General features: G+C 42.3%; 2 protein-coding genes across 2 annotated transcripts in view; both read right to left on the reverse strand.

The window, feature by feature from the left end:
- LOC124041771 (PH domain leucine-rich repeat protein phosphatase 1-like) overlaps positions 1–3,761 on the reverse strand; it is a 102,196-nt gene extending 98,435 nt beyond the window's left edge. The window contains exon 1 of the mRNA XM_046359768.1: positions 1,875–3,761. Within this exon, the coding sequence (XP_046215724.1) occupies positions 1,875–3,456 (1,582 nt within the window). The 5' untranslated portion in view covers positions 3,457–3,761. The remainder of the gene's footprint in view (positions 1–1,874) is intronic.
- A 4,847-nt stretch (positions 3,762–8,608) lies between these two features.
- On the reverse strand, positions 8,609–54,385 carry LOC124040662 (phosphatase and actin regulator 1-like). Its single transcript, XM_046357741.1, has 12 exons — positions 53,741–54,385; positions 45,352–45,516; positions 36,036–36,116; positions 28,889–29,095; positions 27,356–27,773; positions 25,090–25,268; positions 24,788–24,944; positions 14,214–14,269; positions 13,230–13,291; positions 12,152–12,292; positions 10,404–10,480; positions 8,609–10,201 (listed from the first exon to the last, which is right to left on the reverse strand). The coding sequence occupies exons 1-12, from the start codon at positions 54,033–54,035 to the stop codon at positions 10,186–10,188; spliced, it is 1,854 nt and encodes a 617-aa protein (XP_046213697.1). The 5' UTR covers positions 54,036–54,385; the 3' UTR covers positions 8,609–10,185.
- Positions 54,386–72,089: the final 17,704 nt, after the last annotated feature.

The following is a 72,089-nucleotide window of genomic DNA, read 5'->3' on the forward strand; positions in this document are numbered from 1 at the left end:
GGATGGGACTGAGGATGGGACTGGGGCTAGTGCTGAGGATGGGACTGGGGGGCTGAGGTGGGCTGAGTGCTGAGGATGGGACTGGGGCTAGTGCTGAGGATGGGACTGGGGCTAGTGCTGAGGATGGGACTGGGGCTAGTGCTGAGGATGGGACTGGGGCTAGTGCTGAGGATGGGACTGGGGCTAGTGCTGAGGATGGGACTGGGGCTAGTGCTGAGGACTGGGACTGGGGCTAGTGCTGAGGATGGGACTGGGGCTAGTGCTGAGGATGGGACTGGGGCTAGTGCTGAGGATGGGACTGGGGCTAGTGCTGAGGATGGGACTGGGGCTAGTGCTGAGGATGGGACTGGGGCTAGTGCTGAGGATGGGACTGGGGCTAGTGCTGAGGATGGGACTGGGGCTAGTGCTGAGGATGGGACTGGGGCTAGTGCTGAGGATGGGACTGGGCTGAGGCTGGGACTGGGGCTAGTGCTGAGGATGGGACTGGGCTGAGGCTGTGGCTGGGACTGTGGCTCGTGCTGAGGATGGGACTGGGCTGAGGCTGGGACTGGGGCTAGTGCTGAGGATGGGACTGGGACTGAGGATGGGACTGAGGCTAGGGCTGGGGCTGAGGCTGGGGCATGCAAACCCAGCTTGGCAGGCAGGCAGTTACTGTGACAGTCCAGGATGCAGGGTGTCTGGAGGACAGGGCCCGTGCAGCATTTAAATGACCACAATTTACTGAATACATTTAAGAGCTTGGGTTTTATGGTCCCCCAAGCCCCCCTTACATCCCTCTCTCTCTCTACCCATCCACTCCTCTATCCCTCTCCCCATCCATCCATCTGCCCACACAGGCATTCATGCCTTTCATTGCAATGATAATGGGCCAAAGCTGTAACAGGGCCCATGTCTGAGGGCCATAAGTTGCAGCGCTGGCTTTGTGGCCATATCATGCGTGTCGATGGGAGCGGAGTGTGCTGCCACGGTTCAACAAAGACGGAGGGAGAGGAGGGAAAAAACAACCACACTAAAAATGTTTTAAAAAAGAGACTGTCCCTACTGCCTTCAGCAGGGCAACTTTGCCCAAAGCATAGCTTCCCTGTTAATCTTAAAACACCTCATTCCAGTATATACACACACAGTCAGGCCTGGTCGGCAAGCCTGAACACGTTAGGTGACGGGTGTTCAAAATATGTGTGAGCTACACACACTATGGTGATACTGGATAAGCAGTTAGTGTGGTGAGCTTCACTTCCTTACTTACCTTGTCAACACTTGTTCCCAGAGTCTTATATCTGCCTATCATTATCGTCCTGCATGGAATATGGACTGTTACGCTCACCTCGCCTGTCAAAGTGCACAGTTAATGACAACAGGGAAGAAATGGGCCCGCCCTATACCATCTGCAGGGCATTATAACAGAGGACAATAGTCTGTTCCTACACGGGGGATAAGGAGAGGCGAGGTGCTGAAGGGTTGACTTTGAGCACCTGCAGGGTAGACCGAGATCAAAGTTACAATGGTATAACATGGCATTAAGCTGCACCATGTAGGCTAATGCCATTCTCTAATACAAATAGACATTGTAGGCTTTGGAATGACATGCAGGGAGGTGTGCACCAATGCACAAGTGTACATTAGGTGCAACAGTTCCTTCCTTGAACTCCATCACCAAAAATGGCACAAAATGCACAAGAAAGTGAATTGTGCACAATGATGAAGACAAGGTCCATGGCTTTTCCCCTCTTACCAACTTCAAGAGCCGCCTATTAAATCAGGGGCCACTGATTCTCTGACCATGTGTCAACATAAGGCCTGGTGTAATAACATCCACACATCTTTCACACCTCAACAGCGCCTCATAAACAATCATTGAGCAAGTGGCTTTTTACCTGCGTAAAACCGCAACAGAGAGCCAAGCTCGGTGTTCATCCCTTCCTCCTGCACGCGCCACGGGTCCTTAAATCCCAGTTTGAAGAGAAAGTCATTCTGGATCTGGAGAGGCCTTTCGTCTTGCCCAAGCCTCCTGACAGCTTCACCGTGGAGCTGAACGTAAAGTGTGGGACTGGTGTCCCCTGCTGCGTCCCGATCCCGATCGGTCGCCCCCGACCCCGTTTTCAAACCTCCTTGCCGATTGTCAGGTTCTTGGATGTTGGGCGTGTTAACTCTCATAAAGGCCCGGGACAATGAGCGACTGCTACTGCTGGGTGGCAGGCTGCCCAGACGACTGAGAAGTTTGAGTCGGTCACCTGCCCCCATATCGTTTGCCACCCCACCGTTGTAGTTGGCAGCGACAGTGTTGCCATTGGGGAGAATGGGGTCAACGTTTGTGGTAGGACAGTCGAGCTCCAGTTCGTCTGAGGAGCTTCCATAGGTTTCGTGGCCCTCCATGGCTCGATCAAAAGTAGGGCTCAGGATGGATGCGTCTGTGCCCAGGATCATGTCGTCACTGAGGGAGTCCCGGTGCTCACTGAGCCGGACCCCTGAGCTGCTGAGGTCATCGAATGCACTGCTGCTCTCCACGTCTGAACCAGAATTGAGCCCGTAGCTGTCCAGTCCGTTCAGCCTCTGTTCGGAATCATAACCGTTAGGAGGGTCCAGGTTAGAATTCAGATCCGACGAGTTAGTTATATTATCTTGCGACTCTGAGTCTGGAGTAAAAAGTTTTGCATCTAAATCCTGTTGCCTCTCATCGCCGTTCTCCATAAGCAGTAGTCTCAGCCTGTCACTTGGCTGGTCCGATAGGCCGCCACTGAGTTCTGGGGGTCCCGAATGGTTGCACTTGATACTTCCATCTTCCTTTAGCTTAGACTGGGCGTCATTATATGTATACTTCACATTACAGTTGCCGTTTTGATCAGTCTTTAAGTTGTCTTTACAAAATATACGCAATACAGTGCTCGACTTACTGCAGAGTTTGCTCATACGGAGCGCCATCTCGCCGGCTGTAGTATCCATCGTGCACACCACCGGCCTAGGATATGAAGGCGACGTGAGTTTATCGTGGACGTGTATGGATCCCCTGTGAAGGTCCCCTCGCACCCACTCTCTATCTGAAGGCTGTAGTTGCATGTTTTGCCGATGCCTCAACAACGTCTTCCTATCCAGACTCCGAGTATGCAGAGACGCAGAGGAGATGGCCGAGTTCATCTTGGCGCCGAAGGCGGCAGTGACAGCTGAGGTGGCAGTGGTTGCAGAGAGGTTCCTCTTCAGCCTCCTCCGTCTCAACAGGAGCGAGTTGGAGTTACTGGATAAACTCCGACCATTCGTAGATGTGCTTCCATTACTTTTATTCGAAGCACTAGACCCCAACGCATCATGGGAATTTCTAATATCTAGAAGAGAGGCTGCCACATTTCCACCGCCATCATCCACAGGCGTCCCCTGAGCGACAGACAGTCCACTAGTCTTCTTAAACTTATTCGCACTTACATCTGCCGAGCCTATATCAACGACAGTCCGCGCACTTTCCATTTTGGCAAATGAAAAGTACACTAAATCTCCGTGCGTACTCCGCTTAACATCAGCCTTCTACATTAAAAAAGCGCGTCAATAGGAGCACAATACAGTAAATATCCGCCGGCTGGGCGGTGTACTTATCCCGCTCTTCATTCACTTATTTGCCTTCGTGCTCCAGTTGGAATCTCCCCTGCTGTACCCGAAAACATTTTTACCAAGGAAATCCGCTAAGAGTCTGGACTCGAAGTTTGAGATCGGTACAAGGGCGGAGACGTGACTGTGTGTCTCATTTACACGGAATACTATGGTAGAATATGAAATGAACGTCGGGAGACCGCTTACGCAAATACAGAACGATATATATTCATGATGTGACAAATGGGGCGCAATACGGTATTGCCTTCTGGGAAATGTATTTTAATGTAAGGATTTCATGTTGGATTACCGAAGTAAAAACTACATTCCCCAAATGAAGTGAATGCCCACAGGAGACAATGTCCAGAATGGTGTAAATAGATATGTAATACACAGAAATACGGCTCCTGTTTGGTAGAGCCTTATAATTTTTAAGCAAAGGGCAACATTTCTGCCGTGCCTTCAGAGCGTATTAAATCATACCCCTTGACTTATTCCACATTGTGTTAGACTGAATTTAAAAAAGGATATTTCTATATATTTTTACCCATCTACACACAATACCCCATAAAGACAAATTGAAAACATGTTTTTAGAATGTTTGCAAATTTATTGAGAAAGAAATACAGGAATCTAATTGACATAAATATTCACACCCCTGAGTCTAAGAGCTTTCCAAACCTAGATTGTGCAACATTTACCCATTATTCTTTTCAAACTTCTTCAGCGCTGTCAAATTGGTTGATCAATGCTAGACAACTCTGTTCAGGTCTTGCATTTCAAGTAGATTTAAGTTAAAACTGTGTCTCAGCCACTCAGGAACATCTCACTGTCATCTTGGTAATAAACTCCAGTGTAGATTTGGCCTTGTGTTTTAGGTTATTGTCCTGCTGAAAGGTGAATTAATCTCCCAGTGTCAAGTGGGAAGTGGACTGAACCGGGTTTTCCACTAGGATTTTGACTGTGCTTAGCTCCATTCCATTTCCATCCTGAAAATCTCCCTAGTCCTTAACAATTACAAGCAGACCCATAACATGATATAGCCAGCACTCTGTTTGAAAATATGGAGAGTGGTACTCAGTAATGTGTTGTATTGGATTTGCCCCAAACATAACACTCTGTATTCAGGACAAAAAGTGAATTGCTTGGACCACATGTTTTGCAGTATTACTTAAGTATCTTGTTGCAAACAGGAGGCATGTTTTGGAACATTTCTATTCTGTACAGACTACAATGTTATTGATCCCATCCTCAGTTCTCCTATCATAGCCATTGAACTCTAACTGTTTTAAATTCACCATTGGCCTCAGTGAACTCCCTGAGTGGTTTCCTTCCTCTCCGGCAAATGAGTTAGGAAGGACACCTGTATATTTTGTAGTGACTGGGTGTATTGATATACTATCCAAAGTGTAATTAATAACTTCACCATGCTCAAAGGGATATTCAATGTCTGCTTTTTTATTTTGACCAATCTTCCGATAGTTGCCCTTCTTTGCGAGGCATTGGAAAACCTCCCAGTCTTTGTGGTTGAAATAGTTTCAAATGCACTGCTCGACGGAGGGACGGTACAGATAAAATTGTATGTGTGGGGTACAGAGGTGAGGTAGTCATTCAAAAATCATGTTAAACACTATTATTGCACATTTTTACACCTAATTTAGGCTTGCCATAAAGGGATTGAATACTTATTGACTCAAGACCATTTAAAAAATATATATTTATAAAAAATAAGACGTTTAAACTATTCCACTTTAACATTGTGTAGGCCAGTTATATTTTTCTCTCTAAATTTAATCCATTTTAAATGCAGGCTGTAAACAACAAAATGTGGAAAAAGTCAAGGGTTCTGAATACCATCTGAAGACACTATATGTGCAACAACCTTATGCACTGCCCATGTCCTTAGTGAATATCCCTCTTGTGGAATTGTTTGATACCTCGAATTCAACCTTCTGAGTATGTAGGAAATTAAGTTACTGTACCTGGAAAATAAACTTGTCAAGTGCATCATGCATAAAACCATTCTAAAGCCTATATCAAAATGTTACAATAGGAGACGGAACTTGCATTTCCCAACACTAATACAAATATATTCAATATCTAGCAGAAGTTTTTTTGGGGGGGGATTTCTGCTTGCATCAAATACCATGGGAAAATAACATTAGTCTTCTTGACCAGTGATGACCATCAACTTCAGTTGAGCACCATCTCATCAGGACGCCATTTCACCAGGCCACAACTACTGGCCAACTTGTTGTCCTCAAGGACATTCCATTGTCCTCTTCTGCCACCTAGTGACGCTTCCTCTCAGTAGAACGACAATAATCCTGGTCCCAATCATGGTCTGGGGACCCACAGGGTGGGCAGGCATTTGCTGAAGCTCAGTACAAACACTCTTTCCTTATTCTAATGAAGTCATTCAATTAATAATTTAGTACGCCTGACTGTACACTGTTCCGGATGCTACCACAGACCCTTAGAGGTTATTTGGTACATTTGTATACTTCTTTGGCAATCATTCTAAAAGTAGCGGTCGCAAGCCTAAAGTGGCCCCTGAATTTAGCCTATTACGTCACGTATGTGCAGCACGTCATCGCGCTCGCTCTCACTCTGCTGTGTGTGCGCATCTTGCTAGCCGTCACTCAACAGGGCCAGGGGCTGAAGCTCACTGGCTAGAACTCGAATTGCTAGGGGGCTGGCCTACATCGGGGAAAATGTAGGGAATATGGCACAGCACAGCTTCCAGAAAAACAGTTGCTTTGAAACTAGGGATTTCACGGCAAATTGAAGTAAAACAGTAATTCTGCTCACACGTTATGCATGTATGAACTACACTGACACATCCAGACCAAAATACGTATATGCCGACGTTTGAGCATTTAAAAAAAATAAACTATACCCACAGTGTTAGTAGGTTACAGTGTAACAACTAGTCTGAGTAGTACAACAGTTTGACTTGATTGATTTAAACTCTTGGCTCCTATAAGGCGCAGAGGCCGTGGAATAACGTCTTCCATCACTCTTATCGGGTCATGTTTTTCCCAGGTCACACTAGTGCTGCCCTCGGTGATCTATGCCTGAACGTCTCGCCAACTGTTTTGAGTCCTGGAGTACGACTGAAACGCTGAAATAAATTGACACCAGTCAAAAAGGTGACTGCTGGGAAAATCCTTTTAGTAAAATATTTATTGGACAGACACAAAATCAGGTCTACCTGTTACATGCATTGTCCACCTGTGCAAAGTAAAGCATGACAGAGGGTAGGCTATGGGAGACTCCTGTAGTTCTGTACATAGGATTACTTATACATTACTCTACTGGTGTAACAAGGGACCTTTAAGTATACTCAAAACTTATTTCTGAGATGTTTAAACAAGTCAGTGTGAATACTTGCATGTCATGGAAGTATTAAAAAGACTATAGTCAACGGGGTGGCCAGAGCCATTAGAACCATGTGATTGTTATACCATGTAAAAAAAATGGGACTTTTCAGTTGACGAAAACAGTTTGAATGGTTTGAAATTAAATATTAAAATCTAAATATGAAACTCAAAACAAGTGGCATATCCAGACTATTCGGGATCAGGAGCTTCCCTAACCCATAAAACGAGAGGATAACCCATAGAAGTACATAGTGATTTATACGATCTCTGTGGGACAACCTCTTCAAATGAGAGAGACTGAAGAGGTTGTAATCAATGTAAAGATCCAATAGCATAAATGAGATACCGACACAAAAAATATGCTTTGAGGATAAAGGGGATGGAATGAGAGCCAAAGTAGTAAGGCTACGTGAGTATTTTACTCAAATCACATTAGCTACAATTCCTGGGCAGCCATAGACCCAATAGCCTCTGATGGTAATATTGCCATGCTTTGAGATAATATACGTCAAACAAATGATCGTACAAAGACTGCAACATACATAATGATGTTTAATAGAGACATGGTGGTCATTCACATGGCAAATGGAAAGGAATCTATATTTCCAAATAGGAGAAGAATGCTCATTTTCAAATGACTTAATTCTCCCCGCGTACACGTAACAGAAAAACAGTTTATTGCGGAATTTATAACATTCCTCAATTCCAACATGACACCATCCCTCATGCTATGCGGCGATTTGTCAATAGACAAATGGAGAAGGGCCTCCTCAAGGTAATGATCAAAATCTTTAAGATTCTACAAAAATGCCCAAAACTTGCTGGGGGAAAACATGTGGGTGGCATGATGCTGGAATCAAAAAGGTAGCTGGTTTGAGCAGAAAACGTAAGGTTTTACTTCCTTAAGGTACCCCAAAGAAAATTAGATAAACACGTCGGGATAATATTGTATATGAGAATAACCTGTGTAATAAATTAAGCAATATGTTGAACATAAATGTGTCAAACTAATATTACATATAATGAATGACCCAGTCGCTGATAACCAAATGTGCAATACCTTCTATGTTCCAGAATGTTTTTGTAAATTTCATTGGGGCATCTTCTCACAGAACTACAACGATGTTCAAAATGACAGAGCATGTATTTTTGTTCATACATTTTCCTATGCAGGTCCATGGACCCGTCTGGCCCTTCACCATAACTAATCTATGTCTTATGACAAGCAAACGTTTTCCTATGCAGGTCCATGGACCCGTCTGGCCCTTCACCATAACTAATCTATGTCTTATGACAAGCAAACGTTTTCCTATGCAGGTCCATGGACCCGTCTGGCCCTTCACCATAACTAATCTATGTCATATGACAAGCAAACGTTTTCCTATGCAGGTCCATGGACCCGTCTGGCCCTTCACCATAACTAATCTATGTCATATGACAAGCAAACGTTTTCCTATGCAGGTCCATGGACCCGTCTGGCCCTTCACCATAACTAATCTATGTCTTATGACAAGCAAACGTTTTCATATGGCAATTTTAAGAGTAAAGCATATTGGGTACCATTTGAAAACAACTCAAAACAGTGGCCAATAAGAATCCAATCCCGATATGACCATCGGGGCATTTTGTAAAATCACAACAAAAAAAATGAAATGAAAGAGGACCATTTACATTGTAATTTTTACAAGAAGAGTAAAAAAAAATAAAAAGAATACTCTGTGATTTAAATATCCACAGTAAGAAAACAAGAACAAACTAGAAAACAGGGTTTTCATACAGTTTGCCAAGAGGCAGAAAGAATATTGCTTGTTCTTAAGTAGACACAGGAAACAAACAAAAAAGACAAAATCCCCCCCAAAAACAGAACCAAGTGCAGGGCACTCACATGAGCAGAGTTCATTAAACATAATGCAAAAACGAGAGAAAAGCTTGATCCTCAACAATGAATAATAAAAACCATAAAGTATTCCTGGACGCCAAACCAAGGGTTCCGTTCTAAATGGCACCCTATTCCCCATTTAGTGCGCTACTTTTGACCAGAGCCCATATGGCTCTGGACAAAGGTAGTGCACTTTATAGGAAATAGGGTGCCATTTGGGAAGCAGATTCTCTCTTCCTGGAGGAAGTCTATATCAGAGGCCTGTGACATCCCCTGAAGCCACAACTCAGTTTAAAATCAAAGCACCACTTTTAAAAACTAAACTAAAATGATTTAAAAAGCTGTTCAACCTTAACACATATATACAGTTAGTGCATTATCTGCCAGCTGCATTGTTCATTGAATTGACCCTTTTAAGATCCCAACATGAAATGGACAAAATTGAAGTGTGATTCTCTTGTTACTTTCATGTGTGTATAAACACGATGTATATTTGGAGAGTGGAAACAAAACCAAAATATTGTCTGCACTCTCAAATTCACAGTTAGCAATAGACAACATTGTCAGTAACAGTGGGAATTGAACTGCCCATGTTGGGGAGAAGTACAGGTGAGATTACATAATGACACCGGGTGAGCCCCAGAGGGCGCTATAACCCAAGAAGAGCAGAGGAAAAATATTGCACACAATTCTGGAGTGTCGTATGGATCCCCCACTTCTTTTTCTCTTTCACCATTCAAACACTACAGGTGACTCTACAAACAACACCAGGTTAATCTTAACCAAGCCAGGATAACGTTCTCCAAGTGGTTGAAGTCCATCTCTCCCAAGGTCCATGGATAGAGGGGTTAAAACTGTCCTTTTTGATGAAGAGAGAGTGAGGAAGTGGAGGCTCCTCTCACCAAGAGCAACAGATCAATCACAGCCAAGAATGACACTGAGGGAGGGGCACAGGTGTCATCACAGCCAGTCAATGATGGAGATGGCAGGTGTCCAATCCCAACCAGCCTATCCCACTACCATCATCCCCAAAGCACGGAGGTGCTTTCCTGAGCGTTCAGCATTGGGGTGTGGGACCAGCTAGTCAGTTACACAGAAAGAAAAGATGTTAAGATGGGTGAGAATTGGGGGGGGGGGGTAGATTATGTGCTACTAATTCAGGTGTCCATCTACTGTTTGTCTCTGGAGGGGAAGCTACCGACCAACTCAGTTGCAGGGTATTGAAAGGCATTTCAGATCAGAAGACATGGCCTTATTGTAGAAATGAGCACCATTTCCTGTCCAGCACTTATGGTTCTCAGTGGAAAACAGCCAGTCTGTCCAGCGTTCCAATCAGACAGTGATAGTCTATGGTCTGTGAAACCTGAGGGAGAAAGGAGCAGAAAATACTGCCATTTGTACAGATTCCAAAGGTCAAATATTGCAACTCCATTATTATAGGTATGCTATAAACATATATCAAGTATTCACAGGTTTGTACAGCCATTGCTTTCCAGCATGACATTCAGGGGTGTTTATGCTTACAAATGCATAGCATTAAAACACGCCAACGCACAGCTCTTTACCTGGTTAAATGGCGACTTGACTCATGCACTTCCATCTCGTTGCTCTTGAAATCGTTGAGTTCCTTCCGTATAGCTGCCTGTAAGGGACAAACAGAGGGGGAAACAAAGGGTTAGTGCCAAGACGAAAAGAAAGTTACGCAGTCTTGCGCTGTGTCCTTTTAGAGACACTTTATACATAATTTACTCGCTTCTTAAGGTCAAGAGTGAATAAACTTAATTCTCTCCACTAAACACTCTTCTCTCTCTCTCTCATTTCTCCACCCCTTCCCCTCCCACTCAGATTGAGAAATGGAGCAACAGGAAAGTGCCAGCTAGGCATATTTTAGACGGTGAATCTTCACATCGTGGGAGAACTTGTTAAGCAAACTGTCTGCATTAGCTTGTCATCCTGAAGTCTGCAACCGGTGTGCTCGAATCGTGACCCGTCTTACACCCCTCCCCATCCTGCGATTTCCAGCTGTGTCGCAGCATCATCACCCCTCCTAGTCTGTGGCTGGTTAGCGCAAGTTGCTGCATCAGGCGGATGAGATTTCAACATTTACAAGGGTGAATAATGACATCTTACAAAATGACTCAAATCATTCTTGTCATCTTCCCCTTGCTTTTAATCTATTGAGATAACACCGGAGGCACCTCCTTTAAGTTTTGCACTGTGCAACCAGCACTGTCTCTGATTAGATGCTATAAATCCCTAAAATGATCTTATCCCAAAAAGGATGACTCAATCTTCCAGGAACGACATAGGTGACTCAGTCGGGACTTTTGGATAATCCCCCTGGCATGTTCCGACACAGGCCGGCGATGTCACGGACAAGTCTAATTAACAGGATGACACAGGGGAACATCTCGTCATCTCATCCCCTGAGCAGTGTCGGATGCTACTGAACTGAAAACAGGAAGACATAACAGCCCTGACCTCTGGTAACTTAAAGACGCCAGGAAAGCAATCTAATGTCAACGGAGCGTGTGCAGTTAAGGGCGAGAGGTCCTGCGGCAGTGTCTGTCCTTCTCCCCCGTTACCGTCTCACGTAACGCCGGAGAACATTGTGTAACGGAAGGCAGAATTAGCGAACTTCGCTTTTTTTCCGCCCAAAATGGTCCTCAGGTGTTGACCCCGTCTGCTCGGATCCCAGCGCTGCTGCTCACGTCACAGGGATAACCGAGGGAGAGAACGGCTCACTCTTCTCAGAACGACAGAGCTCATTAAAAAGTCAGAACCATGTTCTGACAGCTGGCGTACGGCGGATTGCTCGGGGGGTGTTGACTCTGAGTGGTAAGGGGGGGGAGACAACAACGAAGACATCTGAACGAATAAACAGCAGCACTGGAAGTGCTGTGAGGAGACGAGCACAGATCTCCTAGCATTGAACTTCTGCATTATGCTTTGCTTTGAGCTCTGAACTGAAGAACGGAGAGGGATTGATCCAGGGCAGTCTGCTGAGAGAGAGGCTATAACAGCAGAGGGGAAGTACAACAACAGGCTTTGAAACTTTGTTTGGACCTAAATAATAGATATAGAGGAAGAGGTGGGAAGATCCACATTGTGAGGCTGAAAATGTTAATATGCTCCCGAGGGCTGTGCATGTGTTCTGTAGGCATACATAGTTCTCTCTGCAGCATCTACCGACTTTAAATAAGCTATATATACACACACAACCTCAAAGGACATTTGATGCTAAATGACAATGCCTAACAAAGCGCTGAGTAAATATCTCTTAACCCACCCATCCATCCCCACCACTACTTGCCTTGTCGGCTGCTGTGAGGCGTGTCCAGGGTTTGTCTGCCCGCCGGTCGTGTTCCGGGGCGTCAGACACCTCTACGTAGTCACTGAAGCGGATCAGGATCTTCGCCTGTCTCAGCTCCTCCACCGTGGGCCTCTGACTCAGCTGGAACAAAACAGAGGATCAGTAACTATCTGGGACCGTATGCAACGGACATTTCAGAGTAGGAACCCTGATCTAGGATCAGGTCCCACCTGTTCCTATACTATATAAACCGATCCTTGGTCAGGACTCTAAAAGCTACTAGGTTGAGTGTCTTCCCAGCTTCGATACAGCTTGGTTTCTGAAACAACCTCATTATACTGTACTCCACATGATAGAGTAGTGTGTTGGGAGTAGAGCCTGTACAGAGCAAAGAACACTACGTCAACCTTTTACCAGGAAGCGGCAAATCAGGCCTGAACGCTACTGAACTGAAGGTAACCTAAACATCAATAGAGCTTGGTTTCTAAAACCACCAAGTTATACCGACTGATCAGAGTAGTGAATTTGACTAAATACTAGCCCCTGGGGCTAAATTACTACATCTGGTAGTGGGATAAAGGGCTTATTTTTTTACTACGAGAATGAAAGACTCGTAGTATGCTCACGAAGCGGCAGCAAGTACAGAACTGTACAGCTGCTCCAGCGAATCCCTGGGACGACAGCAAGGTGTTTGTAGAGACAGCAGGTGCAGGAGACAGTGCTGCTATGCAATTCAAGGTGATAGGAACATGCCCAACACCTCACTGTGGGGCAGAGATAATCTGGCTTGGGTCACTGATAGGCCAAGGGCACTGAAGATGCGATCGTCTCCTAGGGTGACCTTGGGTATTATAGTGCTGTGACACCTTTCTCTCCTCTCACCCCGAGCGAGTCATTTTTGTGCTTTTTGCTTTACTGTGTGAATGTTCTGTCACATCCAACACCTTAGAGAACAACAGGGAGCGTTTGGCAGTTGGCACGCTGTTTGCGCACGGGGGTTATGCAGTATTTTTTCTAAAGCTATTTAGATAGAATTGGCAGTTGAAACGTTTTTTTGGTCACTCCTTTCCTGCCTTACCTTTCGCGTTAGCCGGCGTTTTATCTCCCGCTTCTCCTCCAACTCCTCCTGCTCGTTGCGCGCTGTGGGAAAAGCAAGAGAGCAGAGGTTAGACTGTCTCAGGGCACAACATGGTGGTGAGTGGGCTGAGGTGCTTGGAAAACATTTCAACACTACTGGAAGGAGAATAAACACCTCATTTGCATAATGTAGCTGATTAAAAATGCAGCAGCTTCTTAATATTCAACGTCGCTGAATTTCTCAAAGCCTTAAACTGTTTATCGTTGCCTCTTTTTAATGTCGGGACCATTTGGACGGCAGAAACGGGGGGGTGGAGCCGTCTCCCTATCCAGCATTCCCACATGGCTAGTTCTTCCACGTTCATTAACATGGAGTTAGTTGGCTCGTTTAAAAGTTACATTCAAATAACAAATCGCTCGCTTCTAGGGAACGTCGGGACTAATTCAGACCAAAAGTCACATCCAGTTTTGCTCAGAAGAAGAAATACTCCCACTAGAGATTCCCCGTCGCCTGTTCCACGGATGCTCTCCAAACTACCAGACAAGCACCCCCCAGCCTTAGAGAGGAAGAGGTCAAAAGCAAAAAGGAGGCAGAGGATCAAACACATACTAGACTAGCGAATCTAAAAGCACACCAGAGTTCCGTGTTAAATACGTATCGATGCCACTGCTCTCTTGATTTGGAGTGTCAGTCCCAAACAGAACGTTCAAAGACGTGCCCCATTTCTCTAACCTAGGCAGTGTTGCGAGGGAGACTTTCGTTCCTGGAGTCTTACAGTTGCAAACTGTGTCTCCCTCTTCTCTACGAGTAATATGGTACAAATCGGGTTTAGTCAAGTCGTCACTGGGAATAGTAGTAAACGGGGGGACATTAGTGTGGCTTTTAATAGAGTGGTGACGATGATCAGGAAATGGCTGCTGTCCTGTTTATATATAATGATGGTATGTTATAATGATAAGGAGTAGAGGTACATACAATACTCACGTTTCAGGATATTCCTCTGTTCCAGCTCCTCAGCACTGGGCCTCTGACTCAACCGCCTGCACCAAAACACAACCAAAAACGCACACGGTCAAAATCAACCGCACAGCAAACACGGTCCAAGGCAACCTCCAACCAACATGATAAACCCCTGAGTAACAAAAGCAAACTTTGGCAACTGGCCCAATCTCCACAGACAACCGTAAGAATCAAGTCAAATTACCATTCTAAAGAAACACGTGCAAACATGAATAAATTCCCCCTCAATTTAGCAGCTCACTACTTCGGTGCGTGTCGTTTCAGGACAAGTCCTAAGACCACGAGCCAAATCACGAGGGAAATTGTCAGTTTCTCTTCCTACACATCTAGCCAGTTAGTCACTCCCCTGCTGTCACTCCCCTGCTGTCACTTCTCCTTTAACAGACTCCATCCTGCCAGTGTAATCTAAGTGACCATTTGAGTGACAGCTTGAGTGCCAGGCAGCACCGGTGTCAACTATGGCCGAGTTGGCACGTCAGGACTGGTGGCTTCGCAGTCAGGACAGAAATCCACACCCATTATCTGCCAGACATGAATAGAAAGTGACTGAATTCAAGGCAGTCAGCAGGTCTCTTTCCTTCATCTCCGTATATATTTGTTATAGGCCAGCACCAGTATTCTCAAGATCATGTGCATATAAGACTCCTTTCCTTCATCTCCGTATATTTGTTATAGGCCAGCACCAGTATTCTCAAGATCATCATGTGCATATAAGACTCCTTTCCTTCATCTCCGTATATTTGTTATAGGCCAGCACCAGTATTCTCAAGATCATCATGTGCATATAAGACTCCTTTGCTTCATTGAAATCCTAATGTACTTCCAGATGGATTACCCTTTTTACAACATCTGGCACACACACACACCTCTATTCTCCCTCCTAGTTACTTTATCTAGGGAAGTCACATTGAGGGAGAGTGAGCGAGAGCACAGGAGAGAAGTGAAGAAGGATCTCGGCAGAAAGAAAAAAAGTAGGGAGAATGCAAGAGTTAAGAAAAGACAGTAAATGCATTAAAACGATGCCATTCCTAATTTGATTTTACCCTCATCTTTTATTATGCCTGCAAGGTCTACGAGAGAGATCTCTCGTATCAAATCTCCACAACGAACCAAAACAACAAATACTTCCGGCGCCGACAGAGATGGCAGCTTCGCGTTCCTAGGAAACTATGCAGTATTTTTTTTTTTTTTACGTGTTATTTCTTACATTGGTACCCCAGGTAATCTTAGGTTTTATTACATACAGTCGGGAGGAACTACTGGAGATAAGAGCAACGTCAACTCACCATCATTACGACCAGGAATACGACTTTCCCGAAGCGGATCCTGTGTTTTGCCCACCACCCAGGACAATGAATCGGATCCCAGCCGGCGAACCAAAACAACGTCACCGTAAAAGGGGCAGACAAAACGGTCTTCTGGTTAGGCTCCGGAGACGGGCACATCGCGCACCGCTCCCGAGCATACCACTCACACCGCTCCCGAGCATACCACATGTCCAGTCTCTTGACAACAAGGTTGATGAAAAACGAGCAAAGGTCGCATTCCAGAGAGACATAAGAGACTAACGTTCTTTGCTTCACGGAAACATGGCTCACTCGAGACACGCCATCGGAGTCGGTACAGCCAGCTGGTTTCTTCACGCATCGCGCTGACAGAAACAAGCATCTTTCTGGTAAGAAGAGGGGCGGGGGAGGTATGCCTTATGATCAACGAGACGTGGTGTGATCATAACATACAGGAACTCAAGTCCTTCTGTTCACCTGACTTAGAACTCCTCACAATCAAAATGTCGACCGCATTATCTACCAAGAGAACTCTTTGATTATAAATCACAGCTGCATATATTCCCCCCCCAAGCAGACAGACGGCCCTGAACAAACTTTATTTGACTCTATGTAAACCACATATCCTGAGGCTGCATTCATTGTAGCTGGGGATTTTAACAAGGATAATCTGAAAATAAGACTCCCTAAATGATATCAGCATATTGATTGTGCTACCAGGGCTGGTAAAACCCTAGATCATTGTTATTCTAACTTCCGCGACGCATATAAGGCCCTCCCCCACCCTCCTTTTGGAAAAGCTGACCACGACTCTATTTTGTTGCTTCCAGCCTATAGACTGAGACTAAAATAGGACACTCCCACGCTCATGGCTGTTCAACGCTGATCCGACCAATCTGATTCCACGCTTCAAGATTGCGTTGATCACGTGGATTGGGATATGTTCCGCACTGCGTCAAATAACATTGACGAATACGCTGATTTAGTGAGCGAGTTCATTAGCAAGTGCATCAGCAAGTGCATCAGCGATATCGTACCCACAGCAACTATTAAAACATTCCCAAACCAGAAAACATGGATTGATGGCAGCATTCGCACAAAACTGAAAATGCGAAACACTGCTTTTAACCAGGGCACGGTGACCAGCAACATGACCGAATACAAACAGTGTAGCTATTCCCTCCGCAAGGCAATCAAACTAGCTAAGCGTCAGTATAGAGACAAAGTAGAGTCGCAATTCAATGGCTCAGACACAAGAGGTGGCAGGGTCTAGAGTCAATCACAGATTACAAAAAGAAAACCGGCCCCGTCGCAGACCTGGATGTCTTGCTCCCAGACAGACTAAACAACTTCTTTGCCCGCTTTGAGGACAATAAAGAGCCACAGTCCACTACCAAAACTTGTGGACTCTCCTTCACTGCAGCCTTCTTGAGTAAAACATTTAAAACGTGTTAACCCTCGCAAGGCTGCAGGCCCAGACGGCATCCACAGCTGTGTCCTCAGAGCATGCACAGACCAGCTGGCTGGTGTGTTTACGGACATATTTAATCAATCCTTATCCCAGTCTGCTGTTCCCACATGCTTCAAGAGGGCCACCATTGTTCCCGTTCCCAAGAAAGCTAAGGTAACATTTGAGAGAAATATTATTTTTGAGCATATGAAACATTTCTGTGATATTTTATTTCAGCTCATGAAACAGACACTTCACATGTTGTGTTTATGTTTCTGTTCAGTATAGTATAACATCCTGGCATTTCTTTTCTTCACAGAAATATTTTCACATACCCAAATTGCCTGCTATTTCAGAACGTACGTAAGCTAGCGACTGCTGGACGTCTCCACTTCTTAGCATTGTGCTCCCAGCGTCAGCATTCTGCTGATCCACACACGCGCTGACCTCAACCCAACCTCAGACAGTCTGACCTCTGCGCTTGTCCCAAAACATCAATATTCGTCTTCGTCATCATCCTCATTGTTATACAATGCAGTGCCCTGTGCATAGCCATAATCAACGATATTACATAAGGAATAACTATAGGCAGGAGAGAAAGTGACAAATTACAAATACAATAGTTCATGTTATTGAGAAGGTATTCCGAACACTTGTACCTTCAGTATTATTTTTCAAAGTCAATTTTACTTACACACCCACACAGTGCATTCGTAAAGTATTCAGACTCCTTCCCCTTTTCCACATTGCTACTTTACAGCCTTGTTCTAAAATGCTTTTTTTTTACATTTTATTCCCCCTCAATCTACAAATACCCAATAATGTCAAAATAAAAAAAAACAGAAATACCTTATTTAGATAAGAATTTAGACGCTTTACTACGAGACTCGAAATTGAGCTCAGGTGCATCCTGTTTCCATTGATCATCGAGATGTTTCTACAACTTAATTGAATTTACCACAGGTGGACACCAATCAAATGGACATGATCTGGAAAGGCACAAACCTGTCTACAAGGTCCCACAGTTGACGGTGCATGTCGGAGCAAAAACCAAGCCATGAGTTCAAAGGAATTGTCCAAAAGAGCTCCGAGACAGGATTGTGTCAAGGCACAGATCTGAGGAAGGGTACCAAAATATCTGCAGCATTGAAGGTCCAAGAACACAGTGAGTTCTATGATTCTTAAAAACGGAAGAAGTTTGGAACCACAAAGACTCTTCCTAGAGCTGGCCGCACTGCCAAACTGAGCAATTGGGGGAGAAGGGGCCTTGGTAAGGGAGGTGACCAAGAACCTGATGGTCACTGACAGAGCTTCTGTCGAGATGGGAAAACCTCCCAGAAGGACAACGATCTCTGCAGCACTCCAACAATCAGGCCTTTATGGTAGAGTGGCCTGACGGAAGCCACTCCTCAGTAAAAAGGCATATGACAGCCCGCTTGGAGTTCACCAAAAGGACTCTGACCATAAGAAAACAGATTCTCTGGTCTGAAGACACCAAGATTAAACTCTTGGCCTGAATGCCAAGCGTCACGTCTGGAGGAAACCTGGCACCATCCCTACGGTGAAGTGTGGCGGTGGCAGCATCATACTGTGGGGATGTTTTTCAGTGGCAGGGACTGGGAGACTAGTCAGGATCGAGGGAAAGATGAACAGAGGAAAGTACAGAGATATCATTGATGAAAACCTGCTCCAATGCACTCAGGACATAAGACTGGGGAAATGGGTCACCTTCCAACAGGACAACGACCCTAAGCACACAGCAACGACAACGCAGGAATGGCTTTGGGACAAGTCATAGTTCGGGCTAGGCCCCTTAGTTCCAGGGAAGGGAAATCTTAATGCTACAGCATACAATGACATTCTAGATGATTCTGCGCTTCCACTTTGTGGCAACAATTTGGAGAAGGCCCTTTCCTGTTTCAGTATGACAATGCCCCCATGCACAAAGCAAGGTCCATACAGAAATATGTATCAAGATTGGTGTGGAAGAACTTGACTGGCTTGCACAGAACCGTGACCTCAACTTTATCAAACAACTTTGGGATGAATTGGAACACCAACTGCGAGCCATGCCTAATCATAAACATCAGTGCCCGACCTCACTAATGATCTTGCGGCTGAATAGAAGCAAGCAGCAATGTTCCAACATCTAGTGGAAGGCCTTCCTAAAAGAGTGGAGGCAGTTAAAGCAGCAATGGGGAGGGGGGGGATTTTGGAATGGGTTGTTAGACGAGCAGATGTCCACATAGTTTGTCATGTAATACATGTAGAATTTTGTAGGCCATCCATTAAAGTAGATAATGAGGGCATGCAAAGTTTGAGAGCCCCTCGGAGCTCCCCCCACTCAAAAAATGTCAAATTTCACACATCATGCCAATACAGGCCAATCAAATCGAGCTGTATATACAAACTGAACGATGACAAGAAGATTTTGAAAAATAACTTGGTTCATTTCAAGACGTATAGTGAAAGAAAGGAACGTTTTTTATCAAAGAGGTGTGTAGAAACAATGGAGCCTGACCAGTTCTACTTCAAGCACAGGAGAGGTGATGAAATGCAACTCAGGATGATGAAACGTGGCAGCTTCACACACTTATATACATACACACATATATATATATAAACTCTGCTTCAAACCTTAGGAAACATTGTAGTGGTAAGATAGTGCCTTCAGAAGTATTCATAACCCTTGACTTATTCCACATTTTGTTGATTTACAGCCAGAACTCAAAATGGATTCAATTGAGCCAAACACTATCTCATAATGACAGTGAAAACGTGTTTTTGCAAATGTACTCCATTTACATAATGCAAGTATTCACACCAGAGTCAATACTTTGTAGAAGCCCATTTTGCACCGATTACAGCTGTGAGTCTTTCTGGGTTAGTCTAAGAGCTTTCCACACCTGGAACATTTGCCCATTACTCTTTTCAAAATTCTTCAAGCTCTGTCTAATTGGTTGTTGATCATTGCTAGACAACCTTTTTCAGGTCTTGCAATAAGAGTGAAGTAGATTTAAGTCTAAACTAACTCACTCAGGAACATTCACAGTCTTCTTGGTAAGACACTTGTGTAGATTTGGCTTTTTATTTTAGGTTATTGTCCCGCTGAAAGGTGAAGTCATCTGCCAGTGTCTGGTGGAAAGCAGACAACCACATTTTCTGCGAGAATTTTGGCTGTGCTTACAGTAGCTCCATTCAGTTTCTATTTTATCCTGAAAATCTCCCCAGTCCTTTACGATTACAAGCACACCTATACCATGACGCAGCCACCACTATGCTTGAAAATATGGAGAGTGGTGCTCAGTAATGTAATGCATTTGCCTGAAACATAACACTTTGTATTCAGGACAAAACATTTTTCTTGCAGTATTACGTCAGTTTCTTGTTGCAAACAGGATACATGTCAGAACATTTTTATTCGGCACAGGCTTCATTTTTTCACTGTCAATTCTGTCAGATTGTGGAGTAACTACAATGTTGTTGAACCATCCTCAGTTTCCTCCAATCACAGCCATTCATTTATGAAATGGTTTTAAAAAGTTACACTTGGCCTCATGGTGAAATCCCCGAGCGGTTACCTTCCTTTTCCAGAAACTGAGTTAGGAAGGGCACCTTCATCTGTGTAGGGACTGGGTGTATTGATACACCATCCAAAGTGTATTTAATAACTTCACCATGCTCAAAAGGATATTTAATATCTGCTTTATTATTTTTTCCCCCATTTAGCTATAGTTGCACTTCTTTACAAGACATTGGAAAAACCCCCTAGTCTTCGTGGTTGAATCAGTGTTTGAAATTCACTGCCTGACTGAGGGACCTTACACTACCGTTCAAAAGTGTGGTCACATAGAAATGTCCTAAATTCTTGTCCATTAAAACAACATCAAATTGATCAGAAATACAGTGTAGACATGGTTAATGTTGGAAATGACTATTGTAGCTGGAAACGGCAGATTTTTTTTATGGAATATCTACATAGATGTACAGAGGCCCATTATCAGCAACCATCACTGTGTTGCAATGGCACTTTGTGTTAGCTTTTTAAAATGATAAACTTGGATTAGCTAATTGATCATTAGAAAACCCCTTTGCAATTATGTTAGCACAGCTGAAAACAGTTGTGCTAATTAAAGAAGCAATAAAACTGTCTTTCTTTAGACTAGTTGAGTATCTGGAGCATTTGTGGGTTCGATTATAGAATCAAAATGTCCAGAAATAAAGACCTTTCTTCTGAAACACGTCAGTCTACTCTTGTTCTGAGAAATGAAGGCTATACCATGCGAGAAATTGCCAAGGAACTGAAGATCTTGTGGTCTACCTGAAGCATAATCTTGACACAATAACAGTAGACGAAAGAGCAAGAGAGGCCGCATTCATCTGATGAAGAGGATTTCTTCTCATCACCAATGCCAAAAAGGTCACAAGGTACAGGGGAGCTGGATGGGTACTTTGCCTGTGTTTCAGACAGGATGGACTTGCTGCATTCCTTTCCATATATAATAGAAGTTGTCCCTCAAACTGAACACAGCTCTGCCTGCCTCTACCATCTGTGAGTGTCTTTTTAGTTATGTTGAACTGGTCTTCACTGCAAAGTGAACCAGGATAGACTCGATTCAGTTTGACAATCAGATCCTGCTGAAACCGATTAGCAAGTTCAGAGAGAAATGAAGGCCTTAGGACATACGGTAACACCTTGTTATTGCTCAAGGAACACTACATAACCTAATGTACTCTGTACCTAGTGCTCTTCACGTGTCCACCTGAACCCCCGAGACCCAACCAGGTCCAAAATAAAAATCACTTTTCCCTTGGTCCGAGTCTGGTCATATTTGATTGTCATCAGGTCTATGTAACTACAGCTGATAGAGTGGACCGAACCACGGCTCTGCATAGTCTATAGCATATTTATTTTAAGTTAAATGAAAGCCTAGCCAACATATAAAGACCTGTTTGTTACTCAGAAGAGCTGATAATCAATTTTGGGTCAAATCTAGACAGGGACTTGTTAGAATAGGGGTCAGGTCTGAGTGTCATCGGGTCCGGTAGAGTTCAGGTCTTACTGTTCTTGGGTTCGGGTCCCCCTCTTTAAATATGAAGTCAGGTCCGGGGTCAAATTTTTGGGAGCCGAGACGAACTCTCCTCTACATGTAGCCTGTATATAATTGATCGATCGAATGCAACATCTATAGCCCCTTCTGCATTTCAGGGAGGTTGGCTCACAAATGAGTATTTCCATGATGTTCCATTGTTGCATTCAGAGCTAATTTGACATCAAATTCTTTAGGTATGTCCAGTGTGCCCTGGCACTACTCCATTTGGACTGTTGTGAATTTGAGAGCGAGGGAAGGAAAATAGAGTGAATGGGTGATTTATTTTATATTCAAAATAATGTATTTCTTAAATTCACCAACACATTTTAATTGCTTTGCTATGTTTAATTTATTTTCAATTAGCATGGACAAATCTATTTTTTAAATATACAGATGCAGCAACTCAACCAATAAATGTACTTCATTCATACTGTACATTCATTTCTGCTTCCTTTTACAATGTATTGCATGGAAAAGATCATGTGTTGCCGTAGCGAAATTAGCTATAAGGTACATTCTTTAATTTTTATTAACTAAATTACTTTAACTGACTAATTATTACTCAAATAATTTTACACACCAGTAGTTTTACTTATACTTGTATAAAATATCATTACACTAGCAGTACATCTACTGGAGTAGGATATTTCAGTATTTATGAAATAAAAAATATCAACAACCCTATATTATGCCGTCTACCACATCTTCCCTCATCTCTGTCAGAATAAGGAGAAAAGATGAGAGAAGAGATGGTTAAGGTCATAAAGACCTCTTCCAGGATTAGAACCATCCATTTATACTGGCCTGCCACAAAGAGACCTGCTACAGAGGAGCACAATGCATGTGGAAAATAGCATGAAATTGGGAGTTTATGCTCTGTGCGTCCCAAATGGCACCCTATTCCTTATATAGTGCACTACTTTTGACCAGAGCCATGATTAAGCATCAGCTACCAGAGCAGCTTACCGATCACTGTACCCATATGTACAGTACACAGCCAATCTGTAAATAGCACACCCGACAACCTCATCCCCATATTGTCATTTATCCTCTTGCTATTTTGCACCCCAGTATCTCAACTTGCATATCATCTGCACATCTATCACTCCAGTGTTAATGCTAGATTTGAATTATTTTGCCTCCATGGCCCATTTACCTCCCTACTCTTCTACATTTGCACACACTGTACATAGTTTTTCTATTGTGTTATTGACTGTAGGTTTGTTTATGTGTAACTCTGTGTGGTTGTCGCACTGCTTTGCTTTATCTTGACCAGGGTGCAGTTGTAAATGAGAACTTGTTCTCAACTGTCCTACTTGGTAAAATAAAAGGGGGGGGGGGTGAGAGACCCCTGCTCAAATGTAGCGCTAGGGCTGCACAATTCAATGGAATTCACGTCGTTATGTAATGACATGTGCAATATCCATATCGCAAGAGATCCATTTTTAGAGTTTACTCCGTTTTCCTTCTCCGCTTGCGGCTGCTTGCCACATAACAACAAGGCCTTCTGCGAACACCACACCGTGTGCCAATCACAGCAGGGATTAGTAGCAGAGTACGGCCTCTTCTCTTTCACATCAAACCATAATGTTCCCTCTCTTCTCCTCACATTCTTCGCTCTTCTACCCCCCTTTCCATTCCATCCAGCCTTTTATTCACTACCATCTCATTGTCTCCCCACTCGCAGGTTCGGTCCAAACCGAACAGTTCGGTCCAGCATCCTGTTCAGTTGATGGTAGATTCAAAAACCATAAAATCATTAGGGAAGCCCTAATGATAACAGTGGGCCTTAAGACAGCCTCTGTCTGCCGGCACGGCCATGTTATTTTCTCCTTGGATTAAAAAGAATCCATCTGTATTATTGCCATGTTTCAAATGAAAGATGAAGCGAGGGAGGGTGTTACTGCTGCGTGTGTGTGTGTGTGTGTGTGTGTGTGTAACCACCGTGTTCCGTCTCAGCACAGAGAGAGTGTGGAGGAGTGGGATGGTAATGGCTTGACACATATCACAGTGGTGATTCAGTGAGCGAGGGAGGATGGCAGGCCGTGGGAAGAAAAGAGAGAGAGCGAACAGAGAGACCGAGATTATGCATTGCTGAAATGACGTCAGCTCATTTCTCAGCGCCCCTCTAAATGAGACGGCAGGTTTTTATCTTTCAAAAAAAAAAAAAAACAGATGGAAGAAGAATAAAAAAATGTAAAAAAGTGTTTGAGATGAGTTATGTTAGAAGGGATGTCAGACCATTTTCCCAGTGGGCCAAAGTGACATATTTATTGTTAAACAGTTTCCTGACAGCTCTTATAGAGTAGAAATGGACACGCCTTTCAAAACACAGAGCTGCCAGTCTTCACTGCAGCAGACAAGAGGCATACTTAGTCTAGCGCTACATTAAGGGTGATGAAGATCTTTAACTTATAAAGCGGGCAAGGCTCTCTATTTACAGAAACACAATAGAGTCTGTTTTAGTCACTAACCGTCTGTGGCTGATAATTGCACTACTGAGAAGACTCTGGTCCATCTCGTTATGAGAGTTGTGCTTGGGCAGTCTGTGTGCCCTCGCTCTCTCACCGTGTGAGCTTGGTGCCTGGGCAGTCTGTGTGCCCTCGCTCTCTCACCGTGTGAGCTTGGTGCCTGGGCAGTCTGTGTGCCCTCCCTCTCTCACCGTGTGAGCTTGGTGCCTGGGCAGTCTGTGTGCCCTCGCTCTCTCACCGTGTGAGCTTGGTGCCTATCAGCTGCCTGGACTCCAGCCTCTCCTCGTCAGTCTGCATTGGCAGGATGTTCTTCTCCTCCAGCTCACTCTTAGATGGACGATTACTCAGCTTGACGGCCAGAGAGTCCTTCCTCAACACCTTCAGAGCCAGGGTACCTACACAAAGACAACAGGAGTTAAACAAAGAAATGACCAGAGCAGGGTACCTATAGTGCAGAGACGCCGCTAGTTAAAAGAAAATACAAAACATCTGTGGCTTAGGGGACAATTTTATCTGTGTGTGTGTGTATGAACCACTTACTTGTAAAGAGCGAATCATCATCATCCTCGTCATCATATTCATCCTCATCTTTGTACATGCTGGGTAGGTCCTCGTAGTCGGACTCGTTGGGCATGTTCTCCTTGTTGTCCTCGTCGATGACCACAGAGGGCACCTGGCTTCTGTCCAGCAGACTACACTGACCAGAATGCATTGCATTGCTGCAGGGAGAAGAGTCATAATGATGGATATCTTCTTCATAGTAATCTCGCCCATCAAATCAAATCAAATTTTATTTGTCACATACACATGGTTAGCAGATGTTAAATGCGAGTGTAGCGAAATGCTTGTGCTTCTAGTTCCGACAATGCAGTGATAACCAACAAGTAATCTAACTAACAATTCCAAAACTACTGTCTTATACACAGTGTAAGGGGATAAGGAACATGTACATAAGGATATATGAATGAGTGATGGTACAGAGCAGCATACAGTAGATGGTATCGAGTACAGTATATACATATGAGATGAGTGTAGACAAAGTAAACAAAGTGGCATAGTTAAAGTGGCTAGTGATACATGTGTTACATAAGGATGCAGTCGATGATGTAGAGTACAGTATATACATATGCATATGAGATGAATAATGTAGGGTAAGTAACATTATGTAAGGTAGCATTGTTTAAAGTGGCTACCACTTTCCTATGTTCCCGTGGGAATCTAATGGTTGCTATAGAAATGCAATGTGCTATAGAGTCATTATGACCATGACTCTACAAGTGGTTGACTCATTCCCATCTCCTGTGGAAGTCATCTGAGAAATTGAAGTCTTGCTGGAATTACCTTGACGCACCTCGGTGTGAGACGGAGGCTATGAGCTAGCCATTTCTCGATCATGGTTATTAGCGCAAAATTGTCCATCTTGACTTGCAACCATTGAGCTAGTAAGACAGTCACACATTTCTGGTTCTGAGCCACAGGTTCCTAGATGGGAGTTCAGTCTGTTTGACAGCCACACAGTCTACATACCATGAGCTAAATTACCACATCCTTCATGTCACAGACCATTCAGGTCAAATTAAACAAAGTGGCCAATTAAACTGTCGGTGCGAGGGACTGGCTGCATACTGCAGAGTGGGGTTTTAATCAACATATCATACACGGATATCACAGACTACCCACAAGCCCCTGCTGCGAGCGCCCACTGAGGGCCGTTCAGCTCACCACGAGACACGCAAAGCAAGTAATCAAAGGACCAGGGAGGAAGCGTGTGTATGTTTTTTTTTTTTTTTTACTATCCTTGTAGGGACCAGAAGTCCTCAAAAGGATAGTAAAACAAGGGAAATTAGGACAAGTGGGGACATTTCGCCAGTCCCCACAAGGAAAAGGGCAATTTTAGGCTCAGAGGTTCGGTTTACATTTAAGTTTAGGGAAAAAAGGATTTAGAATGGGAATCAATTGTTTGGTCCCCACGAGGATAGTAAAACAAACGTGTGGATGTGTGTGTGTGTGTGTGTGTGTGTGTGTGTGTGTGTGTGTGTGTGTGTGTGTGTGTGTGTGTGTGTGTGTGTGTGTGTGTGTGTGTGTGTGTGTGTGTGTGTGTGTATATTAGATAGACCCCCTGTTGTGAGGCTGTATTGTACTCATGCATGCATAGTCTACCTGAATAATTAAGGGTACCTAGCGCTTCTATTCTACCCCTCTACACATGCAATATGATAATACTGGCTCTGTCCCTGTCCCGTTTCAATTAATCTCAATTGAAAGATCGGGGCGATGAAGAATGGCTGACAGATTGATTCTTGTGGAGTTTTGTTTTGTCCCATTTTTAGATTTCGGCAACCAAATGTTACATAAAGCTATAGAGAAATGACATGCTCAAGTTACCAATACATTTCTCTGTATTCCTTTTTCCAATGTTTGGTAGGGTAGAGAACAGGACATGCTGTGCCAGGTTTAGCCTCTTTCAAAGAGATCCGGGTGCCATGGTGCACACACAGACTGCTGTCAAAGTGGGCCACGCTGTAGCAGTAGGACAGGGCGAGCTGGGTCAGACATCTACAGCAGAGCCACATGGTGGCAGCCTGACCCCAATATCACAAGGCAGGGGTGTCCTGAACAAAAACCAGCTGGACCTGCTACACTGAACATGCATTGGACAAAAATGATTCATATTTCATTTTGAAATAGAACTCATGTTACTCAACTCCCATTATATAAAGTGGTGTCATCTCAAAACTATTCATTTCTACCTGCTATACAACCATAGACACACAGAAATTACAGTTGTATTCAATACGGTGTATACAACTCACTTCTCCAGCCTCTGCAGGTTGAAGGCCAGCGTCTTGTTGAGCTCCTCGATAATGCGGCTGGGGGTGTGGCCTTGCATGGATCCGTACTGCAGCTGGAGTGGGTGGCTGTGGCCATGGTTGTGGGTGTGCCCGTGGTTATGGTGGTTCCCACCCCCCCAGGAGGCCCTGGTGGAGGTTGGCCAGGGCTGTGAGCTGCGAGGGCAGCAGAGGGCCATGGTGGGAGGGGTGGCCCTGGGGGTGGCCCTGTAGAGGGGGGCACTTCTGCTGGGAGAAAGTGCTGAGGGGGGAGGGGGAGGAGCTGTCCATTCCCCCCTTGAGGCACACAGATCATAACCTTCTTGGGAGGTAGCGAAGGAGAGAGCTTCCCTCCCTGGCCTGGCATACAGGACAGCTTCATCTGCTGGCAAGAGTCTGGAAAGAGAGAGATGGGTAGAGAAAGAAAAGACTGAAACAGGTAAAATGTCAAGGTCACTTTTTTCTGAATTCGTGCAGGGACTTTGACTTCACTAAATATGCTTTGACATGTTACTTCTTCAAAGCCGCTAATTGTTGAGTATAATTAGGGCCATGCATGAGTTCTGGACACGTGACCTGCGCTTGGCCATATTGTAAGACTCAGGCAGCAGTCCGATACAGTGGACAGACGTGACCATGTACAGTAGAAGGCCCGGACTTGAGCAGGGAGAATTAGATTAGGCTATTGCCACTTCTAGCTGACTGGCAGATTGTCAGGCCCTGAGTACAGCTGACCTGGCTACACCGGGACTTAATGACACTAATCTCTCCATCCGCCATCTGCACAGAGACACCGTGTGCGTGCATGTGCACACCGGCAATATGTTTAGGATTATTCAACTACGTAACTGCCCAAACAAAACCTTCAATGCATCTCCGTCTCGGGAGCTCTATACCATAAACCCTTCAGTCAATCTTTAATCTTGGTCTTCAATGTGCGGAGTGCCAAACATGATTATACTGTATATAAAAACACTTGTCCCAATGTCCCCGTTGCTGACAGGTCTGGGCCTTAGATGGAGACATGTGGTCGTCCTTCAACACCCTCAGGGGAGAGACCATTACAAGAAGCGCTTGTGAATCGGTCCAGTCCACTTTCTCTTTGTTGAAGAGGTTAAGCAAATATTTTTGTGGGGTTGTCTTTGAAAGTAAAATCTACACCGACCACTTATCGTAGGCATTTTGCTAATATCGTTCATTGCAATAAATAGCCTGTAGGACAGAAATGTGACGTTTGAAATTAAATACGTTTGCTATATGGGCGATTGCTAATCGGAGAATTGATGGCTACAATAAATCAGACTAGTAGTAGTTTAAAGGGCAATAAAAAAATGTATAAAACAAACTAGTGCACTTTCATTAAGGTATTGTTCTCGCATCAAATAATTTGAATAGCCATATGGATTTTTGTCCATGTCGCCCAGCTCTACGTTTTTGGCACATTAAGTGCGTTTGTACAAGTCTGAAACAAGGGGCATCAGTGGCAGGGCCGCTGGTGTATGTACGCTTACCTGTGCTGTAGTTGGGAATCCTGTTGAAGGGTCTGGGGGGGAGCGCAGGGGGCTGTTTGTGGTACATGGGGGGCTTGGCGGAGTTGTCCTGAACGTTGCAGAGGAAACCAACAGATTTCTTTGAAGGAAGGACCATAGACGACTTCATACTAGAGGGCTCCTGAGTACAGACTCCGCCCTCCATCGAGGATTGGAATTCCACGGTTGCTGGAGAAACAAACACAAATCATGAACATAATGTACAGATGAAATGGAAATTAAGGTCTACAACAGAAATTAGGTGCTGCATCATTCAAGAGAAGGATATGGTTGCGCAATACAAACACACACACTGTGCAGACAGAAAGTACTCAGACCCCTTCACTTTTTCCACATTTTGTAACGTTACAGCCCAAATCTAAAATGGATCAAATATTTTTTTCCTCAATCTACACATAATACGCCATAATGACCAAGCAAATTTATTTTTTTATGTTTGCAAATATTTAAAAAATAAAATTAATATTCAGACCTTTTGCTATGAGACTCGAAATTGAGCTCAGGTGCATCCTGTTTCCATGAGCATCCTTGAGATGTTTCTACAACTTGAGTTCACCTGTGGTAAATTCAATTGATTGGACATGATTTGGAAAAAGCCACATAGCTGTCTGTATAAGGTCCCACAGTTGACAGTGCATGTCAGAGCAAAAACCAAGCCATGAGGTTGAAGGAATTGTCCGTAGAGCTCCGAGACAGGATTGTGTCGAAAGGGTGAAAGGTACAAAAACATTTCTGCAGCATTGAAGGTCCCCAAGGACACGGTGGCCTCAATCATTCTTAAAATGGAAGAAGTTTGGACCCACCCAGACAAGCAATCGTGGAATTTGATCAGGGAGGTGACCAAGCACCCGATGGCAACTCTGACAGAGTTCCTCTGGAGATGGGAGAACCTTCCGGAAGGACAACCATCTCTGCAGCACTCCACCAAATCAGGCCTTTACGGTAGAATGGCCAGATGGAAGACACTCCTCAGTAAAAGGCACAACAGCCCGCTTGGAGTTGGAAGATTGAACTCTTTAGGTCTGAATGCCAAGCGTCACATCTGGAAGAAACCTGCCACCATCCCACGGTAAAGCATGGTGGTGGCAGCATCATGTTGTGTGGAGCTTTTTCAGCAGCAGGGACTGGGAGACTAGTCAGGATCAAAGCAAAGATGAACAGGGGAAAGTAGAGAGAACCTTGATGAAAACCTGCTCCAGAGCACTCAGGACCTCAGACAGGGGCGAAGGTTCACCTTCCAACAGGGCAACGACCCTAAGCACACAGCCAAGTCAATGCAGGAGTGGCTTCGGGACAAGTCTCTGAATGTCCGAGTGCCCAGCCAGAGCCCGGATCTGAACCCGATCGAACATCTCATGTGTGACCTGAAAATAGCTGTGCAGCGACGCTCCCCATCCAACCTGAGAGCTTGAGAGGATGTGCAGAGAAGGATGTACCAAGCTTGTAGCGTCATACCCAAGACGACAAGGCTGTAATCTCTGCCAAAGGTGTGTCAACAATGTACGGATTAAATGGTCTGAATCCTTATGTAATGTGATCAGGTTATTTTTTATAAATGTGCAAAAATTTATAAAACCCCGTTTTTGCCTTGTCATTATGGGGTATTGTGTGTGGATTTAAAAAAACAAATTTTATCCATTTTAGAATAAGGCGGTAAAATGTGGAAAAAGTTAAGGGGTCTGAATACTTTCCAAATGCACCGTGTATATACACACAGACAAATCAATCCTCCTAGACAGGCGTGTTTTGCACCCATCAGATCCTGCTGTGAAACTCAAAATGCACCACAGCTCCTTGTTCCTTTCACATCAAGAGGTCGCCTCCCGCTAGCAACGACGGTGAGGAAAGAATGACTCATTGTTAAGTGAAGATACTCAGAGATGTTCAAACAGTGGAGTCTGACAGCTTCCCAAGGACCAATTCCTCACCATGTCAAAAAAAAAAAAAAAAAAAAAAAAAATTATTTAACGGTTGCATAATGACGATTGTGGTAGGCTGGCAGCATGAGGTCCACGGACGTGTAGCTGGGAAAAGCCGTAGAGACAGAGAGAGAGAGAGAGAGAGAGAGAGAGAGACTGACGTCTGACACATGGGGCCTCATCTGGGCCCTCAGATGAGAAAATACCCCTTTGAAACCATAACTTGATAGCAGTAGTAAAAACTTTCCTTGGTTGACCGTTTCAGAATACTTTTCTTCGTGCACATTGTCAGGTAAGATAGTTGTTCCTAAAAAGGAGCACAAAGGCAGGAAGGCAAATAAGTCAGCCTACTACAGCACGTGAGCAAAATCAGACTTGAGGAACCATCGCTCCAATAAAAAGGACAAGGTTTGAGAGGGATCAGACTATCCGTTTCGCTTATTCCATTTCCCAAATGCCATCAATACAAAGGAAGGGTGAGTTTGAAAACAGTAGGCTATACATTTATTTACATTTTTTAAATCAGTCATATATTTGTTATGTTTCAGATTATTTCATGCCCAATAGAAATTGTAATTAATTTTGTGTCATTTGAGTCAAGTTTATTTTAAATGAGAATGAATCTAAACCCTTCTACATTAATGTGGATTCTACCATGATTATGGACAGTCCTGAATAATGACAAGTGAGAAAGTTAGATGCACAAATAGCATACCCCCAAGACATGCTAACCCAGGGTTGGGCAACTCCAGTCCCAGGGAGCCTCATTGGGGTCACACCTCTGCCCTAGCAAACACACCGGACTCCAATGAGCAACTAAAATCATAATCTTCAGTTTAGAATGCAATTGGTTTAAGCAGCCGTGTTTGCTAGGGATGGGGGAAAAGGTGTGACACCACTCTGGCTCCCAAGGACTGAGTTGCCCATCCATCCCTGTGCCAACTAACTTATTTTATTGAAAAGGTCTGTGGCGTCCGAAAGGTTTAGACTACAAACTAATATGACCCCTCTGTGGAAAGATGTTACCATGATTATGGATAGTCCTGAATGAATCATAATGAGTGGGAAAGTTAAGATGCACAAAGAGGGCTGTGGTGGTAATGAAAATGTGTTAGTCGGTTATTGTCATGCAAAAGACTGGCGGTCTCATGGTAAGTGACTTTTAACATAAACACCTTTTAGGATCTTCAGTCCTCCACACATACAAGGCACTGATGCAAGCCTTTGGAACATCTACATAAAAAAAATTAAAAGTCTAATAAAATCTATTTAATATACACCATCACAATAAAGCCATGATGTATTTTAGGCAGGTCTAATAAAACATCATGATAGGGAGAATGAGTTGGCCTACTGTATGTCATCTGTCTACGCGCCATCCCATAGGCCCGGTCGTTTTGCAGACCAGATGTGTAAACGTCCTGTGCCATTATTTTATAGCAAAAAAAATCATCATTGAACCTAGCTGAATAAAATAAATATTATTTTTCCCCATTCCAGAGCAAACACATATGAAGTAGCTATGTTGAGCATAAAAGTGATCAGTTGAAACTGGTCCTATACACTAGATTTAGAGTTATTTGACAACTTTAGTTATGAATGATGCAAACCGTAGAAATCAAAACATATAGCTGATGGCTTGCATGATGAGACTATAGGACTTTGAGAAAGTCGCAAAGAAAAGCTCGCGCTCCATTCCTTGCCTCAAGCTGCACACCGTTCTGTCATCAAGTAATCGTATTTTCACCCATCAGACTATTCTCAATTTAATATTGCCTTTATGTCAAAGTAGTTTGGATTTAGAATGGCCCATTATCAAAATCGGCAGGAACAGGGGCAAAAATACATGTCAGCATATGCACTGGAATAGCTGATGCAGGCCACTTTCCCGCAGGTTATTTCTTATCCCCTCACTCATGCTGGTTGGGTGACCACATTTTAAAATACCCAAATACAGGACAAGAGGATGATTTTGCAGGACACCCTGGAATATGCATTTAGATCTTCTTGCAACTGAATAACTGTTTTAGTGAGAAAATTAGAGCAGCTGTAGTTAAAAAACCTCTACGCGATTGGTGTCCCTATACCGGGACGGTAGAGCTAACGTGCACCAATGTGATTAGCAGCCATCTTTTCAGGACATAGACATGTCTTATATGGGCTGGCTTGATACGTTCACCTCTGAAGCTAAATAATGTTCTTACATTCAGTAATGTTGCTCTGATTTGTCATCTTGAGGGTCCCAGAGATAAAAATGTAGCATAGTTGGTTTGATAAAAACAAATGTTTATATTCAAATGAAGGAACTGGTCTCTACAGTTTGAACCCCTGCTGTCTCTGGCTCCACACCCACCCTGCCATCTAGATGTGTTAAAGTTAGTGTATAAGCTAATGATCCATCGTGTAGGACATCCTGGGAGTGCGTACACTTACAGAAATGATATGGTAATACGACTAATGTTCTCTATAGTTATGTACCTGAAAACGTATCAATTGACCAATTTGGCACATTTTGGCACACTTGATCCAACATATTGTGCAATATTGCAATACTTCACTGGATCAATCTGAAATTTTGGACACACATTGCAAAATCTAAATTTGTGCCTAAACTGCAATACTACATTATGGCCTTTCTCTTGCATTTCAAAAATGTGGAACAAAAAGAAAATAGAAAACATGATTTTTTTTTGTATCCCCTTTTACCAAATCTAATGTGTTATATTCTCCTACATTAATTTCCACAAAGTTCAAAAGCGTTTCCTTTCAAATGGTATCAAAACATATGCATATCCTTGCTTCAGGTCCTGAGCTACAGGGAGTTAGATTTGGGTATGTCATTTTAGGTGATTTCTTTTTTTTTAAAGGGTATGATCCTTAAGACGATAATTATTAAGACACTATATAGCCTTCCTGTATTTTGTTTCAATCAAAAAAATAATCAGCCTAGTAGCAGACATTCGCATGAGTTTTGGCCTCATGAGATTTTGTTGTTGTTGGACTAGTCATCTAAATATCAAAAAAGTTGGTGTTTGTAACAGTACCATTATATAGAAGATGAATTCATCATTATGTGATCTTCCAAGAGAGGAAAGATGGATTCAGCTTTGACCTTAATGTGCACCACCGTGTGAGAAGTGGCAGAGTGTCTCCGGTGCGCTCTGGCAGCACTACACCCCTGCACTGAATGAGTTAATTGACGCGCACCAGCTGCACCTAGCCTATTCTTTTTCCGATCACAACATTTGATGCAAAAAGGAGACCACAAGTGTGGCGGTTTTATGAAAATCAGGGAATACGTGGCCAAGGAAACATTTCTGGTTGGTCTCAGGGAACATAAAACAGTTAAGTTGGGAGACATTTAAAGAACACGACTGAGGGAAGTAGCAGAAAACAACTAATGACCATGGAGACTGGAAAGCCTCAAGTTTGAAGAAATTACCTTTATATACACTACCGTTCAAAAGTTAAGGACACTTTGAAATGTCCTTGTTTTTTGAAAGAAAGAATTTCATATCTATTAAAATAACATCAAATTGATCAGAAATACAGTGTATTCATTGTTAATGACTATTTCAGCTGAAAACGGTTGTTCTGATTTAAGACGCAATAAAACTGGCCTTCTTAAGACTAGTTGAGTATCTGGAGCATCAGCATTTGTGGGTTTGATTACAGGCTCAAAATGGCCAGAAACAAAGACCTTTCTTCTGAAACTTGTCAGTCTGTTCTTGTTCTGAGAAATGAAGGCTATTCCATGCGAGAAATTGCCAAGACACTGAAGATCTCGTACAACCGTTTACTACTCCCTTCACAGAACAGCACAAACTTGCCCTAACCAGAATAGAAAGAGGAGTGGAAGGCCCCGATGCACAACTGAGCAAAAAGGACAAATACATTAGTGTCTAGTTTGAGAAACAAAGTCCTCAATTGGCAACTTCATGAAATAGTACCAGCAAAACACCAGTCTCAACGTCAACAGTGAAGAGGCAACTCCGGGATGCTTGCTTTCTAGAGGCAGAGTTGTAAAGAAAAGCCATATCTCAGACTGGCCAATAAAATAAAATAAATTAAGCTGGGCAAAAGAACAGACACTGGACAGAGGAGCTCTGCCTAGAAGGTCAGCATCCCGGAGTCACCTCTTCACTGTTGACATTGAGACTGGTGGTGTGGCGTAATATAGTTACCAAAACAGCCCCACGCACAAATATCACCCCCCCCCAAAAAAAGAAAATGCTGCCTCCAGTTATCGTAATTCCTTTAAATTCACACTAACAACAAAATGTGGAAAAAGCAAAGGGGTGTGAATACATTGAAGGCACTGTCTCTATTATGGTGTGGGAGTATTCTGGAAATGTTTTCCAAAATTAACATCCTTGGAGCTGAATCGCTGGTGTTTCGTCTTATGTAAAACATTTTTTTTTGTTGTTAATTGCTCAGAACTTGGTGGGCCAAATAAAATGACCTGCGAGCCATCACAAAAACAGGCGAGGTTAGCATTTTTATTTGGGGGTGGGGGTTATGATGTTTACACGTCTTTCTTACTCCTCATTATTCACGATTAATTCAGGACTATCCGTAATCAGGGTAGCATCTTTCCAGAGTGGTCATACTAGTTTGTAGGCCAAACCATTCAGAAGCTACAGATGTTTTTGAGAAGACTAATTTCTGGGACCATTTTTTAAATGTATTTTCATAATGTTACTTAGATTGATGCACCCTTAAGGATTCAAATTAATGGATCATGGATGAATGACTGATATAATTCTATATTTAATGCACTTTTCACAGCATTTGTCCCCCCCCAAAAAACTCTGGATACATTTCATAATATAGTAAGAAGAATCATAAAAAAATGTTTGGGTAGGTGCAACATAAGAAAATAAAAAAACAATTACAAAGAGTGAGTGAGAGATCTAACTGGTGGCCACACACACACACACACACACACACACCACTAAATGATTCCAATGCACTTTAGGAGTCAAGATAAAAGCCTTAAACTAGAAAGTGGCTGAATGACTTTCTGAAAGTAATGCAATTTGGCATTTAGCTGAGCAGAACATGCAATAAAAACACTCACACTAATTCACTGAAGGATGACAAAACATTGATAAGCAAAACATTTTAGGGGCTCAGGATTAAATTCATTTGATCCTTTTAAATTTTTGATAGGGAGGAAAGAGTCTCACCTTTCTCAAAGATCTCCTTCAGCACGCCTCTCTTAATCAGCTCCTCTCTGCTTTGCCTTACCGACATCTTCCTCTCCAGCACTGAAGGAAAAACATGGGAGAAAGCATGAGGATTGTTAAATCATGTAAACATAAATGATATCAATGGTGCAGATGCAGTTGTGTGTGCAGGAGCATTCGTATATGGAAAAACATCACTCAAACCTACACGGTACCCCTTGATTAAGGTTGTTGTAAAGCGGTGTTCCAACTATTTGGCCCCCCTCCAAGTTCTGAGCAAATTTTTTAACCTTTTTTTTTTTTTTTTTTACAAGAGTGTTTTATTTAAAATATATATTTTTTTATAAAATAAATGTAAATCAGCACCAAGTGATTTTTATTTAGGAAATCTGTTCCAAAATAGAAGTACAGTGCCTTCAGAAAGTATTCACACCCCTCGATGACTTCTACATTTTGTTGTGTTCCAGCCGGAATGTAATAATTGATTACATTTGTCATCACTGGCCTACACACAATACCCCATAATGTCAAAGTGGAATTAAGTTTTTCAAAATGTTTACGAAATTCAGAAATAAAAAAGATGAAAATGTCTCGAGTCAATACTGATTTAACCCCTTTGTTATGGCAAGCCTAAATATGTTCTGGAGTAAAAAAACACTAACAACTCACAAGTTGCATGGACTCACCGGGTGGAAGTGTTTAACACAATTTTTGAATGACTACTTGACCTTTGTATCCGACACATAATTATCTGTAAGGTCCCTCAGTTGAGAAGTGAATTTCAAAACAGATTCAACCAAAGACCAGGGAGGTTGTCCAATGCCTTTCAAAGGGCACCCATTGGTGGAAGGGAAAAAAATAAAAGCAGACATTGAATATCCCTTTGAACATGATGAAGTTATTACACTTTGGATGGTGTATCAATACACCCAGTCACTACAAATATACAGGCGTCCTTCCTAACTCAGTTGCTGGAGGGGAAGGAAACCACTCAGGGATTTCACCATGAGGCCAATGGGGACTTTAAAAACAGCTAGAGTTTAATGGTGATGGCTCAACATTGTAGTTACTCCACATACTTGTACAGAATACAAATATTCCAAAACATGCATCCTGTTTGCAACAACGCACTAAAGTAATGCTGAAAACAATGAATACAAAGTGTTCTGTTTGGGGTAAATCACTCAATATTTACAAGCATAGTTGTGGCTGCATCATGTTATGGGTCTGCTTTTAATCGTTAAGGGCTGGGGAGTTTTTTTAATTTTTTTAAATATTTTTTTTTAACATGGACATTTGTTTTAACGGAATGAAACTAAGCACAGGAGAAATCTTAGAGGAAAACCTGGTTCAGTCCGCCTTCCACCATACACTGGGAGATGAATTCACTTTCTGCAGGACAATAACTTAAAACAAGGCCAAACCTAAATTGGAGTTGTTTACCAAGAAGACAGTGAATGTTCCGGAGTTACAGTTTTGACTTAAATCTGCTTGAAAATCTATGCTAAGACTTGTAAATGGCTGTCTAGCAATGGTCAACAACCTATGACAGAGCTTGAAGAATTAAAGATTTTAAAAAAAATACATTTAAAAAAAAGGGCAAATATTGTACAGTCCAGGTGTGCAAAGCACTTACCAAGAAAGACAGCTGTAGTGGCTACCAAAGGTGATTCAGGGGTGTGAATAATTATGTAAATTAGATCCATTTCATTTAATACATTTGCAAAAATGTCTAAAAACATGTTTTCACTGTCATTATGGGATAGTGTGTAGACGGGTGAGAGATGAAAAAAAAAATCACTTGAATCCATTTTGAATCCAGTCTGTAACAAAATGTGGAGTAAGTCAAGTGGTATGACTGCTTTCTGAAGAGACTGTATATGATCATATACACATATTAATCAAGGTTTGAAATGATTATGTTTTAGTCAAAAATATCTGTTGAGCTCAATTTGCAGTCTACAAAATTATTTGTAATTATGTTCCGGCCTCCTGACCATCCACTTTTTAAATGCATTTTATTTGAGTTAAATAAAAATGGTCCTGTGGCTAAATCTAGTTGGTGATCCCGGTTGTAGAGCTAATCATACGATTAGAGAAACAAGCATGAGGATTATGTTGGATCACCCACATCATCAATTAGTTCATATTGGCAATTTTCCCCCCTGGTCATTTCCATAATGTGTTCACTTGGCTCCCAACACTGATCTGCACACTTGGGACTGAGCACACACACGTCACTGGCACTCTGGTCATCACGGGTACAGTGCGTCACACTATGTTCCCAAGAGGTCATGCATTCACCATAGGGACACGGGTGATGAGGGATGGGGGCAAAAAATGCGAACACACTCAGTTTCACATAGCCTTCACGTAGTCTAAAATATTATGAATCGATGCCCAACTGCCCATCAAAATCAAGCAGAAGAATTTTGTTTAAAAAAAAAAAAAGTTAAGCCTGTTGAAATACTCATGTCTAACAAAATTCAGTTGGAAAGCAATGTATCAACTCAAGGTATTTCTTCAAAAGGCATGAAGATCTTAACCTCATTTGTAATAATGAAAGAGAATAATATAAGAGCAATGCAACACCTCCCAAAGTAATGCATTATGTATGAGCATGTCAAGCAGGCATATCCCAAAGCTAACCCTTCTATATTTAGATCTCAGTAGTTGAGGGACATTATCTAGCGCTGGGCTGAACCGAGGCAGTTCAGCATCATGGTTGTCACTTAAAAATCTACCCCTGCAAAGGAACCAATTAAGAATGTGAAATGAGGATCAGCAAGAACACTTGAGCAGCACACTGCGCAACATTCTCCCTGCAGACCACCAGCTCTTGTTCAAGTGAGATTACTCTGTGTGTGTGTGTGTGTGTGTGTGTGTGTGTGTGTGTGTGTGTGTGTGTGTGTGTGTGTGTGTGTGTGTGTGTGTGTGTGTGTGTGTGTGTGTGTGTAGTCAAACGTATAGTACGTGTGCACATGTGAGTGGACTAAGGAGCCGCCTGCAACACTTGACAGTAGGGGCCAGGGCCAATGCTAATGGACATCACCAAAATTATTAGAACCCAAAACATCTTGGTCCCTCAATCCCCTCAACAGCCCCCCCCACTCAGTCAATACACTGTGTGGATTATAACTAATGGCTTAAACTCAAAAGGGAAGGCACACATGAGAATGATTTTAAAATGTCAGAAAACTGTTGTGAGCCTCTAGTGCAGCCAGTCGGAGTGAACCCAGGTTTTCTAAAATGTCACATTGAATAAAGTTATCGTAACCTTATGTTTCATTATGAGCTCCTCCAGGACACCCAGATATTTAATACACCATCCAAACTTCAAAGGCTACCCAGCGAAACCCGTTGGGGTATGGTCTGGAAGCCACGGGTTGGCTGCTGCAGAGATGGTTTGGCAAGTAGACAGGATCAAAACATCCCTACACCGTCCAGAAAGAGTCACCTCTACGGGAGCCTCAGGAGAAATGGAATTTGGGTAGTGTGCAAAAATATGCCATTTTGCAGAAATGGATTGCTGTACAAAAATAAAAATGCCATGAGAAGGATCTCCACCTACAAACTAGTACAGCACTCAGGCAGAGGAGTAGGAAAGCACTGTTAGAAAAAAAATATAAAAAACTTCCTCCCACCCTATACCAAGAGGAAGTCAGACAGTTTCTATGATGGGAGTGTGTGGAGTAGATCAATACCTCCACTCTCCTGGTGTGTGAAGGATATGGCTGAGGTCAGAGCAGGCCTTTTGGGTCTAAAATGGCCTCATTCAATAAAGCACCAATCACGTCCCTCTGTCTAACTCACAACGTCGGTCACAAGCTGGCCAATCAAATGATAATGATTCTGTAATGGCAGCTGTGGCAAATCACGAGATCACATTTGTAACAGCCAGGAATGAAAATCACAGAGGTATTGCCGCACTACTGTGAGGCTATTGGAAGAGACTGGTCGTCACCATGATGTTCTCTTTTAGTTAGGCCTCAAACCTAAATATATATCTTAGTTTGTCACAGAAAACTCACATTAAGCCGCATCTAAATTCTATCAAACCGCTACATTTAAAACAAATACATTGCTACTCTGATTAGCATGATTTGAGTTTATAAAATCAGAACAAACAAGGAGAAAATATTTCCCATGATTCCAAGCTGCTGAATATTGAAGGTAAATCAGGTTGTGTGTGAGAATGTCAAAACGCATTCTGAGATTACATTTAAATGTGATGGGGGAGGGGGAAGTAATTACCACAAGGTTTATGACATAACGGCTTGGGTAGCGATGATGGGATATGCGCAGTTATGCAATAATTCCTCTGATTCTGAAAAAAACCTCAGCCAGCTATGTCTTCAGGTTTGTCACAAAACATGTGGTTCTAGAAAACGGGAACAGAAAGAATATTACTGTACACAAAACTATTCAGTGTTCACAGAAAACTACAAAATCACCACTTGTCGTTCGGTTCCAGAAATAGTATTAAAAACTGATATTCCACAGTAATAGTGTGCGAGTTGGTTCAGACCCAGAGCTTGAAAAAGTGACAATGTGAAGTCGAGTTATTCTTTCCACGGTCCGTTCACAGTAAACTTTGGCGATCATGGCTAAACTAACTACCCATGATCTGCACCGAGATGAGCAGATTACGAAGTCATTGGAGGGACTCGTCTCGGAGCATATTAAATGAAACTGGCATCGACTTGCAAATGCTACACTTAGTTTTAGAGAGAAATCTATTCTGCTGTGAATTGACCCAGATAGAGGAGAGGCAGAACATTCTCTACAGCACCAAGCCCCAGGCATGGGATATGCAATGGGAGTCATTTAGCGAGGCAATTCACTCACCAGTTAGCCTCACAAAACCATTGAAAAACTTCCATGCCGTGTCAGAGATGTTGTGGTGGTTACATCTGGAGTCAAGCATCTGTTTAGGGACAGCTAGAGAGGGTTTTTGTACACAAGTGACAAAGCAGTGTGTGGCTGTTATGGCATCTGGTGGCATTACCTTTCGTTACCCTTTTCTTTTTTTTAGAACAGGCAGCTATGAATCATTCTAATGATTTATTCAAATGCAGCTTGAGGACCGCTGCCCATCCTGGAGCCTAAACCCAACAACCATCCTGGAACCTAAACCCAACAACCATCCTGGAGCCTAAACCCAACAACCATCCTGGAGCCTAAACCCAACAACCATCCTGGAGCATACAGCAGGTCTAACTACATAACATGAAAAACAAAAGGAATCCAAAATAATCTGCATTTTCAATGGCATTCAAAATGAAAGGAATCTTTAAAATATATATATTTTTTTGAATGAGCTACATTAAATACAAACCTAGGAGTGGTCAGATTAGTGCCCCACCCAACCAGGGAATGAAGCCTGATCCATTAACCTCTAGTTCCGTTCCATAAGATCACTAGACTACCTGACAGACAGGGAATAGGGCAGGAGGCACAGCTGTCAGTTCTCTCAGTATTCAGAGTACTGTTGCTAGCGCACTCCTGGAGTTATGAGTAAAGCCCCCCCCTGCCTGACTAGAATACATAATCCTCTTGTGCACATTCACATTATCCAATTACCTGGCTGGAACATCTGCACACCCAGCAGCTGGTCTGCTTCCTGCCTGTAGTCAGAGTCCCAATGATAAACATCATGAAACAAAATCACCAGAAGAGAAAAAAAACAGCCAAGCCAAACAAGGAGTCATGTTCAACAAGGATAACCCTTGACCAATGAGCAAACTTAAGCTTAGCTCAATATTTCAGTTTAAAACTTCTGCACAATCAACGACCACATTTACATGCACATAGTATTCCAGATAAAAATAGCTCAAATCCCAGTTAAGGTCTAATTCAGGATCATCCATTTACATACACCTTTGATATCCTGCTCACGAGTATCTCTGTAACCATGAATAAACAGTTTTTTTTTTAATGAGGTGCGATTAAATAACAAAAACATTGCTTATAATGTCCAACATTTGGCAGGCTATAATTACTGTTGATACACGTGGCTTCTCTTTTTTCATTCCTTATAGTTGCACTATGCAGTAATCGCGCAGCCATTTCCTGGTTGCTGAAAAACTTGAATAGTTTGCCTAATTTCAGTTAGTATAGTGTAGAGAATCATTATACCGTCTAAACCTCTGAAATATTTCCCATAACCAAAAATATTGTTTCAACTGGTGTACAAAACCGAAAGGATTTAAAAAATATTTTTTTAACTTAACAGGAAGCATAGAAATAGCATACATAGAAAGTTCTACCACTTCTTAGACTTGCTTTCCAAGTAGAATGAGCGAGCTCAAACTCACATTTACATGTGAATTTTGTCAGGTCACACAAAAAGTTACATATTGCCACTTTAATGCTCTAGAATACTCAAAGCCGTGCTCACCCGAAAATCATAAATCAATAGAATGAAGGCATCAACAATCTAGTTGACATCAGAAAAGTCCTTTCATTTCTGCCAAAGTGAGGAGGTTTAGGGACCGGGGAGATTTACCACACAAACTTTCCAAATGCAGTTTGTTGGACAGTTTTAAGGAAATGTAAAAGCTGTGAAAATTATCCAGCATGTTACTTAAAGTATTTCAGTTAGTCTTGATGCATATTTAATGTGGTTGAAAAGTGAAAATGTAATTTTACTGCATTAAACACTTCATTCTGCAGGAGTTAGTATTATAATAGGCTACAGTCTGCTTAATCTAACAATCTGCTTAATCTAATAACAAATAACTAAACCTTTCATGTCTTTATTGAACACACCGTGTATGTTGGAAAAAGTATGTGAACCCTTGGATTTAATTTAACTGGTTGACCTTCCTTTGGCAGCAATAACCTCAAAAGTTTTCTGTAGCTGTGGAATAGACCTGCACAACGTTTAGGAGGAATTTTGAACCATTCCACTTTACAAAACTGTCAGTTCAGCAATATTCTTGGGATGTCTGGTGTGAACCACTCGAGGTCATGCCATAGCATCTCAAATCAGGTTGAGGTCAGGACTGACTGGGCCACTCCAGAAGGCGTATTTTCTTCTGTTGAAGCCAGTGGTTAGAGCGTTGGACTAGTAACCGGAAGGTTGCGAGTTCAAACCCCCCGAGCTGACAAGGTACAAATCTGTCGTTCTGCCCCTGAACAGGCAGTTAACCCACTGTTCCCAGGCCGTCATTGAAAATAAGAATATGTTCTTAACTGACTTGCCTGGTTAAATAAAGGTAAAATTAAAATTAAAAATTATGTTGTTGATTTACTACTGTGCTTTGGGTCGTTGTCCTGTTGAGTCACCAAACTTCTGTTGAGCTTCAATTGGTGGACAGATATCAAGACATTTTGCAGGAGAATGTAAGGCTAAAACTTGGAAATTCTTTTTTTCTGTTGATGATAGCAAGCAGTCCGGGCCCTGAGGCAGCAAAGCAGTCCAAAACCATGACGCTCCCTCCACCATACTTTACAGTTGGGATGAGGTTGATGGTGTGCGGTGCCTTTTTCTCTCCACACATAATGTTGTGTGTTCCTTCCAAACAACTTTTGTTTAATTTGTCCACTGAATATTTTGCCAGTAGCGCTGTGGAATATCCAGGTGCTCGTGCGAACTTCAGACGTGCAGCAATGTTTTTTTGGACAGTGGCTTCTTCCGTGGTGTCCACCCAAGAACATCATTCGTTTTTAGTGTTTCACGTATCGTAGACTCAGATGTTAGCATGTTCCAGAGATTCCTGTTAGTCTTTAGCTGACACTCTAGGATTCTTCTTAACCTCATTGACTATTCTGCGCTGCGCATTCTGGTCTTGCAGTCATCTTTGCAGGACGGCCACTCCTAGGGAGAGTAACAACAGTGCTGAACTGTCTCCATTTATAGACAAATTGTCTTACCGTGGACTGATTAACATCAAGGCTTTTAGAGATCATTTGTAACCCTTTCCAGCTTTATGCAAATCTTAGGTATTCTGAGATCTTTTGTTCGAGGCATGGTCCACTTTAGGCAATGCTTCATGTGAATAGCAAACTCAAATTTTGTGAGTTTTTTTTTTATATTGCTGGGCAGCTCTAACCAACATCTCCAATCTCATCTCATTGATCGGACTCCAGGTTAGCGGAGTCCTGACGCCAATAAGCTTTTGGAGAAGCCATTAGCCTAGAGGTTCACATACTTTTTCCAACCTACACTGCAAATGTTTAAATTATGTATTCAATAGAGACAAGTAAAATACAATAATGTGTGCGTTATTAGTTTAAGCACACTGTTTGTATATTGTTGTGATTTGAGGAAGAATAGAACACGTTTTTTGACCAATTTATGCAGAAATCCAGGTAATTCCAAAAGGGTTGACATACTTTTCCTTGAAACTGTAAATTAAATGTTTCCAACTATTATGGTCCCATCTGAACTTTATACGGCGATACTATGCAAAAGTGAGTCTGCACAGACATGGAAAAACAACAATAAATGGTATAAGATGTTTACGTCTAAGATCAACATATCCCAGATATCTCATGCAGGTTACTCATAACCGGGATAGGAGCACAGTTGGGTTATTGTAAAAATGGGATATGATGGCTTATTATCGTTGATTTAACACAACAACAAATTGTGTTAAAGTTTGCTGCTCCATTTCACTCAGGAGAGGGAGAAAGAAAAATAATCTGGGCTTAAACATTCAGTCGACACCATGCATACAAAGTGGAAAGAGAGCGAAGAATCGTGAAGTCAAGGTGTCAGCTTTTCACTCAGAGCCAATGGACTGTCAGAGTTCGAGTCTAGAGTAAAGTGTTGGGTCAGCAATACGAACCAGACTCAAAGCTAAGAGCAAGAAGGCGACAGTCACAGTAGAGAAAACCTCAACACCTTAAGTGAACGAAAAAAAGAAAAAAAGTGCATATCACATCATTGCCAATGTCAATAAAATCACTGACTGATGAATGATCAACTGCATGAATAGGAAATGTGAACACTAAAGAAAGCACCATTAAATCCAGTTCTACCCAGCACAGCTTCAGGGAAGAAAACTCTTGGGAACAGAGAAGCGGGTTAACATCAAAACCTTCAGTGGCGCCTGGAGGAGCAAGAACCCAAATATAGAGAGGAGTTGAGCTCTCCACCTCACTGACCTAATGGAAAGTCTGAGTGAGGGAGCTGATTCAGAACACCAAGACATCTTGCAATCTTTTCATGTCCAGTGGATAGTCAGGCGAGGGCAGTAAAATTGACAGGGGAAGAGGTCAGATTGTCAGGGAAGTTCACGCCAAGGCTAGCGGCAAACCAGGGCCGTGTGAAGAATAGCAAAGAAGCGCTCACATCTTGGGCCCTTACCTGCAGAGGTCTGCCTGAACTTCTCACTCTTCTTCTTCCTCCACTTCCAGGGCTTGAGGAGACGGCCCAGAGTGGCAAACTTGCTGCGGCGGCGGATGGGTGGGGTGTGCGTGCCAGGGACCAGGGACTCAGAGCACATTGCGGCCAGCCTCTCGACGTCCTCTGCTGTAGGGACACAGGAGAAAAGGGGCTGATTAGAGTGTTTTCACATTATAGTCCTCTTTAAAAAGAACAGATTTCAGTGAACTCTGGGGTGAAGCAAAAAAAAGAATCCAAAGAACTCCATTCTCTCTGGATTCACACTACTGCTTTAAAATGAGGACTTGGCTCTCTTGCCAGTTCACTTCAAGATTGTTGTGGTCCAAGTCCTCTTTGCAATCACTTGCTATGTTTAGAAAGGAACCAAGATCTTTTTTAAACATTCACTCAGTGCACCCTTGGTAAATCAAAATTGTATTGGTCACATACACATATTTAGCAGATGTTATTGCGGGTGTAGTGAAATGCTTGTGTTCCTAGCACCAACAGTGCAGTAATATCTAACAACTCACAACAATACACAAAACTAAAATAATGGAGTTAAGAAATATATAAAATATTAGGATGGCAATGTCAGAATGGCATTTACTAAAATAGAGTTAAATACATATGAGATAAGTAAAGCAGTATGTAAACACTATAAAAGTGACTAGTTGCGGGTGCAGTGACTAGTGTTCCATTATTAAAAAGTGGCCAGTGTTCCATGTCTATGTACAATAGGGCAGCAGCCTCTAAGGTGCACAGTTGAATAACTGTGTGGTAGCCAGGTAGTGACAATGACTAAGGTTCAGGGCAGGGTACTGGGTGGAGGCTGGCTAGTGATGGTGATTTAACAGGGATAGCCTTGAGATAGAAGCGGTTTTTCAGTCAGGCTTTGATGAACATGTATGGACCTTACCTTCTGGATGAACAGGCAGTGGCTCGGGTAGTTTATTCCAGACCCATATCAAACATCTCCAATCCAAAGTTAAATCTAGAATTGGCTTCCTATTTCGCAACAAAGCATCCCTCATTCATGCTGCCAAACATACCCTTGTAAAACTGACCATCCTACCAATCCTCGACTTTGGTGATGTCATTTACAAAATAGCCTCCAATACCCTACTCAACAAATTGGATGCTGTCTATCACAGTGCAATCCGTTTTGTCACCAAAGCCCCATATACTACCCACCATTGCGACCTGTACGCTCTCGTTGGCTGGCCCTCGCTTCATACTCGTCGCCAAACCCACTGGCTCCATGTCATCTACAAGACCCTGCTAGGTAAAGTCCCCCCTTATCTCAGCTCGCTGGTCACCATAGCATCTCCCACCTGTAGCACACGCTCCAGCAGGTATATCTCTCTAGTCACCCCCAAAACCAATTCTTTCTTTGGCCGCCTCTCCTTCCAGTTCTCTGCTGCCAATGACTGGAACGAACTACAAAAATATCTGAAACTGGAAACACTTATCTCCCTCACTAGCTTTAAGCACCAACTGTCAGAGCAGCTCACAGAGTACTGCACCTGTACATAGCCCACCTATAATTTAGCCCAAACAACTACCTCTTTCCCAACTGTATTTAATTTATTTCTTTATTTTGCTCCTTTGCACCCCATTTTTTTTTTTTTTATTTCTACTTTGCACATTCTTCCATTGCAAATCTACCATTCCAGTGTTTTACTTGCTATATTGTATTTACTTTGTCACCATGGCCTTTTTTGCCTTTACCTCCCTTCTCACCTCATTTGCTCACATTGTATATAGACTTGTTTATACTGTATGTTCGTTTTAATCCATGTGTAACTCTGTCTCGTTGTATCTGTCGAACTGCTTTGCTTTATCTTGTGTCGCAATTGTAAAATGAGAACTTGTTCTCAACTTGCCTACATGGTTAAATATTGGTGAAATTAATAAATAAAATGTCCTTGATCTTTTTGGCCTTCCTGTGACATCGGGTGCTGTAGGTGTCCTGGAGGGCAGGCGGTGTGCACCACGTGATCTGTTTGGCAGACTGCACCACCCACTGGAGAGCCCTGTGGCTGCGAGTGGTGCATTTACCATACCAGGCGGTGATACAGCCCAATAGGATGCTCTCACAAGCGGTTGCACCTTCGCCACACTATCTGTGTGGGTGGACCATTTCAGATTGTCCGTGATGTGTACACCAAAGAACTTGAAGCTTTCCACCTTCTCAGCTGCGGTCCCGTTGATGTGGATAGGGTCGTGCTCCCTCTGCCGTTTCCTGAAGTCCACGATCAGCTCCTTCGTTTTGTTGACGTTGAGGGAGAAGTTATTTCCCTGGCATCACGCCGCCAGGTCCCTCACCTCCTCCCTGTAGGCTGTCCCCGTCATTGTTGGTAATCAGGCCTAATACTGTTGTGTCGTCTTCAAACTTGATGATTGAATACAGAGTGCAGGACAAGCCACACCACCAGGACAGGTTATCGGACAGCCAGGGATGTACCTACATAAAGTTTGAATGATAATACTTAGCATTTAGCTAAAAAAAAATATATACATTACAGGATAAATGAAAGAATAATAATTGCAGATTAAATAATGCTTGTGTACTCCAAATTGCACATTTGTTCATGGCAGTTTGTGGTATTAATGTGAGGGGCTATGGGAGGGGAAACGGTGTTGCAGTAGTCTACTGCTTGATATGAGAATAATAAGTGAACCTGGCGAGAGTAAACAGACCTGTGTATTATCAGACAGCATAATGCAGGATATATTCAGAATCTGAACAGCAGGAAGCTGCATGCTGCGGATTAGTCCGTACTAGCTTGCCAAAAAAACAGACCAGGGAGAAATAATCGTGTTTAGCCTACTAGCTCCTTATAGTCACTAGAGCGTTTGTCCTCCTTTGATGTAGTTTTTGATATCAAGAGGAGTAATTGAAGAGAACACGTGCTCAAGCTAATAGCAACAGAATAAGTGATAAGGCATCCATATTGAAACGACAGACTCTCCCAGACTTGTCCTGATAAAAGCAGTGCGTTGGCCTATGCTCCAGTCGTAATCCACATATGCATCACCTCTACACTGAACAGGACTAGTATCTGGCGGTCTATACTTACAAAACTCGTGCTTAAAACTTACAATTTGTTAGCTTCTCATGAGATAACTTGTTACAGACCAAGTGTGCTATGTTAAGTGTACCATTTATTTTAATATACTGTAAAACTATTTGGTGGAATGTGCTTTGTGGCTGCCCGAATGTTAAATTTGCTTGGACTCTTGTGTTCCATTTGTACATGTATATTTGCAGGGCACAACCAAAAAGAAACTAAGCATCACAGTTCCTTCTCCCTAAATTCCCTTTCCCCTCTGAGTCTTATTCACTCAAATGCGCGCACACACACACACACACACACACACACACACACGCACACACACACACACACACACACACACACAAGGCCTGAAAAAATAAATGCCTATAAAAACATAACTGATGGGATACAGGAGCTACATTCCTTGCCAAATGACAGTTATCACAAATTCAAAATCGACTGGTTGATTAAAGTAGGAAAATATGTGTGTTCCAACAACGAGCTGCAGTTTTGTAATAATTATGTCCCATCGATTTTCCGCTTATGCTACGTAGCCGCTAGTCCCATATAGAATTGGTAAGCCTAGGCCAGCGGTCAGAAACCTTTTCAGAGTTGCGATCACAGCGTGAAAATGCAAGCTGAGAACTAACGTTCAGATTATTATAATATATTTTTTAAACAACTTAAAAAACATAAGCCTAAGCATCATTAGCCAATTAAAAACCGAACTGTAGCAATGAGGTTTGTGCAGTAAGCTATATCCCAAATACGTTATCAAGAAGGCAAGTAATCTCAGCAGAGGCGCTTGCTTGTAGAAGCCTATTGCCCTGCCAATCTTCTCAGACCATGTAGGTATATGATCACACTGGTAATAGATCATTTGTCGCATGACTTGTGAGGCAAAGCTGAGTGAACAATATTAGCTTCTTTTTTACTGGCTGCCCCTCACCCGACTCACTGTCCCGCATCCCTCCCTTTGCTGAAGAAAGTGAACAGTCTTCCAGCTGATGGCGAAACTTAAGTGGGACTGCATTATTTTGCCTCATGCACCAATTCATAGTTACTCCTATGACCAAAGAAAGGGAAATATTCCTAAAATAACAAACATTATTTTTAAAGACCAGCCGCAAATAAGAAAGTTAGCTTATTGAAACACTTTGCTGTACTCATTCATTGCAGCTGCAGTGCTGGTTGTAGCGTGAGTGGAAGTAGGAAGAACATTGATGCTGAATCAGAACTTAAACATGAACTCACTCATTTAAAAAAAAAATCTCTGCTGTATCTTTGAGTCTCTAGTCATGGTTTTAAATGTTTGGAAATCTCACATGATCAACTTTGCTGTGCGTTCGAGGCTTCTTTTTTACAGTCTATGGCACAAGGCAACTGTGCAGATGCAGTGATCTGAACCATATGATTGGCCAGCGGTAGGCCTATTAGGTGCACTTGATTTGCTTTCTGGGCCTGCCGAGTTGGTCGGAGTTCTACCTTCAGACACAGGTAAGAAAAATACAGAAAATAAATAAAAGTAACAAATAATTAAAGAGCAGCAGTAAAATAACAATAGTGAGGCTATATACAGGGGGTACCTGTACAGAGTCAATGTGCAGGGGCACAGGTTAGTCGAAGAAATATGTGCATGCAGGTAGTTATTAAAGTGACTACGCATAGATAATAACCAGAGTAGCAGCAGCATAAAAGAGGGGGGGCAATGCAAATAGTCTGGGTAGCACTTTGATTAGATGGTCAGGAGTCTCATGGCTTGGGGGTAGAAGCTGTTTAGAAGCCTCTTGGACCTAGATCTGGTGCTCCGGTACTGCTTGCCGTGCGGTAGCAGAGAGAACAGTCTATGACTTGGGTGGCTGGAGTCTTTGATCATTTTTAGGGCCTTCCTCTGACACCACCTCGTATAGAGGTCCTGGATGGCAGGCAGCTTGGCCCCAGTGATGTACTGGGCCATACGCACTACCCTCTGTAATGCCTTGAGGTCAGAGGCTGAGCAGTCGCCATACCAGGCAGTGATGCAACCAGTTAGGATGCTCTCGATGGTGAGGCTGTAAAACCTTTTGAAGATCTGAGGACCCATGCCAAATCTTTTCAGTCTCAAAATTGAGCCCAGTTTGAAAATAAATATGACAATAACCATTCCATACACATCACTTCACAATGGCAACTTTTCCCACTTTGAAAAATATTATTTTCGATTTTATTCTGTTATATTACATCATGTTGTTATTTCATATAAAATAGGTGTCTTGACAGTGATAAGGGCTCAGGAAAAAAGTTTATTACTAAACCTGGCTGTGCTTCTACAAGCAAACGCCCCTGCTGAGGTAACTGTCTTTTTGAAGACAGTGTTTCAAAATATACCCAGTTGATATTACAGTTTCAATATACTAATCTTAAAAATGACACTTTCTTTTAATAATTGACTGAATATAGTGTATATGCGCCAATTTAGCAATTAGGATTTGTTATCTGTAATGGTTATGATAAATTAGGCATTGTTGCCATATAAATAAATGCACCGATTTTTCCAGTGCGAGCCTTGTGTTATAAAAATGTTGTTTACTTCATTCAAGTGAAATTTTTAATTTTTTATAAATAAAAATATATGAGTACTAGAACAGGCAAAAATTGCCAAAGGCCCATCCCCAATACAGGATACAGCGGGAAGATGCAGTGTAGATAGCGTTTACGCATTGGCAAGACGTCTTTCAAATGTATTTAGATTCTACATCGTTCATGTCGGTCCAAGGTCTCGCCGACATCTTCCCAGTGTACCAACACTCTCCAAACTACATAATCCTCACGCAATTTGATACATTGTCCAAACACGTGCGCTTTCTGGTTTTGGAATATCAAAATAGCAAAACATATTGGCACCTACGTTTCGTATTGTGAGGTCCTTGGCGATTCCCAGCCCCAGTAAAACAAAACACATCAGAATAAGTAGTCAGAATGTTGAATAAACTTAATTTAAACCTACTCTATCCGTTCGCTGATTTCGTACTTCCTTGACAATATCCACAGGAACGTATTATCGATCAGACTTCAAAACAATTGACCCGCGGGTGATTTTATTTGCCCCTCCCACAGTTGAGCAAGTCTTCACAAGTGATTTTGGAAATATGATCCAAAGTAGTCCCACGCATAACAGAGATGTGATCTATACAAATGTAACCAAGGTTTGAAATAGTTTGTCAAATATATCGTTTTTGGCTTCTTGTGGTCCATTTTAAGTCTACAAATGATTTGTGATTATGTTCCCTGACCATCCACTCAAGATAATATTTATTTAAATAAAAATATGCCCGCAGCTGAATCTCATTGATAATACCCATTTTATATGGTATTGTGCATGTGCCAGGGTTTTGCAAAGTCTATTTAGTAAGAGTTTCCTGTGGATATTATTTGGACATTAGGACCAACTGCATAGACAACCAGTATAATAAGTTCAAATGGAACTTATTTCTGGCTTGTAAGAAAACCTCTTTCACAGTTTGATGTAACACACACACACACACACACACACACAGAGAGAGTTGTCGCCATATAACAGTCAATAGTGAGTTATATACTTGAGCAATAATATAGGCAAGGTCTGCCCTGATGACAGCCATGCAATCTGCCACCTTAGTCATCACTAGCTCAGGGACAGGGCGACAGTGTCAGTGTCACACCACCCCTGCCATGTGCAGACAGACACCGCCACTGACCACAGCGTACATAATTAAATCAAATCACCATGATGGGTGACAAGCGACAACATGAGAGTGTCACTTCACAGGTAGGGAAGGCAGCCACTCCACCGGGGGGTATAGCATGATAAATCATGTGAACCAAGGTGGACATGAATGCAGTGAAACAGACGATTACCTAGATGCAGTGAAACAGACGATTACCTAGATGCAGTGCCTGATGCCGCTCACGGCCTCAGCCTCACAGCCAACCATCTTAGGAATCCTGCCACATATGTCTATAAATAGATTGACTCGATGCTAATTGAATCCAGTGGTGGTTCAAATGACTTCAAATGGAGTCCAAAAAGAAAGAGAGAGATGGGGGGGGGGGGGGGGGGGGGTTAAGACCTGAGCTCAGAAATATTCATAAAAACATTGTTCATTTGGCACCTATGCATTTCAGACAACAACAAAGGATAGCCAGCCACACACTTCCTAGATTTGTTGACAGGGATGCAAATTGATAGCGACATGGTTTATTTTCCCGGCTGCGTTCGGTGAAACATACTCCCATAGTAGCCCACACCAAACATCAAGACATCCACCATGTCATATGAGCAGCAGCCAACAAATAAGAAGCACTTTGCAGTCAAAAGATACACACTTCTTGCAACACAACAAAAACTCAAGAGAATGCTACAAAGACTAAAAGAGGCTTTAGACTGTAGGCTACCACAGCCCTAGTGTTTCTTTACAAGCATGTATTCTCTGATACACACATCTATACTCCTCTGGCCAGTTTCCCAGAACCAGATTATGTCTAGTCCATGAACCAAAATGTATCTTGGTCCTCAATCATCTTGGCTGAGTGAGTGACATTCTCCTTCATGTTTGGGTGGGGTGGAGTAGAATCAGTAGGGGACTGAGAATGACCACTTTAGGTGCTAATCAGGAGGAGGGGGTAGTGGAGCCTGGGATGGAGGTGGTCATCAAGAGGATTCGTCGGAGTATTAGGTCTATGTGTAGTAAACCACAATGCATATTGTGGAGCAGGCTCTTTGTGGTGTTAGAATAAGGCCAATTTTACACCCACACCAGTAACCTGCTCCAAAAGAAAAATATCAGTTCAACAACTCATAATATAATTTCTCCAAGTCTTAAAATGGGTAATGCCATTTAGCTACACTGTAGCTGCTGTTGCATACCACTCTTTCCTAGAAATAATGCATTATAGCTGCCAATTTGTCTTGATACATGTGTGGCCCAATACGCATTGTGTCAAACTAAGTGATGTTACAGTTATCCCAGAATGCAACAGAATGGCAGTGTAAAGAATAGTATGACCATAAAGCAAGTACAGGATTACACATAGCAATGGAGTCAAGGCTCCGCTGGAAAAGTACATTATGTCTATGATGAAGGTTACCAGGATTACCAGAATTAAATACATCAAGCAATTTTAATCTCATAACTCTAGGACATATATAATCGCGGAATGGGCAAACAAGAACTGCGCATGTTACCCCCACTATTGAGCGTGTTCAATGAAACCACTCTGTTTGATAGCCAGCAGAGCTGAAGGGAGACCGTACCACAACGCATCCATATGCCGCTATAGGCTAGGCTACTCACCGTCCTGGGTATCGTTCGCTCGGCTGCAGTTGCTGCAAATGTGCTTGATCTCTTTCCCGATGTGACAGTGGATCATGAAGGGCATATTGCTATTCTGGTGATGCTGATGGTTGGTTTGTTGCTCTTTCTTATTGTTGTTGAGAGACATCATTCTGACCAGGTAAAATGCCTTCTTCGGTTTCTCAACCGTCACAGGCGTATTGTTTCCCCTGAAGCCTGTGTTGTTGAACCAACTCCCATGCATGATGGTGGGCCCGGGATCCGCAGCCATCGGGTAGTTGGCCGTCTTGAACATAAAGACACGAAAATTGATTCGCGTCTAAATGCACGGCATACGGGGAGGGGTTTTTAAACAAACGGCGCCTCGACTCCTACCTGACCTCACCCCTTCAACCAATCACGAGGGTTTCGCTCCGCGCGTTTGCATAACCCCTTTCTCTTCTATCAACGACGTCAGATAGAATATTGTAATTTCCACACCTGCACCTGAGGTTCCGATCTAGTGCACTCACACCCGCCTGCCTCCGCAATGCCAAGGGCAGAAGTCAAAACCACGGATGCAACTATACTATGATGATGGACCAGTGCCGCTAGAAGACATATCGAGTGTGTGAATTGCAGTGCCTCTGCCTCCCCCTCGGTCCCCATCCTCGTCTGCAAAAATAATCCGCTCACGGCAAGCATAATTGGCTACCCAGTGTTCACTCCTGCAGTTACATTAGTCTACAGACAGAAAGTAAAGGTTTAACATCAAATCCCAAGACTTGATAATGACAAGAATGATTATAGGCTCCAGCTACATGATACACTATATGACCGAAAGTATGTGGACACCTGCTCGGAACATCTCATTCCAAAATAATGGAAATTAATATGGAGTTGGTACCTCCTTTGCTGATATAACAGCCTCCATCCACTCTTCTGGGAAGGCTTTCCACTAAATGATAGAACATCTGCAGGGACTTGCTTCCATTCAGCCACAAGCACATTAGTGAGATCGGGCACTAATGTTAGACCTGGCTCACAGTCGGAGTTCCAATTCATTCCAAAAGTGTTCAATGGAGTTGAGATCAGGGCTCTGTGCAGGCCTGTCAAGTTCTTCCACACCGATCTCTACAAATAATTTCTGTATGGCCCTCGCTTTGTTCACGGGGCATTGTCATGATGAAACAGGAAAAGGCCTTCCCCAAACTGTTGCCACAAAGTTGGTTGCACAGAATCATCTAGAATGTCATTGTATGCTGTAGCATTAAGATGTCCCTTCACTGGAACTAAGGGGCCTAGCCCGAAACCATGGAAAAACAGCCCCAGACCATTATTCCTCATCCACCAAACTTTACAGTTGGCACTATGCATTGGGGCAGGTAGCGTTCTCCTGGCATCCGCCAGGTGGTAAAGTGTGATTCATCACTCCAGAGAACGCGTTTCCACTGCTCCAGAGTCCAATGGTGGCGAGCTTTACACCACTCCAGCCAACGCTTGGCATTGCGCATAGTGATCTTAGGCTTGTGTGCAGCTGCTCGACCATGGAAACCCATTTTCATGAAGCACCTGACGAACAGTTCTTGTGCTGACGTTGTTTCTAGAGGCAGTTTGGAACTCGGTAGTGAGTGTTGCAACCGAGGACAGGCGATATATATGCGCTAAGCACTAAAGCACTCGGTTGTCCCGTTCTGTGAACTTGTGTGGCTTACAGTGGTGTAAAGTATGTAGAAATACTTTTAAGTACTTTTGGGGGGGTATCTGTACTTTACTATACATTTTTTGACAACTTTGACTTTACTACATTACTATAGAAAATAATGTACTTTTTATTACATACATTTTCCCTGACACCCAAAAGTACTTGTTACATTTTCAATGCTTAGCAGGATAGGTAAATGTTCCAATTCATGCACTTATCAAGACAACACATTGACATCCCTACTGCCTCGGATTTTGTGGACTCAAAAAACACAAATGTATCATTTGTAAATTATGTCTGAGTGTGCCGTTGGCTATCCGTACATAAAAACAAGAAAATGTTGACTTCTGCTTTGCTTAATATAAGGATACTTAAGTATATTTTAGCAATTACATTTTTCTTTTTGATACTTAAGTATATTTAGAAGCAAATACTTTTAGACTTTTACTCAATAAGAATTTCACTGGGTGACTAACTTGTACTTGAGAAACTTTCTATTAAGGTAACTATACGTTTGCTCAAGTATCACAATTGGATACTTTTTCCACCACTGGTGGCCTACCACTTCACGGCTGAGCCGTTGTTGCTCCTAGACGTTTCCACTGACTTGTTGGATCCTATGATGGTGCCACGTTGAAAGTCACTGAGCACTTCAGTAAGGCCATTCTACTGCTAATGTTTGTCTATGGAGATTGCATAGACCTGTCAGCAACGGGTGTGGCTGAAATAGCTGAATCCTCTAATGTGAATGGGTATATACTTCTGTATATATAGTACAGTTTGGATAGAGAGCTTGTTCCTACTTGATTAGAAAGGCAATTATACACCAATTGAACCCAATTCACTGAAAAAAAATGGAAGAATTACACTTTGAATGCAATTAACTTCTGCTCTTGTTATGATAGTGTGAAATATTAATCCCAAGGGAAGGTAAAATAAAACTAGCCTTTATTGCTAAACACACACACACACACCATTTTTGTGCATGAAGCAAAATTATCTTGTCATTTTAGAGGAAAATCAATCATTAGCCTGCTAACTTTAATTAATGTATCTGTCATTGTACCAACTATCCTTCAAATGTGTATAAAGGGAGTCATTAACCCTACTGTGCCTAACAGAATATTCAATAGGCCTATAGATCATCCTCTTTATCAATAAACTAGTCACTAGCTACTGCTTTTCCTGGGTTTTGGCTCCATCACACATGTTCTTGTACTTGTTCTTGTACTTTTCTAGTAAAAGTACAGGATGCAATCATGAGGCTCCTGGCAAGAGGCAAAAGCCCTAAGAGGAAAGTGAGGTGTACAGTAATGGTGGACGCTCTATGCCCGCAATGGTTCCAAAAGGACCAAGTGAAATAAGTATACTTCGCTATGTATTTTTTGGGACAGTGAAGCTAACTTTGAATTTGGCTCTATATTCCAGCATTTTGGATTTGAGATCAAATATTTCATATGAGGGGACGGTACAGAATGTCATTTGAAGGTGTCATAAGTATTTGGACAAATTCAGTAATATGTGTATTAAAGTACTAATAAGTTCAGTATTTGGTCTCATATTCCTAGCATGCAATGACTACAATATTGTGACTCTACTAACGTGTTGGATGCTAGAAATATGAAACCAAATACTAAACTTTTGACTTCTTTAATATACTAAAAGTGAATTTGGCCAAATAGTGAAAACACCTTAAAATGTGGCAACCAGATACATAAAGTGCTTTCATTCCTAAACGGTAAAACAGATACGTATTTTTTTTAAATACCCTCAAATAAAAGGTGACATTCTGTACTGTCGCCTCATGAAACATTTGATCTCAAATCCAAAATGCTGGAGTATAGAGCCAAATTGAAAGTTTCAGCTTCGCTGTCCAAAGAAATATGTGAATATGTGGATGAAAATCATGATGCATAGTCACCGTAGGGAAGGAAGGGGGGAGGTTGCGCAGTCATGTTAACAATCATAACAACTGCTCTATATCAGTGAGTCATGCCGTTTTATGCTGACGGCGGTCGTAGCATCTTTATCATTTGGGCTTGGAGAATTGCATGTCTGGAGCCTGGCAGATTGAGTTACTGCGTCTTCAGCCCAACTACCGACCAGGGCTTCAAATCCTAATTGAAGGATAAGATTGATAAAATCAAAGGAGCAGATCTTTCTAGACTGGCAACACGCAGGTTGGGTACAGCCTATCGTGCATAATGGCCAACCACTAACCCAGCGGCACGCCACCCCATAGCCATGCAGTCCCCTTGCACTCCGACTCTCGATCCTCACAAAGTTCAACTCCAGAAGTTAAATGAGGCAGTAATAAGGCTGCGGGAACATAGGGAAGAAATCTAAAAGGTCCCCATGGTATTTTCAATCATGTTTCAGACAGAATATATTTTTGGTTTGTGCGTGTGTATGTGTGGTGCCTTTGATGTTCCTTTCAATGAGCTGCGGTTTATTCCAGTGACATCAAAGCCCCTATCCGAAATGAGGGACAGAAGCGCCTGATTTTCCAACTGCCGCCACGGTGCGATACGGTGGAGTCGGTGCCCTTGGCCACTTTTTTGATTACAGAATATGACCATGTGCTATTCACACCAACTGCCCGGAAGATGGACAGTAAGGTTATCTACACTCCCACACTTGGCCAGTAATAAATGAAGACTTAAACAATTATTGTCAGGTCATATTGATGGAGTTCCAGCTGTGTGTGTGTGTAAGGATAAGGTATTGTCCATAAGACATCCATAAACTGACAGGGCTAATTTAGCTCACAAGGGATCAATCTTAAACCTCAGATTCACTAACTTCTACTGTATGTATTGTAAGTAGGCCTGTGTGTTCGCGTACTTCAGCTCTGTATGCGACGGCTGGCATCTCCCTTCGATGACTCCTCTAAGCAGCACATGTTCAAAGCTGCATGCCAGACCCTATCAGTGTGTGCCGCTCCAGTGTTAGCTGTTGGCTCACGTGATGTGTGGCAGCATTCTTATGTAACTACAGGCTGTGGAAAGGGTCCAAGCACATTACTTGGGCTCATTCATGAGGAAACAAGCCAAGTATGTTTTATTTATTTTAGGCTCCGAGCAAGGTTAGTTGTTTTTAGCTACAGTAGCATTTCTTGAAGGGAAAAAACATATTTTAGGTGGACATTTTTTAAGTGATTTTTTAAAAGTGAGTTAACTTTATACTTTAGATGTAAAAGGCTGTAGACACGGGCCATACCTTTCTTTCACCAGAGTGGAAATGTATTTGGTCACTCATTCCCTCTACAGGGGAAGCTATAAATCCCATTCCCTCTATAGCCTCGGCTCCAGGCTTCGATCACATTCAGCTAGCAGTAAGCCACCAGCATTTAAACCTATGTTCAACAAGTACAGTATTCATCATGTTTGTCCATGTTTGATTATTTATCCTGTTGGATAGATTTGAACATGTACAGCATGATCGAGCATTACACATATTGTTCCTGTTTCATACATGCCTCACATAATTTGTATTATTTTTTAAATGTAATTTCAAAGCTTATTCACTCCCTGCAGTGTCTAGCCAACCACCTTAGTTTCTCTAAACCGATTACTGTCGAACATTTTCTGTCAGCACGTTACCCCCCCCCCCCCAAAAAAAAAACGGTATTAGAAAACCTACTGTTCTGTACAGTCAGTTTGTCCCAGTGGATTGGAAAGTCACTCATCCAGACAGAGAAGAAAATGAAAGAGGAGGAGAAGCACGCTAAAGAGGAGGAGGAGGTCCTCAACTTCTTGCTGTTAGTGCCTAGACTGAGACAGTCCACTGAGCGTGCTCTCTAGGGTCCTGCTGCTGTGTTGTGAGTTAGGGCATGAGTCTGGCACTGACACATACAACCACCACTTTTGGAGCTCTCTCTCTCTCAAAGGTCACACACATCTCCTATATTCCCTCCCCATAAACTTGAAAGGGAATTAAAAGTACATGATAAAAGCAGGGTTGCTTTTTTTGTCTCTCCTTTCAGTTTCCCAATGGCAGTGTTGAATCGTTATGCAATTCTAATCTGGGAGGAACCTAATCTTCCTCCATTTAGTTACACAGTTATTGGCTCCACCCTGAAACTAAACTCAATCTTCCACTTGACAAGACAAGAACGTAATGTAATCTCTTATGTAAAGTCTGAAAAATATGAAAGAAAACAGTAAATGAGGCCACTTAAGGCACACACACACACCACATTTTCAGGGACAGCAAAGTGTCTCAGAATAGACCTAATTATAGCTATAGTACCTGCACAGTGTTATGGATTGGAATCAGGGTGTGAAGAGTAAGTAGCCAGCGTGAGGTGGTTATTCAATTAGCACAGAGTCGGAGTACAGGGGAGAACTGAAAGAGCATCACAACAGAGGTAACCTGCCACATTCCAGGAGAGAACTATTAGACTGCATCACTAGCTATGGAAACAAACTACCCGTTTGGTGCTGTAGGGGAGCACCTTGGCTACATTGCAGCTATAAATCCCATCCCAAGAGAGAAACATGAAATAATTGATAGCCAACGGAGACACAATTCCATATTCCAGGAGAGTACACTGCTCACATACAATTAAGTACTATGTCTGAAATACATTTTATAATTTAATCCATCTGGTGTAAACTTTCATTTAAATGATACAGTATGAACATTGAGACAGCAGAAGCAGCACACTCCCATCCACATCAACAGGGAAGTGGAGAAGCTGAAAAAAAGTTCCTCGGCATACACATCACTGACAATCTGAAATGGTCCACATACACAGACAGTGTGTTGAACAAGGCACATCAGCGTCCTCTTCAACCTCAGAAGCCTGAAGACATTTGGGTTGGCCACTGTGACCCTCAAAGTTTTACAGATGCACCATTGAGAGCATCCTGTCTGGCTGTATCACCGCCTGGTACAGCAACTGCACCGTCCGCAATCGCAGGGCTCTCCAGAGGGTGGTGCGGTCAGCCCAATGCATCACCTGGGGCACACTGCCTGCCCTCTAGGACACCTACAGAAAGGCCAAGAAGATCATCAAGGGCCTCAGCCACCCGAGCCATGTTCTGTTCACCCCGCTATCATCCAAAGGCGAGGGCAGTACAGGTTAGAGGTCGACCGGCATGGCCGATTAATTAGGGCCAATTTCAAGTTTTCATAACAATCGGTAATCGGCTTTATTTGGACGCCGATTATGGCCGATTACATTGCAATCCATGAGGAAATTGCTAATCCCATGTCAGGAAACTGTGCCTGTGCCATTAAACCCCTTCAACTCATCCAGGCTGAGCACCTGTTCAACCTTCCCAAGTTCTCTCACGTCAGTTCTCTCCACTGGCAGTGTCCAACAAGACCATGGTGAGGCTGCACCTCAGTACCTCCAGGCCAAGGTACACCCAAACAAGGGCAGTCTGGCTGGCCTCCCTACCACTAGCATTAAACTTATCTTATAAAAACAATCAGGAATCTTAACATAATCACTAGTTAACACTGGATGTCATAATATCAACCATGTGTAGACTTAAATTAATGTAAATGCTTGTCCTGAGCACCGTTGCATATAATCAATGTGGTGCCTGTTAATTTATCATTCAATGTGGTGCCTGTTAATTTATCATTTAATCACAGCCCACTTCATTTAACAAAAAGCTCAATCTTTGCACAAATGTACCTAACCATAAACATCAATGCCTTTCTTAAAATCAATACACAGAAGTATATATTTTTAAACATGCCTATTCAGTTCAAATAAATTCATGTTAGCAGGAAATATTAACAAATGAAATTGTGTCACTTCTCTTGCGTTCAGTGCAAGCAGTTTGGGCCGCCTGGCTCTTTGCGAACTGTGAACTAATATGCCAGAATTTTACATAATTATGACATAACATTGAAGGTTGTGCAATGTAACAGCAATATTTAGACTTAGGGTTGCCACCCGTTCGATAAAATATGTAACGGTTCTGTATTTCACAAAGAATAAACGTTTGTTTTTAAAATGATACTTTCCATATTTGACCATACGAATGACGAAAGGCTCGTATTTCTGTGTTTTTTATATTATAATTATGTCTATGATTTGATATTTGATAGAGCAGTCTAACTGAGTGGTGGTAGGCAGCAGCAGGCTCGTAAGCATTCAGTCAAACAGCACTTTACTGCGTATGCCAGCAGCTGTTAGCAGTGCTTGAAACACAGCGCCTTTTATGACTTCAAGCCTATCAACTCCCGAGATTAGGCTGGCAATACTAAAGTGCCTATAAGAACATCCAATAGTCAAAGTTATATGTAATACAAATGGCATAGAGAAAAATAGTCAACGCATCATAATTCCTATAATAGCTACAACCTAAAACTTCCTAAACTGGGAATATTGAAGAACTGGGAATATTGAACCACCAGCTTTCATATGTTCTCATGATCTGAGCAAGAAACTTAAACGTTAGCTTTTTTTACATGGCACATATTACACTTTTACTTCTCCAACACTGTTTTTACATTGTTTAAACCAAATTGAACATGTTTCATTATTTATTTGAGACTAAATATATTTTATTTATGTATTATATTAAGTTAATAAAAAAAGTGTTCATTGTTCATTCAGTATTGCTGTAATTGTCATTATTACAAATATATATATATATATATATATATATATATATATATATATATATATATATATATATATATATATATATAAAAATCGGCCGATTAATCGGCACCGGCTTTTTTAGGTCCTCCAATAATCGGAATAGGTATCTGCATTGAAAAATCATAATCGGTTGACCTCTAGTACAGGTGCATCAAAGCTGGGACCGAGAGACTAAAAAACAGCTTATATCTCAAGCCCATCAGACTGTTAAAAAGCCATCGCTAGCCAGCCTCCACCCAGTACCCTGCCCTGAACTTAGTCACTGTCACTAGCTGGCTACCACCCGGTTACTCAACCCTGCACCTTAGAGGCTGCTGCCCTATGTACATCGACATGGAACACTGGCCACTTTAATAATGGAATACTGGTCACTTTAATATATGTTTATGTACTGTTTTACACATTTCATATGTATACTACTGTATTCTAGTCGTGGCCTATCCTATTCAACCCCTTCCCTTTTTTTTGGCAGCAGGTGGTCAGAGCGTTGGGCCAGTAACCGAAAGGTTGCTGGATCAAATCCCCTAGCTGACAAGGTAATAATCTGTCATTCTGCCCCTGAGCAAGGCAGTTAACCCACTGTACCCCAGGCAAAAAAGACGTGGATGTCGATTAAGGCAGCCTCCCGCACCTCTCTGATTCAGAGGGGTTGGGTTAAATGCCGAAAACACATTTCAGTTGTACAACGGACTAGGTGTCCCCCTTCCCCCCTTTCAACTATTGCTGTACATATACTATTCTATCATTATATATTCTACAGATACATTATGGACAGTATATGGATAAAATTTGTAGTGTATGTACATCCAATCACATCTCACACACACACACACACACACACACACACACACACACACACACACACACACACACACACACACACACACACACACACACACACACACACGCTTATCCTTCACTCTGCCGTCCAACTCAACCCAAACCAAAAGTTTGGACACACCTACTCATTCAAGGGTTTTTCTTTATTTTCACTATTTTCTACATTGTAGAATAATGGTGAAGACATCAAAACTATGAAATAACACATATGGGATCATCTAGTAACCAAAAAAGTGTTAAACAAATCAAAATATATATTTGATATTGACGGTAACACCGTCAGGGATTTATTTAGAATTCAAGGCACACTTAATCAGCACGGCTACAACAGCATTCTGCAGCAATACGCCATCCCATCTGGTTTGCACTTAGTACCACAATCATTCATTTTTTCAACAGGACAATGAACCAACACATCTTGAGGCTGTTTAAGGGCTATTTGACCAAGAAGGAGAGTGATGGAGTGCTGCATCAGATGACCTGCCTCTACAATCACCTGATCTCAACCCAATTGAGATGGTTTGGGATGAGTTGGACCGCAGAGTGAAGGAAAAGCAGCCAATAAGTGCTCAGCATAACTCCTTCAAGAATGTTGGAAAATAATTCCAGGTGAAGTTGGTTGAGAGAATGCCAACACTGTGCAAAGATGTCATCAAGGCAAAGGGTGGCTTCTTTATATAAAATATATAATTTCATAATTTAACTTAAAAATCGATAACTTTTTTGGTTACTACGCGATCCCATGTCTTATTTCATAGTTCTGATTTCTTCACAATTATTCTACAATGTATAAACAGTAAAAATAAAGAAAAAACACTGGAATAAGTAGGTTTGTCCAACCTTTGGACTGGTGCTGTGTAAACTGTACAGTGCTTTTGGAAAGAATTCAGGCCCTTTGACCTTTTACACATTTTGTTACGTCACAGCCTTATTCTAAAATGGATTAAATAACAAAAAAATACTCAATCTACACACAATACCCTGTAATGACATTGCATACATTCTAAAAGCCTGGTTTTGCTAAGGTATTGAAAATAAAACAGAAATACTTAATTTACGTAAGTATTATTAAGACTCTTTGCTGAGTGACAAGAAATTTAGCTCAGGTGCATCCTGTTTCCATTGATCATCCCTGAGGTATTTCCACAACTTGATTGGAGTATTGTGGTAAATTCAATTGATTGGATGAGATTTGGAAAGGCACATACCTGTGTTTAAGGTTCTACAGTTGACAGTGCATGTCAGAGCAAAAACAAACCAAGCCATAAGGTTAAAGGCATTGTCTGCAGAGCTGAGACAGGGTTTTTTCGAGGCACAGATCTGGGGAAATGTACCAAAAAATGTCTGCAGCATTGAAGATCCCCAAGAATACAGTGGAAGAAGTTTGGAACCACCAAGACTCATCCTGGAGCTGGCCACCCGGCCAAACTAAGAATTGGGGGAGAAGGGCCTTGGTCAGGTTACCAAGAACCCGATGGTCACTCTGACAGAGCTCTAGAGTTCTTCTGTGGAGATGAGAGAACCTTCCAGAAGGACAACCATCTCTGCAGCACTCCACCAATCAGGTCTTTATGTAGAGTGGCCAGACGGCAGCAACTCCTAAGTAAAACGCACGACAGCCCACTTGGAGTTTGCCAAACGCCACCTAAAGAATCTCAGACCATGAGAAACAAGATTCTTTGGTCTGATGAAACCAAGATTGAACTCTTTGGCCTGAATGCCAAGCGTCACGTCTGGAGGAAACCTTGCACCATCCTTACCGTGAAGCATGGTGGGGGCAGCTCCAGAGCGGTCAGGAACTCAGACTGGGTGCGACGGTTCACCTTCCAATAGGACAATGACCCTAAGCACACAGCCAAGATAATGCAGGAGTGGCTTCAGGACAAGTCGCAATGTCCTTGAGTGTTCCAGCCAGAGCCCAGACTTGAATCCGATTGAACATCTCCGGAGAGACCTGAAAATAGCTGTATAGAAACACTCCCCATCCAACCTGACAGAGCTTGAGGGGATCTGCAGGGAGGAATAAGAGAAACTCCCCAAATGCAGGTGTACCAAGCTTGTAGCGTCATACCCAAAAAGACTCAAGGCTGTAATCACTGCCAAAAGGTGCGTCAACAAAATACTGAGTAAATGGTCTGAATACTTATGTAAATGTAATACTTTCGTTTTTAATACACTTTCAAACATTTCTAAAAACCTATTTTTTTGCTTTGCCATTATGGAGTATTGTGTGTAGATTGATAAGGGGGAAAAAATATATTGAATGAACTTTAGAATAAGTCTGTAACGTAACAAAATGTGGAAAAAGTCAAGAGGTCTGAATACTTTCCTAATGCACTTTATATTTATACTCGGGACTCCGACATTGCTCATTCTAACATTTCTATGTATTTTTTCATTCCATCATTTTTACTTTTAGATTTCTGTGTAGTGTTAGAAATTACTGCACTGTTGAAGCTAGGAACACAAGCATTTCCCTACACCCGCAATAACATCTTCTAAATATGTGTATGTGACCAATAAAATGTGATTTGGAAAGTGTTCCACCTTGTGTCTATTATATGAAAGTGCTACAGTGGAAAGGTGGTAAAGATGAATTTCCATGTGTGGCTTCCTGCTACCATCTAGTGGTCAGTCAATTCACATAACTCATTCAGTTTTAGGAGTGTCATAATATATATTTCATACCTTTACATTGTGTCTAGTACACCATATATGCTGTCCCAGGGACACCATACCCATTTGTTGTCCCAGGACATCTTACATTTGTATTTTTCTTTCTTTTAAACATTAATACTATGTATCAAAGAAGGCTGGTGAAGGGAGGACGGTTCATATAGACTTCTGGAATGGAATAACTGGAATGGTAATAAACACATGGTAACCATGTGTGTGCAATGGCAGAAAAAGTACCCAATTGTCATATGAGTAAAATTAAAGATACCTTAAATAGAAAATGACTCAAGTAAAAGTGAAAGTCGCCCAGTAAAATACTACTTGAATAAAAGTCTAAAAGTATTTGGTTTTAAATATACATAAGTATCAAAAGTAAAAAACAAGTATAAATCATTTCAAATTCATTATATTACATTATTTTTTGTTTATGGGTAGCCAAGGGCACACTCCATCATAATTTACAAACAAAACATGTGCTTAGTGAGTCTCCCAGATCAAAGCAGTAGGAATGACCGGGGATGTTCTCTTGATAAGTGTGTGAATTTGACTATTTTTCAGTCTGGCTAAGCAATAAAAAGATAAGTCTTTTGGGTATCAGGGAAAATGTTTGGAGTAAAATGTATATTATTTTATTTAGGAATGTAGTGATATAAATGTAAATGTCAAAAATATACAGCATATTCTAAAAGTATTCAGACCCCTTGACATTTTCCATATGTTGTTATGTTACAGCCTTATTCTAAGGTACTTTTCCCTCATCAACCTACACACAATACCCCATAATGACAAAGTGAAAACAGTTTTTTATAATTTATGCACATTTATTAAATATTCAAAACTGAAATACCTTATTGACATAAGTATTTAAACCCTTTGCTACGAGGCTCGAAATTGAGCTCAGGTGGATCCTGTTACCATTGATCATCCTTGAGATGTTTCTACAACATGATTGGAGTCCACCTGTGGTAAATTCTATTGATTGGACATGATTTGAAAAGGCACACACCTGTCTATATAAGCTCCCACTGCACACAGTGCATTTCAGAGAAAAAGCCAAGCCATGAGGTCGAAGGTATTGTCCGTAGAGCTATGAGACAGGATTGTGTCGAGGCATCGATCTGGGGAAGGGTACCAAAACATTCCGCAGGATTGAAGGTCCCAAGAACACAGTGGCCTCCATAATTCCTAAATGGAAGATGTTTGTAACCACCAAGACACTTCCTAGAGCTGGCCGCCCGGCCAAACTAAGCAATCGGGGGAGAAGGATCTTGGTCAGGGAGGTGAACAAGAACCTGATGGTCACTCTGACAGGGCTCCAGAGTTCCTCTGTGGAGATGGGAGAAACTTCCAGAAGGACAACCATCTCTGCAGCACTCCACCAATCAGGTCTTTATGTAGAGTGGCCAGACGGCAGCAACTCCTCAGTAAAATGCACGACAGCCCACTCGGAGTTTGCCAAACGCCACCTAAAGAATCTCAGACCATGAGAAACAAGATTCTCTGGTCTGATGAAACCAAGATTGAACTCTTAGGCCTGAATGCCAAGCGCCATGTCTGGAGGAAACCTTGCACCATCCTTACCAAATCAGGCCTTCACGGTAGAGTGAAACAAGATTCTCTGGTCTGATGAAACCAAGGTTGAACTCTTTCGCCTGAAGTGTCACATCTGGAGGAAACCAGGGACCGCTCATCACCTGGTCAATACCATTCCCTATAGTGAAGCAAGGTGATGGCAGCATCATGATGTGGGGATGTTTTTCTGTGGCAGTGACTGGGAGACTAGTCAAGATCAAGGGAAAGATGAAAGGAGTGAAGTACAGAGAGATCCTTGATGAAAACCTGCATCAGAGCGCTCAGGACCTCAGACTGTGGCAAATGTTACCCTTGCAACAGGAAAACGACCCTAAGCATCCAACAAAAACAACACATGAGTGGCTTAAGGACAAGTCTCTGAATGTCCTTGGAGTAGCCCAACCAGAGCCTGGACTTGAACCCGATCAAACATCTCTGGAGAGACCTGAAAATAGCTGTGCAGCGACGCTTCCCATCAAACAGGACAGAGCTTGAGAGGATCTGCAGAGAATGGGAGAAACTCCCCAAATACAGGTGTGCCCAGCTTGTAGCGTCAAACCCAAGAAGACTCAAGGCTGTAATCACTGCCAAAGGTGCTTCATCAAAGTACTGAGTAAAGGGTCTGAATACTTATGTAAATGTTTTACTTCAGTTTTTTATTTTTAATACATTTTCAAAACAATCTAAAAACCTGTTTTTGCATTGTCATCATGGTGTATTGTGTGTAGATTGACAATTTAATCAATTTTAGAATAAGTCTGTAACGTAACAACTGTGGATAAAAGTGAGGGGCCTGAATATTTTCCGAATGCACTGTATATAGTACAGATACCCCAAAGAACTACTTGAGGATTTTTCAGATCACTGTGTGTGTTGTGTGTTTGATACCATTCTGTTGACTCCATTCCAGTCATTACTAGGAGCCCATCCTTCCAAATCGAGGTGCCACCAGCCACCCGTGCTCTGTACCTTCAGTGTCAGAAATGGGTTGTGCTGGGTAGTGACATACTGAAACCCTCGGTAGCAGCTATACATCATGCAGGTGTAATGGCCTACTGAAAATAGAAAATATATATACATAAATGTGCACAGGCTGGTTTCATATGGCATGTCTCGTTTGGGCAAAAGTTCATCCTCCGTCCTCTCTCTTCCGTGACCCGGAAACCAATTAGTGGTCGAGGAGTATGTCATTGGGCATTTGAGTGGTAAAGCGTAAGTAGCCGGCTGTAGATTGCATGTCCGCATCACTACGGCCTGCAGCGTATTTATTTTATTCTCAACCTTTGTTGCTTTTGTCAGTAAGCATGTAAAGAGTATAATTTGATTCAAATCACATGAAGGACAAAACACTCACTATGCAGAAAAGGATTACACTACATCTACACCAGTTCACATAACTTACTCAGGTAACAATATGCCAAGCAGTCAAAGGAACTTGGTATTTACCCCAAGACTGGTGTCTGGGGTACTTGCTCATTAAGGGACAGTTTCCCGGACACAGATTAAGCCTTAACCCCAAACCCTACTATAAACTGAAGTAGTAGAATGAGCAGTAGGTTTACTTAACGGCATCCTAACTGTAACTTTAGCTTTCTTTCTTGATCTGATCTTTAGCAACGGTAGTCCAACCAATATTCTCAATAACTTCTTTCCCATTGTTGCTGGAGTCATCGGATTCAAACTCCACGTCTTCATTCATCTTCCTCAAGGCCGGATAGACATAACCATGAGCAACCATGAGCATCCACATCGCTTTCGGACGCACTATTAGAGGCCATGCACCCTCCATTACTCTCAACCATTTAACCTAACTCCTAACCTTAACTTTGTATAAAGTGAATGTCTAGATACCCATACATTAGGTTGCGTGTTTGAATATCATCACGGACAACTTTAGAATTTTAGCTAATTAGCAACTGTTCAACTACTTCCTACTTTTTTTACCTACTTTTCAGCTATTTAGCATATTAGCTAACCCTTGCCCTAACCTTAAACCCTTTAACCTAACTCCTAACCATATCCTTAACCCTAACCTTGATCCCTACCCCCTAGCCTAGCTAACATTAGCCACCAAGCTCTGCTTCTTAACCCAAGCCTGATGGGCCCCGACACAAATTGATCACTAACATTTTGAATCTGAGCCATTTGCGCGTGCTCTGAGCAGTACGTACAGTCCTTATCTGACTAAGATCATAACATGACGTCAGAAGTGCTTCAACCGTGTCAAATGAAAGACAGGAGAGATTATTTCACAGAAAATAATATGTTTAGCGTGACAAAAATGAGCTAACATCTAACTGCTCTCTTATGTCTCTTCATTGAACAGCTGAAGCAGAGCCGTTGCTATGAATACTCACAGACTCAGAGCGCCATGAACAGAGCGCATGCAGAGCGAGCTGTGAGCAAGGAGTGAGTGACAGCAGCTTACTAAGATTTTGGGCAGGGCCTTAAATTTGGCAGAAGCAATTGGGCCTGGGTAGGGTAGGGCCTGAATGTCGTGGGCATGGTTAGGACTCGGACTTCATTCATGCCTGTGCAGGGCTATAGTTAGATATGTGGCTAGGTGGCTAATGCTAATGCTAACATTAGACTCAACAAATTGGAATTCGTTACATATCATACGCATTGCTAATTCGTAACATAATATTTGAATTGTAATATAATTATATTAATTACATATTGCATATCAAATATATTTTCTCATATAGAAAATAAAATATGTAAGAAAATATTCCTCTCTGCAACATGCATTCTGATATGCTTTCTGGCCTTGCTAAACATGGTAATCATTTACTGTAGCTGTCAGAAAATAATGGTATATACCCATTAAAAACAGTCTATTATGACTTTTCCCCTTCTTAGAATGCGCCATCAAATCTTTCCTCCTCTGTGGACTTTAAATATTAATTGCCACTGTGACCCGTTTCCTGGGGGTTTAGTCTCGTAACGGTCCAGTAACTACATGTATTAACCCAGAGGCATATGCATTTTCATCACTGCACTACTGTTGCAGTAGCCTTATGTTCTCCACAAGAGAGCAGCATTGTTACATCACGCGCTACAACAAGACCAGCCCCCTTTGATCAAATTAGCTAGAGAATACTCTTTCTTCTATGATGGGAGTGAACAGCTCCCAGAATCTCAGGATCTGCTGTGTGGCATATAGCAGAGCAGTTCAAACACATCCAGGACCAGGCTATAACTCCTATGGTTGTTGCGACCAAGAGAGTTGGCAAGAGAGCACAGACATATCTGGGACCAGGCTAGGTGGCAGAGGCTGCAGGTGTGGTTCTTCTCCTCGCAGTTAGTATAACCTCTTATAACCTGTTTCCGATGGTTTTTACACCAATCCAGCCACTGGCATGAATCGGGGCACGTGACTCCCTGTCTCTAAGGCCTCTCAGGAGATGTGGAATGCAGAAAATATTAATATTTCATAAAGACAGGCACTCAAGGACTAAAAGGCTACACTGACATGGTGATACAGTGCCTTCAGAAAGTACTCATACCCCTTGACTTATTCCACATTTTGTTGTGTTACAGCCTGAATTCAAAATGGATTACATTTATTATTTTTTTCTCTCACCCATCTACACACAATATCCCACATAAGTGAAAACATGTTTTTAGAAATTCTTGCAAATCTATTGAAAATTAAATACAAAAATAACTCAATTCCATAAGTATTCACACCACTGAGTCAATACTTTGTAGAAGCATCTTTGGCAGCGATTTTAGCTGTGAGTCTTTCTGGTTGTAACGGTTTTCTTCCGTTGAAGGAGAGGAGGACCAAAATAATAAAGAAAACAAAGATAACTAAGGCCAGGGTGTGACACTGGGTAAGTCTCTAAGAAATGTCCACACCTGGATTGTGCAACATTTGCCCATTTATTATTTAAAAAATTATTCAAGCGCTGTCAAATTGGTTGTTGATCACCGCTAGACAACCATTTTAAGGTCGTTCCATCGATTTTAATGTAGATTTTTGTTTTACCGATCTACCAATAGGTGCCCTTCTTTGTGAGGCATTGCAACACCTCCCTGGTCTTTGAGGTTGAATCTGTGTTGGAAATTCACTTCTCAAGCAAGGGACCTTACAGATAATATGTGTAGGGCACAGAGATGGGATAGTCATTCAAAGAAATCATGTTAAACACTATTTTTGCACACAGAGTGAGTCCAAGAAACCTATTAGGTGATCTATTAATTAAGAACATTTTTACTCATGAACTTATTTAGGCTTGTCATAACCAAGGGGTTGAATACCTATTGAATACTAATTTTGTATTAATTTACAACAATTTTGAAAAACATAATTCCAATTTGACATTATGGGGTATTGTGTGTAGGCCAGTTACAACAAACATCTAAATTCAATCCATTTTAAATTCAAGCTGTACGACAACAAAATGTTTAAGAAGCCCAGGCGTGGTAATACTTTCTGAAGGCACTGCATTTCTAGCTAGAGCTATTGAAGGGGGAAATCAAACAGGATTAGTGGACAGAATGAATTACTCAATCTAAAATGCCATAGTCCAATGGTTTTTCCTAATGGTGTTCACAGCCCAAGGAAATTGACATTCAAATATGCTCAAGTCAAAAGTTGTGACCATAATCATACATACATACATACATTTACCATAACGATGAGATGACATTTTGCTTTTGGAAATGAACAGTGCTCATACTATTTCGGGCATCTTGGTTCTGAGTGCTGTCTAACTGGGTTCCTTGGATTAAAAAAAAAAGGTATTATAAGCTCTTATCATACCGATCAGAGAACCCCCCCCCCCCCCCCATCCCAACACCAAGGTCATTTGAAACACACTGATCTCTAACTGATCACTTGGACACAGACTTTCCCCTCTTGTCCTCGGTATGACCAAGTGAGAGTGGTGAACACACCGATATGCAAATGAGAATGATGGTGCAAAAAAAAAAAAAAAAAA

The sequence above is a fragment of the Oncorhynchus gorbuscha genome, linkage group LG08 (assembly GCF_021184085.1).
Source record: "Oncorhynchus gorbuscha isolate QuinsamMale2020 ecotype Even-year linkage group LG08, OgorEven_v1.0, whole genome shotgun sequence".
Taxonomy (NCBI): domain Eukaryota; kingdom Metazoa; phylum Chordata; class Actinopteri; order Salmoniformes; family Salmonidae; genus Oncorhynchus; species Oncorhynchus gorbuscha.

Bases quoted from the DNA above. Each gene is read 5' to 3' on its own strand.
- LOC124040662 (XM_046357741.1), bottom strand. From the start codon at position 54,035: ATGTTCAAGACGGCCAACTACCCGATGGCTGCGGATCCCGGGCCCACC. The intron at 25,269-27,355 runs GTATACACCGTA...TTCTCCCTGCAG, and splicing joins AGAGGCTGGAGAAGTGAGTT to CAATGCAATGCATTCTGGTC. The intron at 10,481-12,151 runs GCAAGTAGTGGT...TGTCCCTTACAG, and splicing joins GCCTCACAGCAGCCGACAAG to GCAGCTATACGGAAGGAACT.